At 38.4% G+C, this 72089-nt stretch overlaps 6 protein-coding genes and 2 long non-coding RNA genes across 8 annotated transcripts; 2 read left to right on the forward strand and 6 right to left on the reverse strand.

Annotated features, from left to right (window-relative positions):
• Positions 1-4004: 4004 nt before the first annotated feature.
• Positions 4005-6888, reverse strand: LOC113326828 (60S ribosomal protein L21-2). The gene is made up of 2 exons (XM_026574502.1): positions 6614-6888; positions 4005-4582 (listed from the first exon to the last, which is right to left on the reverse strand). Exons 1-2 carry the CDS (start codon positions 6848-6850, stop codon positions 4325-4327), a joined length of 495 nt encoding a protein of 164 aa, XP_026430287.1. The 5' UTR covers positions 6851-6888; the 3' UTR covers positions 4005-4324.
• A 909-nt stretch (positions 6889-7797) lies between these two features.
• LOC113326162 (histone acetyltransferase KAT6A-like) lies at positions 7798-8333 on the reverse strand. The gene is made up of 2 exons (XM_026573937.1): positions 8031-8333; positions 7798-7857 (listed from the first exon to the last, which is right to left on the reverse strand). Exons 1-2 carry the CDS (start codon positions 8331-8333, stop codon positions 7798-7800), a joined length of 363 nt encoding a protein of 120 aa, XP_026429722.1.
• Positions 8334-14389: 6056 nt separating this feature from the next.
• On the reverse strand, positions 14390-17173 carry LOC113326163 (replication stress response regulator SDE2-like). Its single transcript, XM_026573938.1, has 5 exons — positions 17044-17173; positions 16782-16917; positions 15979-16103; positions 15621-15895; positions 14390-14545 (listed from the first exon to the last, which is right to left on the reverse strand). Exons 1-5 carry the CDS (start codon positions 17171-17173, stop codon positions 14390-14392), a joined length of 822 nt encoding a protein of 273 aa, XP_026429723.1.
• Positions 17174-35795: 18622 nt separating this feature from the next.
• LOC113327015 lies at positions 35796-39940 on the reverse strand. Its single transcript, XR_003348686.1, has 5 exons — positions 39647-39940; positions 38336-39018; positions 37616-37740; positions 36997-37486; positions 35796-36081 (listed from the first exon to the last, which is right to left on the reverse strand). It is a non-coding gene; the product is annotated as an uncharacterized LOC113327015 (long non-coding RNA).
• Positions 39941-48661: 8721 nt separating this feature from the next.
• LOC113326164 lies at positions 48662-51349 on the reverse strand. Its single transcript, XM_026573939.1, has 8 exons — positions 51266-51349; positions 50929-51111; positions 50646-50733; positions 50350-50557; positions 50160-50256; positions 49577-50073; positions 49383-49473; positions 48662-49201 (listed from the first exon to the last, which is right to left on the reverse strand). Exons 1-8 carry the CDS (start codon positions 51347-51349, stop codon positions 48662-48664), a joined length of 1788 nt encoding a protein of 595 aa, XP_026429724.1.
• A 208-nt stretch (positions 51350-51557) lies between these two features.
• LOC113326655 lies at positions 51558-51950 on the reverse strand. Its single transcript, XR_003348449.1, has 3 exons — positions 51876-51950; positions 51713-51757; positions 51558-51600 (listed from the first exon to the last, which is right to left on the reverse strand). It is a non-coding gene; the product is annotated as an uncharacterized LOC113326655 (long non-coding RNA).
• A 3857-nt stretch (positions 51951-55807) lies between these two features.
• LOC113326166 (glycine-rich protein 23-like) lies at positions 55808-56275 on the forward strand. The gene has a single exon (XM_026573940.1). It carries the CDS (start codon positions 55808-55810, stop codon positions 56273-56275), a length of 468 nt encoding a protein of 155 aa, XP_026429725.1.
• A 10006-nt stretch (positions 56276-66281) lies between these two features.
• On the forward strand, positions 66282-67139 carry LOC113326167 (glycine-rich protein 23-like). The gene is made up of 2 exons (XM_026573941.1): positions 66282-66353; positions 66768-67139. Exons 1-2 carry the CDS (start codon positions 66282-66284, stop codon positions 67137-67139), a joined length of 444 nt encoding a protein of 147 aa, XP_026429726.1.
• The last annotated feature ends 4950 nt before the right edge of the window (positions 67140-72089 follow it).

Genomic DNA, 72089 nt, shown 5'->3' on the forward strand with positions numbered 1-72089 from the left:
TTGTCTTCTTTGTCTACAATTAAATCGGCGCTAGCTACGATCAAAAGGACGGAATGGGATGGTAGAACGGTCATGTAACAATGGGAGTGGTTAGCGGAGTTACACGACTACACCTTGAGAAGGAAAGAAAAGGATGGTAAAGTTGTTCGTATTTTCTTGGCACATCCCGAAATGATCTTATTGGCTCAATACTTTCATCAAATTTTTTTGATAGATGCTACTTATAAGACAAACAAGTATAACATGCCGTTGTTGAACATTGCTTGTCACACTTCGGACAAAAATACCTTTACGGTTGCATGGGGTTTAATGGATCATGAAAACAATGTGAGTTTCATTTGGATGTTGGAGACGTTAAGGTCAATTTATAACGACGATAATTATTCACGGGTTATTGTAACGAATAACGATCTAGCCTTAATGCATGCAATAACGGTAGTGTTTCCAGAAGCCAAAACTTGCAATGTACGTGGCACATTCAATGCAACCTCAAACACAATTGCCATCTTCATTTCCAAACTAAAAAGCCAAGGAAGCGTACGAAGAGGTCGAAGGAATTGATTGAATAATTCAAAATATGTCAATCGAATTAGCAGATTTAAAATTTAAATAAATTATGGTTAGGGTTGTTTTAGATTTAGTCCAAAGATTGTTAGTGCTATGCTATGAATTTGGAGTATATTGTTAGGGTTTATTCATTTACGGCATATTTAAAGGCTCCTCACATTTAATGAAAAAATCAGTAATAGTGTTAGCAATGTAGCCTCTCTCACACTCGTCTCTATGCCATGGAATTTTCACATGGTATCTGAGATGGGTAGAGAGTTGAGGTGAGGGAGGGAGTAAAAATGGTGTTAATCAATGACATTTTCTTAAAGAGTGTAATAATATAGTAATGGTGTTTAATTAAAAAGTGTTCATGTTTTTTTTTGACGTCATGATGATGTTGATCAATGGTTGGTGGTTGCTCTACATATGGTAAAGACTGAATGTGATGTTTATGATGATGAGGAGATATATTTTTCGTAGTAGGCAATGCGGATATAGATGCTGGGGTTACAAAACATTTTGTTTAAATTAAGCGAGAGTTCCTGCAGTGGTTGGGTGTTCTTTAATGATATTGGGCTTTCTCAAATGTGCTAGGAAGCAAGTACAAATATGCTCGAATGAAGATGTATGAAGTCGATGATGATGATGTATGAAGATACAAATATTTGATTTGCATAAAATGTTTGGTTAATTTGTGGATGATGCTGATCTGATAATAATAATGATGATATGGTGATGAATATGATGAAGATGATATTTTGAATTATGGGAGGGTGTTGGGAATAATTTAAAATATGTCAATCGAATTATCAAATTTAAAATTTAAATAAATTATGGTTAGGGTCAGTGGCGGAACTAGACATTGGATATAGGGATGGCTGGAGCTTTTTTCAGGGCTTGCTTAAGAATAAAACTCATAGACCAATTGTGGCCCAACTTAAAAAAGGCTTTGAAAAAAATGACTTTTTCTCTTGTTAGGGCTGGCTTAAGCTAGCCCTAGTCACAAGGTAGTTCCGCCCCTGGTTAGGGTTGTTTTAGATTTAGTCCAAGGATTGTCAGTGCTATGCTATGAATTAGAAGTATATTGTTAGGGTTTATTCATTTACGACATATTTAAAGGCTCCTCACAATTAATGAAAAAATTAGTAAGAGTGTTAGCAATGTAGCCTCTCTCACACTCCTCTCTATGTCATGAAATTTTCACAGGAAGAGGATGAGCGCAATAGTAAATTAAATGTGGAAGAACGAGAGGAGGAGAAAAGATTATTTGAAGAAAAATGGAAGGAGGATGGAATGATTTGGAAAATGTTCATGAAAGCATGGGACAAGATCGTTTGGTCATCCAAGCATGACATTAGGAAAGTGTAATATTATATGTCAAAGTTGTTTTATGTTTCTTTTTCTTTTTCTTTTTGAAGCAAAGGTTGTATTCGTTTTGTGGTCATCCAGGCATGACATTTTCACCTAATCTCCTTAAAAAACCTTCTGTTTCATTAGGAAAGTCTTATAGCATAACTGGTTGTTTCTAAGTTCCTTTTTATCAATAAAATCGTGGAGCTATCATTACTCCATCGTCTATTGCTTTGAAAATCAACTAATTTTCAATAGTTCAAGTTAAAATTGGTAGATGTTGAAATTTGGTATTTCATAACGTGTTCTTGTTTTCATTGGTATATAGAGCCTTATAAATTTAACATATTTCCGAAATATTAATGTTGTCAATAGTAGATAGTGTAAAATAAGAGCGTGAGTGGATCCTCACTCATCCTCTTTAAAATTTAAACAACTTCAAAGGTGCAAAGGTGTTACATTTTTATCAATTTTTATTCTTTGTTTTTTATTACCCCCATTCGAATTTGACTTTCTGCTCTCAAACTATTAACTCATCGTCACCGACCCACTGCCCTGTATTATATCTCCACGATTTAATTAATCCTTAATCAAGTTGTTTAGTTTTCATATATATATATATATATCTGTATTATTGGTCTTAACTGATAAGTCTTCTCTTCCACCAAGCTCAGCTTCTTTTGAATCTCTCTTTTCGTGAAAATAAATAAAATTCAATCAATGGCAACTTGGATCACCGCTGCTCGTGCCGCCATAGGCCGCACAAGTAATCAAATATCACGTCAAACATTATCATCCTCGACAAATGAAACTTCAAAACTAATCCACCAACGAGGTCTAGCTACCGGTGCAGGTAAATTAATGAAACTCTCTCTTTGTATATCCAGACCGGCCTGAAATAGCTGGGAGTGCATTAGTTATGTACTTAGCTGTATCGCTCTTTATTGCACTATAAGATCATCAGGTACCCTCAAAGGTGGATCTGAAGCTAAGTATATCATATACACCGGCCTGGTAATTAACCAAGTCATCTTGTGCTTGCAATAATAACATAGCATGCAGATGCAGTTCAATATAACAAGGATCTAAACCGGTCTAAATTGAAGGTTTCGTCCGGTTAATTTCCGGCAAGTATTGAATATCCAGCAATTTCTCACGGACTATGTCTTTTGTGCAGTACTTTATCCATTAATACATTTATCTAGCAATTATCGATTATCGACGAGGAGAGGGATGAGAAAGTGGTAGTGTGGTACTCTAAAATAAACTTTTCTTAAAATAATGTTTGTTGAAATAATAATCTTCCTAAAATAATAAAATTCTTTAGTCCCAACTAGGTTTGTCCGGATTAAATTTTTTCGCGCTATTAATAATTTTTTCTCGATCCCAAAACTATTATTTTAAATAAATTTTACTATATTCGCACTTTATTTCTTCCCGCAAAAGCATAATATGGTTCATTGATTCTCATTTTTTTCACACTAATTGTGTTGTCTTTTCGTGTTTTTACAGGTTAGATACCTCGATGATGAAGTCCCTGCAAGTTAAAATGGTTTCCGGCAACAGAATGTTTGAAAATTCACCCATCTGAAGATGCAAAAATTTATGAGTTTCACTCTTATCATCTGTTGTTGTTCAAAATTTTAACCTGTTGCGTTGTAAGATTTGTTTTTAATAAAAATCAACCGATTAGATTACTCGGTCGCTACTTGACCAAGAATGAAAGCATGCAGTGGTTCACCCATCGCACAACACCATCACCATCAGGAAGATCGGAGTTCTGCACTACCTTTAAATGGCAGTGTGACACGGCCGCTTAACCTTAGAATCACAGGGATTATTGCTTTGCTTTTTCTCTAGGATAAAAAAAATAGGGCTGATAAGCAAATCTATTTGCTTGCGTAAGCAAATTTTCTTTTAACGTAGAAGTCAAATTTGATGGTAGACCTCTGAAAAATGTTCTGCACTCAAGATTATAAGTATGCATTCAAAATGTTCTGTATGTATTCAGACTATATACATACATTTATGAGTCAATCTTATTGGTCTCTGGACAAGTTCAGACTACAATAATAGTGAACTAGTCCTGGATTTACAGAAATCAATTTCAACAAGATAACCAACCATTCTGAAAACTCTTATGAAAATCATGAACACATACAATGCGAGACTAAATTTTGGAATGCAGCTCCAGAGAGAACAAAATATTTGATTGGCAGAACAAGTCTATGATTTTAGATGACACAAAATATAGAAACTAGTAGTTAACAAGGGAAACCAAGATGAAATACCAATCTCTAAAACATCCTACACATACCAAAATCTGTTTAATTACCTCCATCTCTCTTACTGAAAGTCTAAACTGCAGTTTTTGTTTCTCGACCAACATAGCCTCCACCACAAGCGAAAAACAACAAAACTGTTTCTAATACCCACCTTTAAGATCATTGACAACATCATATGGAATGGGAGTAACAGTTTCTAGTGTTGCTCCTTCAACCATGAAACCAGGTTTAGGGCCCTCGGGTTGTCTCTTGGTGCTAATCTTTTCACCTCTAGCTTTAGCCTCAGCCTTCAACTTGTCATTCTGAACCTTCCTAAGCTTGAACTCTTCTCTGCACCTTGATGGCTGAACATGTTCAATCCTTACATGGATCCTTTTCTTTAAGATGTTACCACGAACCTACATGAATTGAATGCATAATGACAATCAATTAGAACTGCATCCCAATCCCAAATATTGCAATACAGAAACAGTTCATGAACATCCATAGATTACAAATAAAACACATCCCAGATATGAATGTCTGGTGCCTGTAGATAAGGTTCATTCATCCAAAGAGTAACAAACTTTGATTGTCAAAAGAATCACAAACAGAACAGACAAGCATGTAAAAATTAATTAGGTATACACTGTTGGTTAAGACTGTCACAGATAATTAAAACCGTAATAAATTTTATTACACATCAAGATGATTATTTTCAAAAATATCATATATTCTACTACCACTAAGATATAGAAACCACTCCCAGTGATAAGAAAACTTTCACAACTACTCAAAAGGCCCTTGAGTTATACTGCTGGTGGGTGCAGGATAAAGAAGCGGCAAGATAACTAACGTCATTCTATGGGCGGTAGTGGCCAAATCCTACATTTGATCCAAATTCTGCCACCATCATATCAACGTTGCTATACCTACCAAGGAAAACACAAGGAAAACACTGAGAGAAATGGTCCTTCCTAGAGGAAGCCAGTAGAGGGGGGCCAAATGTGGACCAATGCCCTCTACCACTAAATTTGGAGGGGTGGGCTCTTTTGAATGACATCAACCATTTAGATGCATTTGGTCCACCCCTATTGGAATGACATGCATCTATTTGTGATAGGCCAAATTAAAAATTTCTTGTGATAGTCTTTTCTACTTTTGTATGCATGGTTTAAGGCGTTTCGGGAATACATGTATACAAAATTAGTAAGACTATCATATAGCAACAAGTTTGTGTTTTGGCCTATAGCAACCAAAAGGCCTGAATGCCATTGCCTCCACTGACAACAATATCTTTTATAGGAACCCACACATACGTTGTTCTATATGAAACTACTATCAAGAAAACTTTCACCACCAGCTGCTCAAAAGGCCATCAAAACTATGCTGCTGGCAGGTGCAGGTTAAACAAGTGGCAAAGAAAGCTTTCATACGGCAAGATTAATTGGTTCAAATCCAATAGTAGGTAAGGTCGAACTTTCAACTAAGTAGCATAGTCTAAAACTTAAGATTCTTTATTACTGAAAACTTCTTTAGTTAAAACTTAAGATTCTTTATTGCTGAAAACTTACTTTAGAAATGGCTAGCTGCTGAATAACCTACAGTTTGGAGTATCATTATCATTTTCATCACAGAAGTTTCTAGCAAAGATGAATCATGCATTGACATCATGCTTGCTAGTACCACACCAATTTCACACTAAAAATCAAAACCCATAACCCTATTGAAAAGATCCATTAAGCAAAAGATAGAAAAGTGAAAAAGAAAAGCTTTCTAGACTAGATGTTCGAAAGGCCCTAAGCTGCACTGGGTGCAGGATAAGGAAGCGGCAAAGAAAACAATTTCATTTTACATACAATAATGGCCTAATCAAATCTCTCAAAGGTTGTCCATACTAAAAATACTATCCTGCTGAATTACAGTTTGGGATATCATCAAACTTTTCATCAAAATTATTTCAGCAATTATAATCATAGAATCATGCTTGTTAACACCAATCTAAGTGCAAAACAACATGTAAAGCACACAAATACATATTACAAAACTAAACCCTAAAACCCATTTACATAAAACCCAAATTTACATACAAATTTCTCAAAAGAATAACAGAAAATTTAAAATAGCAACCATGATTGATCCTCTCAAGCCAATAGTACGTGAAAATTCATGTTCAATTTATGTTTGGTTAAGCCGATTCATTATTGTTGTGCAAGTGTTTCTACCACTGATTTGTTTTCTTAATAACCTCAAATCTGCTTTAAAACCCTATGAATCACAATAAAATCCACAGTGAATCCTACAATTATAAACCCTATAAACCAATTTTCATCTACATAAAACCCTAAAAACCCATTTCATCTACTAAATCTCAAAATCCATAAACCCAACAAACCGATTCAGTAATAAAAAGATAAACAATAAAGTGAAAGGATGAGATTGAAGTAGACCTGTTTGTTGATTTCAACACCAATAGCACGCTTGGTAACATTCCAGACGATACCAGTACGTCCATGGTAGAACTTATGAGGCATACCCTTGTGAATAGCACCATTAACTTTGATATCAACATAATCACCAATCTTGAATGTTCTCAGGTAAGTAGTAAGAGCGATGTAGCCCTTCTTCCTGAATGGACGAGAGAAGAGATCTCTGGTTCTTGAACGGAGACCATGTCCAGCAGGCATTTTGTGTTCTGCAGATTTCTTAACTTACTCTCGAAATTGCCTCTCTCTATTTACTTTATATACCCCCTCGTATTGAAGAAGAAGAAACTGAAACCCTAAAATGTGTTTCTGGGTTGGGCTTTTGATTAAAATCATACCGGATATTTCAGCCCAAATGTGTTTGGAAAACATTCTCATTGGAGCTGACTTACCCGTTGCTTGTCTGGATCTAACATATATCACTTGATTCACTTAGATTTGACTCAATATGTTTTTTCCTGACTCAAAAATATGTAAGTTGGTAGTTTGATCCTATGAGTCAGGACATTTTATTTCCCCATCCAAATGAGTCCGTGTCAAATCTGACTCAAAAACGAAAAACAAATAATATGACATCTAACTCAATTCGAGTCAGATTCATAAGCCGAGTCAGCAAAAAACAAACACTTTGAGTCAAATTTGACTCCATTGACTGAAAAATATACAAGTCAACAGCATTTTATTTGACTCAGTATGTTGTGTTTTTTTGAGACACATCTAACTCACTTGATTCAAAAATATACAAGTTAGGGGCATTTTATTTCTTGATGTAAATGGGCGCGAATCCGGAATCAGGTCTGAGTCAGATCTGACTCAAACTAAAAAACAAGCCGTCTCATTTCTGACTCCTGCCCAGTCAGGGACCAAGTTACAACATGTTTATCTCATTTCGTCCAGATACACCATGGATGCTGAGAGACTCGCCCCAACAAAGCGATCTGAAGACTCATGGCATCTGTTGTTCTCATGGATGCGAGGTACTGAACTTCATCAAAACTGCTGAATAATATTTGGTTCATTTTGATTTTGAAAAGAAAACAACCAAATGGTCAAAGACATTTTCTCTTATGCCACACGTTCTCAAGATTTTTAGCCAAAATTCCTGTTTTTCCTACGAATTGATATTGCTGCAGTTGCACAAACACATACTAGCACTGCCAATTGATTATTACTGACACAAGAAGATCTTCAACTGAGGCAAACATTAACTGAAACACAAATTTAATCAAAATATTTGGACGTTACAAACTTTTATTTGGGATTTGAGTCCTCTTAAATGATGAGGACAGGAAGCTCTACAAGTAACAACCATGCATGTCTAAAGAAGAAGAACAAAGAAGAAGACCAGGACGATGCAAATGAATATCGAATTAGAACGTACTGAAGCTGAATTATTATCATAAGGGAAATAACCATAAGGGTTTGGAGGGGGATGTTGCTGACAGCACTGAACTGCCGGTGTTGGTGGACAATTAGCTTGTCCAGGTGGTGGTGGAGCTCCGTATGATGGGTACCCTGACGGCGATGGCGGAGGTTGAGACTGGCATGTGTATGGACAGATTGAGCAGTTTACACAAACATTCGAGGACGGTAAGAGACCATCACTGGAAACATTTTCTGCGCTGTTACAGTTGGATATTATCAACAAGAGAGCAACAAGCAAGGCCAACTTTGCAAACGCCATTTTTTCGTTCTGACTACCTGCAAACTGTCTAGAGAGAAACAAACAAAATTTTGCAGAAAGAAAGAAATCACAGTCTGTGAACAGAATATGAAACTGCATTCACCCGGCTCGAGAGCTTAAACTTGATCTATCTCTGCCAAGGTTAGGCCACATGGGCACATAGTTTCGCCACATGGATAGCAACTTGTCATTATCTTGTGTACTGTGACATCACTGACTGTTCAACTTTTTAACCTTACTTGCATGATACCATCCACAGAATCAATAAGACTTCAGTTTTGTTTTTATTTTTATATGAAATGCAATTCTATTCTGTAACTTCAATGTTTACTTGTTTCCATTGGGGTACTTTCTCGTCACCTATGATCCCCATATCGAACAAGACTACCATTGTGCCAGAAAGTTTGCAGTCTCAATTTTCAACCTTTAAGATATTACCCGGTAATAACATACAAATATAGCTAGTCTCTTGCAAGTTCGCAAATCTGTGCAACAACAAAAAAAAAAGGATTAGCAACCACGACACCACCAAGTACAGGTACAAAGCCAAAGAAGAAGCTCTGTTGTGCCTGCCCAGCAACTAAAAATCTGAGAGATGAGTGCATCCTGCAGCATGTTGAAGATGCACACACCAACTGGATTGAGACTTATAAATACACATACGAATTGATACAGAAAACTTAGAAAAATAGAATAGTAGAGTTGCTAACAAAAAGAAGGCTTTAATTTCAATTGGGAAACAGTATAGTCATCATGTATGGTCAAGATCCTGTAAACCGTATTACACAGACTACTATTTCTAGAGGATATACTGCAGATTTGATCTACAGGCGTTAGGTCCAGAGTGTAGGCATATTTATGTTTACTCTTACTGAGGTGGCTGAAAAGTATCATTTACCATGCTCAACGTTTTGCAATTGGATGGAATTAGGGTCAAGATGTTATCCAAGATAAATAAAAAATGATAATCAAACATGTCTAGATCAGAAGCTGAAATCAATTCTTTGTATTCAAACATAGAGTTCCACAACAAAGTTTGTGATTCCATCAAATGGTATCTTAAAAATGATTGAATACATTGCTTCTACGTCGCTACTCAGTCAGTCATATAACAGGAATTTTCAAAGATCCATTTCTTTAGCAAGAGCTCCTTGGAAAGTTTGTACAGACAAGTGAGGAGCCATGCCACATTCATATGATCATATAAACAATGTACCATGACACAAAGAAAACGACATGAAAATAGTTGGCGGTGAACATACCTCCATTTCCACGATACAGGTAAAATCATAGAAATGCAATGCCTTCCCAAGACCAGAGTTCTCTTTCAGCTAAAATCATACAACTGCGCAACTATCTTCGATCTGAGTGTGGCTAGAACGACCTGATTAATATTTTGTGCCGCAAGCCACTATACTTTACTTTTCTTATTTTTCCTCTTAACCGTAGGCAGAATATATCTGTGATTCGGAAGGATATCGCCCCAATAAGTCGAACGAACCATCTCATAAAACAATGGTAATTGCAACCATGCAAACAAGAGGATAGGACAAGGAGTAAACAGAGCTATTGGAATCGGCGCCCACGGAAATCTGCCTCCAACCACGATAAACAATGATGCCCCAAAAGCTACTAATATAGTCGCCATAGAAATAAAAAGAGTTGCAAAACCAATTATTAATTTTTGTGGGAGAGACTTGAGAAAATCCATTTCTGCATAACGCGAAGTATATATAGCTAAAAACATCAGCACCGAGGTGATAGAAGTAAACAGAGCTAGAGCATCAGCTACAACGAACAGTGTAAATGAGGTCTCTCCTAAGAAAACTGGGGTCCCGTTCATGGTGCTATTACTGTCATTAATATTACCTCCTGGAACAGTGAAAGCAGCTGCAAATGCTACAGTAGCAATGAGAGCAGCAACTATCATGCACGAGCCAGATGTATCCTTCATCCAATCCTCTCCTTTCTTCAGCAAATCTTTGTGTTCGTGTGCGAACACATATCGAGCTGTATCCCCTTTCTCATTTCTTTTATACCTATCATTTCACGCATAATACTCTCTACCCCCTGAATGAGAAGATAAATTACATATAAACTGTAGGATTAAAAAAAACAAAAAAAACTGCACATGTAAAAATGTTCTATCTGAATGGTATATGAAACCATCTTCCTTGCCTTAAACCATTGCACTTCTCGTTGCATCTGAAGAGCTACACCTGAGATCAGATTGAGTTGAGCAGACGGCGCCAGCTTTGCAGCATAATGCAAGATGGTATTTTTATGATCATCTGTCGTAGAAACCAGATCGATCTTATATCCAACTTCGTCTCCAATGTCGCATATAAGACTCACTATCATTTCGTTCCTTTCTGCAATAGCCATTTCTATCATCCTTTCATCCGGTAACTGATGCCATATCAGGGATCTGACCTTCGTAAGGCCCTCCACAACAAATTCTATGATTCCTTCCTTTACAGCTACCTTTATAATGTCGGGATTTTCTTGAAAAAAAACTATTACTTCCTGTCCTTTCATTCTGTTATTGAGTTCCACTAACATTTGCTTAAGCAATGCCAGTGCTTGTTCGTGCATTGTATAATTTTATTATACAGGGCACTGAAACAAAGATCAAACTGTAGCATCATGAAATTGAAACTATTTGATCCATAATTATTTTTTACCATAATTAGAAAGTTGCATTGGCATTAGAATGTACGTAGATGGCCATTTTACATACCTCGCGTTAAGTAAGGCATGAGGGCTCGGATTCCTTGATCAATAGTTGACATGATATTTTCCTTAATGGCTTCTGAGCTTCCTGTTGAGTTTTCTAGATCTCTTTTGGTGCATTCTGATGACTGGCAAGTAGTTGCTTCGACTGGTTGAACATATTTAGAATTCATGTCCACTTGCATTACAGTACCAGCATACCATTTAATCGCATTCAGAACAAATTCAAATTATTTAATTAACAAAAACACTGCATAATTAAAAATCAAAAGTTAAGGTAATGAATAAGCAACTAACACGAATAGATGAGGTCCTGCCACCATGTCAGTTTAGATCCACTTCAAAAAGCAAATGGCATTTGAACCAACGCCTCAAGTGCACACTTATTATCTTCTTGTGATTTCTTCATAACCAATGCCGTAAAACGTTTGACAAGACATAACGCCAAATCTGCAAATGAAACAATTGTTTGTATGTGTCACAAACATCTATATATGCTTAATAGAATGATTGAATTTGGGGTTGTCCAGTCAGTCACTCTTGGCCTAGGGGTGGCTACTTTGATACAAATTCCAGATGCCACAAACATCTGTATATGCTTCACATAGAAAAGAAGAAGTTATTAGTAGTTTTAATTTGCTTACTCACCATAGAAATTATGTTGAATTGCCCTTTGTAATAATCTAACACCGTCTTGATCTAAGAATGGACTTGGGTCTTCGTCTTTTGTAACAGAGTACAGATACTGAATTATCTTCTTCTGCTCAATTGTAACACATAGAAGAGCAATTTCAAGTGGAGTCCTTCCAAAGGCATCACGTATCTGTGTCAACTTTGGATTTTTATTTACCGTCACCACAACAGATTCAAAATATCCATGCATGGCAGCACTGTGACATGCTGTGTAACCATTGTCGGTAGTTTTACATTCAAGTATTTCTGGCGCCATGAGTTTAACAATCTCTTCCACCATATTGATATCTAGCCTCCAATGTATAGCCATATGCAATGCAGTTGATGAGTCATTTTGGATCCCTTCTTTAACTACTTCAGGGTTGTCCTTAAGAATCTTCTTAACTGTTTCCAATTCATTCTTCTTTAGTGCTTTATATAGTATGTCATTTCTACCAGGAAAATAAGTTGCCACCTGACCATCCTCTTCTCGACATGCAACAGTGAAAATGATTAAGAAATATATAAAAAATAAAAATAAATGTATACACATTCAGTAAGCCATATCCCATATGTATAACCTACCAGCTTTAGCGGCGGGCTCATCGTTATCATCATCAGCATCATCTGAGATCTCTTCATTATCAGTATTGTCGCCACTATCTTCTTCTGGCACCAATTTGTCAAAATGATGAAAGGAACCATAAATACAAATAAGTGAAAAAAAATAGACGAATAACCGCAGTTATACCATTATTATGCATAATTTTCTTGGATGAGGACACACTACAGAATGAATACTTTAAGGTATACCTTGCTGTCTATGATTTATACTGGCAGTATTAGCGCTTCGACTTAAAATGTCTATGACTTGTTGCTGAGTACTTGCTTGTGTTTCTGCTAATTTAACTTGAGACTCAGCAAGCACCTTAAGCAGCTCTTTAATTTCTATGATTTGGTCGTGAGACCGATGAGTTGGATCTCTAGCAGCAAACATGGTTGTGGTGGGAACAATATGGGGAAAGGGAGAGAGAGAGAGATCAAGGAAATGAAGTGGGTATCTAGTGTCCAAAGGATATTGTTTATATAGACTCCAAACATTAAAGATTAATTGGTACACTATTTTACAGAGTCTGTACATTCATGTCTCAACCACCATTTGCATGTTATGCAGAGACATTAAACGATGGTTGTTCTACTTTAAAGGGCCATCAAAGTCTTTCAAGTCAACACCACAATAATGAGGAGAACAGTCCTACCTCTGCCTACTCAAATTGCACGCAGAGACTAGAGTTGGACGTCTTATATGCCATTAATGGCAACGCTGCAAGCATTAACGAGGAAAAGATGACTTGACAAAGAGAAAGGTTGACTCGTCAGACATGGGCAGCTGTAATATCTCCCAACTACATCAGCCTCCTACATGACGTAGACTATTGTGACGTAGGCATAGACTTTAACAAAGCAACTGCACAATTTTACGATCAAAGTTGATGATAAGGCCTTCTTACCATGACCAAGTTAAACCTCAAAGAGTATTATGCATTAAATATTTGTAAAATGTTAAATTAACAGTTTGATCTAGTTTTTAAAACATCAGCAGCACTTGTGCATAAATTAATATTTACCGACAAAAAAACAGATAGATTATTATTATTATTGCAGAAGACCTCATTGATTCTCACGGGGTTCAGAATCAGACAATTAAAGAAAAACCATGTCTTCACCACCGGTTCAACAGAAGAAAAAAAAAGGATATGCAACCACAACATCACCTACTACAAAAACGAACCAACCCAAAAAGATCTGTTGTGCCAGCCCAGCGACTAAAATGCTGAGAGATGAGTGCAGAAAAGTCTTGTGACAGCATGTGAAGATGCATGCACTAAATCAATCGAAGCTCAAAAAATTTGTCTTCACGCTAAGGGTTTTAACGTTAGGAAGTGAAGAATAAAACCACATAAGTAGTTGATATGGAAAACTTAGAATAGAATACTGTTACCAAGAGTTCTTATCAACAGGAATCCTTTAAATTCATTTCCAGGACACTGAACTAATGCTGCACTGTATGACAGCTTTGACTAAGACGAGTTACTTGTACAAATTAATCATCATAACTTTCACTTATAAACCTATCTGCGTAAGTGGAGTAATGCCGTTCAGTTAGTTACTTTGCATTGAATTCGTTGCTTCCTGGCTAAGCAATTACCAACTTAGAAACCACAATACTCACCTATAATCAAGATCTTGCAAACTGCATAGTAGACTACGGACATCAACTTTATGTCCCTAGGTAGTACCACTGAGTTGTATCCTATCTGTTTTTCTACTATCACTAATTCCACAGTATACGTTGATTTGATCCACAGGTGTTAGTTCTAGAGTGCAGGCGACGATATGTTTAGTCTTACTGAGGTTGGTCCCGGAAATATTTTTTCTTCGATGCTCTGAAGTGTTAGGGTGGGCGTTTTACAGTTGTATAGAAATGACAATTAAACTAATCTGTATGGGAAGCGGAGTTCATTCTTTGTGTTCAGGCATAAGACTTTTAAGACTTCCATGACGAAGTTTGTGATTCCATTAAATGGTCATCTTGAAAACGATACATTACATTGCCTCTATGTAGCTACTTAGTCATAAACAACTGAGAATTACAAAGGAATAATTTTTTGCAAGAGCTTCTTTGGAAGTTTACTTACAGGTGTGGTTTGGAGAAGGAAAAGCCTAGAAGCATGCTCTTGTAACATCCCCCCACATTTCAATTCATGTGCTTGTAATTCTGCTTTTAACCTCTCCAAACCAAGAACCTGCATACACGACCAATATTAGTACATTGCAACAGCAAACGGAAATGTATATTAACTTAATACAGAACAGAAGGTTTAACTATATTACTTGATGCATCTCAATACCACATTTCAAGAAAAGACAAAAAACAAACAAAAAACAACTAAAAAACCCAGACCCTGAAAGCTTACTAGCCTTGTCCATCCCTAACTTACAAATTTCATATAGCAACCCGGGTATCGAAAGAATGGCAGTGTCTTAGATCAACTGTAGTTAGGAATTTTATGGAGGTTCAAAGTTTAATCACCTAAGAAAGGATTTTTCTTTAACTCATGCACACAACCAATCATTGAGGAACAAAGGCTCATAACTCACTGGATCTTCAAATCGTATGTACTTCCAATTTCCAAATCAAAGACGATTGGACAGTTAAGCTTACTACACAATTAAACACAACATGCAGAAGAAGCTGGATACGCTTAAATAGTTATCCATTCGGGTTCGTGAATAGTTGACTACCTTAAAGAGTCATGGACATACACTTACCAGATCAGACCACTACATGTTGTTCAATAACCCTAACAAATATCACTTCCACTTGGTTAGGTAGCAGTTTTCTCTTCTTTGCTTGTCATGTCATACACACAACCAAAGAGCCATACTTTATTCTTAGAATCAGACAATGTAAGGAAATAAGACACAATTAGAAATTACGATCAGCGAACAATATAAGAATCAGGCCTTCGCTAAATGCTAAGTCTAATCCCTAAGATGGAAAGGAGGCTGGAGCCATATCATATGGGGAAATTAACAATCTAAGGAGCCTGTGGGATATATTTTCAGTAGTTTGTATGATATTTGGCGTGAAGCAAGTCCTTCTATTCTACCAACTCAATTCTAAGATGGACTGTTTAGAATGCTGAGCTGCCGTACTATATCTCTTTTGTTATTCCTTACATTAGCAAGTAACTGCTTACTCTCAGGTATCTGCTAGCAAGTTCCACTTTTACATCCTACTGAAGAGACAATTTATACTGCTAACTTCTAGAGAGAAAATTGTCAACAACATATAGTAGGGAGTTGTACTCATAGTACCTGTATCTCTGAAGCAAGGTTATAATCATCCAAATCCAATGGCGTCCCCAGATTAGAGTTGTTTTTGCTTGCAACTGCTGCTTCTTCAACAGAACAACCCCCAGTTTCCAGATTCAAAACGGTTGCACTTTCATCAACTATTTGAATGTCACTTTCAGATTTAGTTACAACTGCCCCGTTACTTTTAACATGAACCTCAGCTTCAGATTCAATATCCTCATGACTGCCCGACTTGGGTCCTACAAGCTGATGGATTCCAGTATGAACTCCAGACCCTTGCCCCAGTTCAAAACATCCCAAGCTCCTCTCTGTTAAACCTCCAGGAGAAGATGATTCACCACCACAATTCTCCACTGACCAGAACCAGAACTTCCTTCACCATCCTTTAACTTTACATCATGACTTCCATCATCAAGAACCTCTGGTTTTCCATCATTTTCATCAGCACTGCTATCACTTTCAACATTGTTTGCTTTCACCATCCTACAAAATGTCAAAATCAACAGATACCATCAATTCCTAAATTCTTGAAATATTTCAACAACAAGAAGAACACCAGCACAACTTTCAACTTCAAATTTCAATGGTAGTAATATTTCTGCCAGATGGGTGATATAGTTGGGTCTGCATAGCACCACCACCTAAAGCTATCACCGCTGATGGTTAATAGTTGGCCCTACATAGACCAGCAGCAGCAACCACCACTTACCACCCACCACCATGTTTCATTTTCAAATGTGGTGATGGGTACTAGTCGTATCTGTGTAAACCAACACCACCAGAAGTGATGACCGCACCCCACCAACAAGTTCCAATTTCAGTGGTGGTGATGGGTGATAGTTGGGCCTGCATGGACCACCACTACAACAAACAACCACCACCCACCACCATATTTCAATTTTAAAGGTGGTGATGGTTGTGGGTGGTGGTGATAGGTGCTACTTGGGTATCCAAGATCACCACCACTAGCAACAACCACCACCCATCACCACGTTTCAATTTCAAAGGTGGTGATGGTTGTGGGTGGTGGTGATGGGTGTTGCTTGGGTGTGCGTAGACCACCACAACAATCACCGCCGCCGCCAACACCCACCACCATATTTCCATTTCAATCACAAATAATAAAATGAAACAAAATCTATAAAACAAAATAACAAACACATTACAAGCAAAACCCAAGCCCTAAAACAACCCTTACCATTCAAACGCTCTTTGGAACTCCTCCCAGAAGTAGGAAAAATCTTCCTCTTCCCCTCCTTCAAACTCCCAAACACATCCCTAACAACATTCTCAACACCTTCAGCAGAAGCAACTTTAAAATTGTAATTTGGGTTTCATTGTATGTTTAGTTCCTGTGATTAATCTCTCATGAAGTTGGAGGATTTGAAATTATTCTGAATAGATGGGTTTTGATTGATTTCACCTGATATTGCTGGGGTTGTGAATTTTAGAGTTGCTGTTCTGCCATCAAATAAAGCTTTACTAGAACATTGTAGACCTCCATTGATGGAACTCAAAAATGAGTTCAAATCCCCAATTTCATTGCAAGCCATATTATTATTGAGTAGCAATAAGGGCTACCCGTTTTACTTGGGCCACTCGTAATTTTGTGTTTAGGTCAAAGGAGGTCTTAAATGGTCAAACGTTTGACTATTGGACAAACCCTAAAACTAGGGCTGCACGAAACCAAACCAGAATCATGGAACCGAACCTAAATCGAAGAATTTAAACCGAACCGAACCGAAACCATAAGAAGAGAGTGTAGACACGGTTGTCAATTTTGTTATGGTTTCAGTTCTGGTTTTTACCCAAAACCGAACCGAAACAAGCGAAAAAACGAAATATACATATATCACTAATCACAGCCGTCCATTTTTATACAACTAGTAATCATACCCATCCGTTTTAGTCTATTAGTTTACATGTTTATCTTCTCATCTTTCTTTCCCATTTTATTTTCTCTCGGCTACTCCTCCTTTCTCGATTCTCAGTGAAGATATTCACCGCCATCTCTCTCAACGCACCACTCAATCACTACCTTTCCTTCTTCTCCTTCTTCGCTTCTTCTTCTGCTTCTTCTTCTTCATCTTCTACTTCTTTTTCTTCGATTTAGCCAATCACAGATCCACAACAGAACAGCCGAATCATGAACCATCACCAGTTCACCACCACACCAGTAAAAGAAATAACTTAATAGGTAATTTATATGATATTCTCTCTTTATTCTTCTTTGATTATTATGTTACGTATTAGAATGATACGAAATTAAAACTAGGGTTTGTGAAATCAAAAATACTCTGGGCTTTTTGGAAATTAGGGTTCATCATGTTGATTTAGAATTGAATCAATTGATATACTGAATTGCTTGTTTGGTGGTTATTTTCGATAATTATGTTCTCAATTTCATGTTTGATTTGAATTTTTTATCACTATTAACTGGATCCAAAACTTACAGAAGTTGCACAATCTTTTGAGATATTCAAAGCTGCTTTTCTGAAGATTGATTTGGATAATTGCAAGGTAATAAATCTTACAGTGGGTTTTATACCGAACCGAGTAGAAACCGAACCGAGTGAAACCGAATAAGCTTAATGGTTTCATTGGTTTTTAATATTGAAAAACCCAGTACTATGGTTTCGATTTTGGTTTTGCCAAAAACCGATAAAAACCGAACCATGTGCAGCCCTACCTAAAACTATATTTAGAGAGAGGGCGAGACACAGCAAACAAACATACTTCTTCTTTCTAATGGAAAAGTTACCATTATAAATCACAGCAAACATCCTTATTTTTTCTAGATTACCAACAGTCACAGAGTTACAGTGCAGAGAAGTATGCTAAACATGGAAGACTTCGATACCAAAACCCAATAAGAAGCTTAAGATGGGTTTATTTACACTACAACTTGTTAGAAGTGTGTGGGCTTCCAACTCAAAACCAAATAGCTATGAGTGGAGTGGCTCCACACCTTATATATTAAGATGCTCCCCCTCCACGTGTAGGGCGGAGGAGATTAAGCCACTACAACGTGGACTTCTGTACGGGTGGACGGGAAGCCCTGTGGGTCTACTTCTCATTCCACTCTCATACGGGCCTAGCTCTGAACCAATTGTTATATATTTGGTTGAATTTATGATGAAGATTAGAAGGATTTTGATTGATAATGGAGTGGGAAACTAATAGTTTCTACTCACTCTCTCTTTTTTTTTAATTAAACTCTCTCCACCATAATTTCTCTCTCTGCACATAGTAAATATAAGACCATAGAGATAAGATGACATGTGGACATCTATTGTCCATACAATTCTACTACTACTTATATTCTTACACTCCTATTACATTTGAACATTATATTAACACTCAACACAACTGATAAAATTGATGAAGCACGCTTCTATTTTTCAGAACAAAATAATGATGATGATGATGATGATGATGATGATAAGGTTAGTAGTACAAGTACTAATCATGTCGATGAACAACTCCGCTATTTCGGAACACTTGAGTTAGATCGTTGTTCAACGTCCAAAGGTTTCATGGTTGGTTCTTGTAACAGTTTAATTTGTTATGCCATATTACTAACCTATGATATATTATTAGGAAAAATCCATATTTCCAGTCTTGTTACCGGAGAGCACATTCAACTTCCGATTATTACCAGGTTGTTGGGATCAAAACCGGCTATTGGATTCGGATACAATCGGGTAACTAATGAGTACAAGGTTGTTGTTCTGCAGAACAATGATTACCAGGATTTTTATGTGTATACCCTCCGAAGTGATACTGAGTGGAGATCCCCAAAAACTGAGATACAACGTTTGCACAACTGGAGTGTTGCGCAATCAGCGGGTGTTTTTGCAGGTGCAGCTCTTTAATGTATGGATTTTTATAGCATTATAACTTTTGATTTGGAGCATGAGACCTTTGAATTTCTCCCATTAATACCCTTTTTTGTTGACCGTGGCGTTAGAGAGCTTATGGTATTCGGAGGGAACTTGTGTGTTCTACAAGTAGTTCCAAGTAAACATGTCATGATACGGGAATCAAATTATACACAGGAATGCCGCCGGTATGCCTGCTCTTGGGGCATGAAGCTTACTATAGCATGGGATTGGGAAGACTGCAGCCGGGGGGACAAATGTATGTTGTGGTATAATGTTGTTCTCTCTTGTTATGACCCTGAAACTAGAACTTTGAGAAAGCTAGATGAGACTTCGAAGAAATTCATGGGTGATTGTACGACGCCTTTGGTATATACCACCAATCGGGCAACTCCTCACATGAATAGCCTTGTTTCACTGAAAGTGATTATGAACACAAGGGGTGGAAAGAAAAGAAAAGATCGTGAGGGAACAAAATTAAGAAAAGGTTATTGCTCCTAGGTTAATTACTCGAGTTATCTTCCATATTTAGAGTTCAATTATAACCATATTTCAAATTTGAATGCTTAGGTTTGTAATATCAACAATGATCTCTTGCAGTTAGTTACGCGAGAAGTCAACTGTGAATCAACTAGGAATAATTTAACTAGCCAATTTGTTACCTAATACTGGTATTTGATTGTGATTGCTATGCGGCTACCAAAACGAAGGCGTGCGATGATCAACGACCACCCTTCCATCTTAGATACAAATCTTAGGCGTCCAAGGTCGCCAAACAACGCATGGTAACCTTTGCCCAAAACCCTAGTTTTGGCCACGCCAAACCGCGCCAATGCAGGCCATGCCACATGTGCAAATGGCATGCCAACCACCTTGCCGCGCCATGCCGGCCTTCCCTATGCGGCTACCAAAACGAAGGAGTGCGATGATCAACGACCACCCTTCCATCTTAGATGCAAATCTTAGCCTTCCAAGGTCGCCAAACGACGCATGGTAACCTTTGGTCCAAAACCCTAGTTTTGGCCACGCCAAGGCATGCCATGCCACATGTGCCAATGGCATGCCAACCACCTTGCCGCGCCATACCATGCCGTTCTTCCCTAAGCGGCCACCAAAACGAAGGCGTGCGATGATCAACGACCACCCTTCCATCTTAGATGTAAATCTTAGCCATCCAAGGTCGCCAACCAACCCATGGAAACCTTCGGCCCAACGCCAAAACCCTAATTTTGGACACGCTAAACCGCGTCAAGGAATGCCGGCCATGCCACATGTGCCAATGGCATGCCATCCACCTTGCCGCGCCATGCCATGCCAGCCTTCCACTTCACGGCTGCTAAAACGAAGGCGTGCAACAATCAACGACCACCCTTCCATCTTATATGCAAATATTAGCCGTCCAAAGTCGCCAACCAACGCATAGTAACCTTTGGCCCTACGCCAAAACCCTAATTTTGTCCACGCCAAACCGCACCAAGGCATGCCGGACATGCCACATGTGCCAATGGCATGCCAGCCAACTTGCCGCGCCATACAATGCCGGCCTTCCCTATGCGGCTACGAAAATGAAGGCCTGCAGCATTCAACGACCACTTTTCATCTAAGATGCATATCTTAGCCGTCCAAGGTTACCAGCCAACTCATGGAAACCTTTGACCCTAGTTTGGTCGCGCCTAAACAAAGTCAAAACCTTAACTTTTGGCCGCGCCTAAACTAGGCCATATTAAAGCCATATTGATCATGCTTTCATGCCACTGGCCACCAAACGAAGCGTTACAATAATCAACAGCTACCTATCCTCTTAAGATGCAAAATCTCGACCGTCGAAGGTCATCACCGAGTCGGCAAGTCTCCCAAGCTCAACTTGCCAGACAACAACAACATGCTACATGCTTTCCACGAAAACACTCGAGACATCAACACATGTCACAAACTGGGGGATGCTCATTGGGTATTGGTTTGGCGGTTTACAGCGTGCGGCGTACACTACGCCCGTTATAAGATAGTGTCATAAGGATGAGGCATTTAGTAAATATAGGGAGTAATGGTGAAACGCTTTCGTTTATGGAACATAAATTCCAGGCGTTACCGGTTACCACTCCTCCCATTGACTCACCCGTTTCCCATTTCTTAATTAGACCAGAGTACGTTTCACTTAGACCGGTATAAATAAGCATTACCTATTTCCACCGAAGAACAAGTTCTGGTCAGGAGCATACAACACTCAGAAAACGTTTGCTAGCTTTCCCATCTGTTAGCTTCCCACTTTGTGATGCAAGTCACAAAACAACTACTCTTCCAGGATCAACTATTCTGGTCTCAACACTCTCTTCGCTTCACTCCCCAAAACCAACCCTTCTCATCCTCTTTGTGACCGAAGCAAGTCTAGAATGACCATTTCTTGGTTTAGGACGGATTTGTACAGATTGATCTCTTGAATCTAAAGTACTCCCTTGTAGTACATTTTTTAGGGTTTAGACTCGTTTCTTACCCACACACCCGAAATTACCGAAATCAGCAGAAACCGTTTTCACCCTCAAACAATTGGCGACCACAGTGGGATATTGATCTTTCGGTTACAATGTCAACTTTCAATCCTCGATCTCATATTTCGACCCAGACGTCAGGACGGTAGAATCCAAACGACCCGCTCAGGGATCGACGGCTCAGTTACCAGACGTCCCGGTTACCAGTCATGACACGACAAGGGATGACTGGGGACTTTCCACAGTCACGGCGGTGCTTCCCACAAAACTAGGTCTTACACCCGGTAGATTCCTTTTCATCAGGAGATCCGAAAAACCGAGTAAGTCTTGCTAGACAAAATACATGGTCTACTACTTCAAATCTTCACAGGGAGATAAAAAACCAATAGCCATATTTTTCCCGTGTTTCATGCTTTCTACAATCGCACAACATTCATATCCAAAAACATCAATATTCTAAACAGTTCATTCCAAATAATAATCCAAAACCCTCGGGGGTAATACTTGTCTATCAACCCAAAAATCCAGAAAATTAAAACCATAAACCACGCGCTTTGTTTGCCTTTCAAAAGAAAAAAAACAGTCACCTACCCGTACGTGCCTACTTTGCATAATAATGATTACCCGTCACTATTCATGAGGTAGCTGACGTTACTACGGTGATATTCGAAGAGGAATTGTTTATGACGAAGTGTTTGTACAAGTTTATGAAAGGAATACCCACGGCTAGGGTTTACACAAGTTCAGAAGAACAATATTTCTACAGATTTATGGAAGGCATACCTATGGCTAGGGTTTGCACCAACACAAGAAAACAAGAAAACAAATTGAAAGAGAAAGGCTGGAGTAAGTAGCTGGAATATGCTTGACCACTTTATTTCTACCGCGCTACCTCTAACACCAGGACGTGAGAACAAAGATACGAGATAAAAAGGAGAGTTAACCCCTTTCACACGCATAACACTTTTGGAATTTGAAAAAGGAAATGATTTACTATTTGAGCTACTTATGGAAAGAGGCAACTGGGCCCGCAAGAACAATTCCGCGCCACGCCAAGCCAGCGCCATGCCCATCCGACAGTCCGCGCCATACCAAATCAAAGCCAGCGTCCACACTAAGCCAGCGCCCATTCCAAGCCGATCCAGCGCTAACAACTTGCATCTTTCCAGCGCCAGCAGCTTGCATCCTTCCAACGCTAACAGCTTGCATCTTTACAGAGCTTGCATCTTTCCAGCGCCAGCAGCTTGCATCATTTCCAGCGCTAATAGATTGCATCTTTACAGCAGCTTGTATGTTCCCTGCGCCAGCAGCTTGCATCCTTCTAGCGTTACTCTTGAACGCCCAGTAGAAGGGAATCAACAATCTAATTTCATTACACGAAAGATCAGGAACGACTTCTCCAAAATCGAAGCAAAGAAAAATCAGCAACCCCTCTGAGTTCACAAAGACTCTTTTCCCTGTCAGGAGATGCATGATTTCTGGGGACTTTGCCCGCAAAATCGTGCAGTCTATGATGAAACATTTATGTGAGATTCTATATTTCCCCAAGGCGCAACGTCAAGGCGTATTTGCAGCCCTCAAACGCACTGCATCAGGGAAGCAGTTGTTTCCAACTAGAGAAGCCGTTCCCAAACCCTAACATCTCCTGGAAAGCACGATTGATAGATGGAACTGGGGCTCCTAACCATTGTTTACTTGAAGGGTGTACAGTTTGAAAACACACTTATTAACACAACCGCTCAGCTTCAATATCCTCCAACAACGACTCCGCTTCAACGATCACTCCGACGGCCGCTCCGCTTCAACGCTCGCTCCAGCAACCGCTCCGTTTCAGCGTTCTCTCCATAAGATTCTCCAAGATCTGAAGACGAGGCTTCAACGTTCGGCTTCTTAAGTTTCAACATCTTCTCCAAGAGCCGAAGCTGCTTCAACAACGCTTCTTCCTGCAAAGGGTCGTACCACCACGCTCCCCATGTCAAGGATCATGATCACAGCCAACCAATCTTCGTAGTCATTGACAGTTTTCTCTCTTACGCATCCAGCCAATCCTTTTACTTCCACGGATGCCATTACAACTCCAGCCAATCCTTTTACTTCCACGGATGCCCATACAATTCCAGCCAACCTACTTTGTTACCACGACAATGTAGTCTCTTCTGATTACATCTGCTACCAAGAATTGTTGCCGCTCATTTATTGATACCAGCCAGAGCTTCACCACAACAGCAATCACTACAAATATGGAAACATGTAAACCATACTTGAGGACTGAGGATATACACGAAATCTCTTAACTGTCAAAGCTCAGAAGACACAGTCAACCAAAAGGCCATAGCCGCAACAAGGTCATCTACTCTTCAAGGGTGCATCGCAAGAATATCATCACCCCTCTGTCTAGAAGACGCCTTCAACACTTTACGAGGCCGCAGAGGATCCCAAGCCTGCTTAGAGGAAAACAACTTCAGAAACTGAAGAAAAATGCGACTGGGGACTTCTCTTCGCAGTCCATCAACGACCATCAAAGACTCATGAGATAAATCTAGAGACGCGGTTGAAACATTTTTTTGAAGAAACAGAGGGAGCCATGATAAAAAACATAACTCTCTCATTCCTACATATTTGCTATCCACAATATTTCGTCCATGCGATATCCCGAGCATCCCAGCGTCACATCCATAAGAGTACGATAAGCTTGTATCAAATCACATGGACGTGGATTCAAGGCGATGCAATGAAAATAGGATACACATGGGGACTACCAGCATGAGACGCTTTCACTCCCCTCAACCAGGTTATTTCTGATTTCAACATCATCACTGTCGAAGTTTCACGAGCCGCGGGAATTTCTCAACAGGAAGCCGACCGAAGACTTCAAGAGCACGCCACAAAGATACATTCACATATTCATCCATGCCATCAGATCAAACCGAAGTATAAATGGGGACTTCTTACCACATATCATTCTATACGATAGTCCAAGATTCAGAAGATGGTTCGAAGGATGTCGCTTGGAACAAAGTCTTGGAAGACTTGATAGCATCATATCGGCAATGGAATGTCTACCTATTTCATCCGGGGGCGCCAAAAGTTTTCGACCATACAAGCATTCACATCACATCATCATCACGATCAGAAAGGTCCAGGCACTGAACAACCTAAAGCCGAGGATGAACCGACATCGCAACCACAATCTCCAAGATTAACCCCGACATGATCGTTGCCGAGCATATATTCCATCCATCCGTCCAAAGAATTCAATGGAGTTTGGTAAATTTTGGAATCCACTGGAGAGACACTGCAGACGAAAGCGCGGATACAAACGAGCAACAGAAAACAGAAGAAGGTCAATACCTCTTTTCATATGGACGGAGTTTCTAGAGTTTTGCACAAAATAAAGTTCCCTTCTTGCTCCATGAACGGGAACAGATGACTCGGCGCGACTATGCTATCCCGGGCCCGCAACATCCCTCTTGAATTCTTCCTGAGTTTCACTGTCGGGCCGTTTTCACCTCCTAAACAAGCTCAAAACCTAAATATTCCCGCGGGTGGAGATAGGAAATTCTTTTGCGATCAGATGGAGGGGAGGACCGTCAAAATACGAGTTCGTACGAGAATTCTACAACGATTTTAGTAAGGAGCGCTAATTAGGATTCAGCATCCCAAACCCTGATTTCGACAAATTTTCTAGGCGCCATCACTACCATTTGATAACCGAAGTTCCAGCGTCATCACCATTGTTTCGTATCCGAAGTTATGAAACCAGTTTACACCATTCTGCGGACTGAAGACAGTTTCCACCATTCCGCTGACCGAAGCCAGTTTCTCCCATCCCAAGCCGACCAATGCCTGCGGCTCCCATTCCAAGCCGACCAACGCCTGCGGCTCCCATTCCAAGACGACCGACGCGTGCGGCTCCAATTCCAAGCCGAAAATCTACATCTCACCACTTCACGGTCTAGCCAGCAACACCACAATTAGAATCTATGCAAGGCCGCCAACACGAGAATCATGAACTCTCCTTACCTCTCGAAAAAGGTTATTCGGGTCTTCTTGACCACCTTTTCACGACTTGTCATTTCAATTTTGTCCTCGCCTGTCACCATCTTATGCTTACCTCGCAACAACGCTCATGTTCTGATCTAAGCAGGGACTTAATGTTGATGGTGGTTTTTAGCTTAGGGTTAAAATCGAAAAACCTTACATCTGACATGACGTCACTAGGACCACTAGCGCATTTATTGAATCATTCAACACGCCTACGTAAGAATTACCAGGGTACCTTTTTTTTACATATATATGTGTCATATGTTCCACGGTAGAACACTTAGTATTGACCGACATCACCTTCGTACACAAAACCCTAAATTCTAACACCACCGTGCCAAAGGAAAACTATGCCAGCCACGTCTCCGCGCCAAGGCATGCCAACCATGCCAGCCGCATGTGCCAATGGCATGCCGTGCCAGCCACATCTCCGCGCCAAGGCATGCCAACCATGCCAGGCGCACCACCGTGCCAATGGAAAACCATGCCAGCCACCTCTCCGCGCCAAAGCATGCCGACCATGCCACATGTGCCAATGGCATGCCGTGCCAGCCACCTTGCCGCGTCTAAACCATACCATGCCGTCCTTCCCTTTACGGCTGCCAAAACGAAAGCGTGCGACAATCAACGGCCACCCTTCCATGTAGATGCAAATCTTAGCGGTCCAAGGTCACCAACCAAGGCATGGTAACCTTTGGCCCAAAACCCTAGTTTTGGCCACGCCTAAACCGCGCCAACGCATGCCGACCATGACACATGTGGCAATGGCATGCCGTGCCATCCACCTTGCCGCGCATAAACCATACCATGCCGACCTTCCCTTTACGGCTTCCAAAACGAAGGCGTGCGATGATCAACAACTACCCTTCCATCTTAGATGCAAATCTTAGTCGTCCAAGGTCGCCAAACAACGCATGGTAACCTTTGGCCCAAAACCCTAGTTTTGGCCACGCCAAGCCGCGCCAAGGTATGCCATGCCATATGTGCCAATGGAATGCCAACCACCTTGCCGTGCCATACCATGTCGTCCTTCCCTATGCGGCTACCAAAACGAAGGCATGCGATGATCAACGGTCACCTTCCATCTTAGATGCAAAACTTAGCCGTCCAAGGTCGCTAAACAATGCATGGTAACCTTTGGCCCAAAACCCTAGTTTTGGCCACGCCAAGGCATGCCATGCCACATGTGCCAATGGCATGCCAAACACCTTGCCGCGCCATACCATGCTGACCTTCCCTTTGCGGCTACTAAAACGAAGGTGTGCGATGATCAATGGCCACCCTTCCATCTTAGATGCATATCTTAGACGTCCAAGGTCGCCAAACGACGCATGGTAACCTTTGGCCCAAACCCCTAGTTTTTGCCACGCCAAACCGCGCCAAGGCAGGCCATGCCACATGTGCCAATGGCATGCCAACTACCTTGCCGCTCCATACCATGCCGACCTTCCCTATGCGGCTACCAAAACGAAGGCGTGCGATGATCAACGGCGACCGTTCCATCTTAGATGCAAATCTTAGCCGTCAAGGGTCGCCAAAAAACGCATGGTAACCTTAGGCCCAAAACCCTAGTTTTGGTCACGCCAAACCGCGCCAAGGCATGCCATGCCACATATGCCAATGGCATGCCAACCACCTTGCCGCGCCATACCATGTCGGCCTTCCCTATGCGGCCACCAAAACAAAGGCGTGCGATGATCAAAGGCCATCCTTCCATCTTAGATGCAAATCTTAGCCGTCCAAGGTCGCCAACCAACGCATGGAAACCTTTGGCCCAATGCCAAAACCCTAATTTTGCCACGCCAAACCGCGCCAAGGCATGCCGAGCATGCCACATGTGCCAATGGCATGCCAGCCACCTTGCCGCGCCATGCCATGCCAGCTTTCCGCTTCACGACTGCTAAAACGAAGGCGTGCAACAATCAACGGCCACCCTTCCATCTTAGATGCAAATATTAGACGTCCAAGGTCGCCAACCAACGCATGGTAATCTTTGGCCCAACGCCAAAACCCTAATTTTGGCCACGCCAAACCGCACCAAGGCATGTCGGACACATGTGCCAATGGCATGCCAGCCACCTTGCCGCACCATACAATGCCGGACTTCCCTATGCGGCTACGAAAACGAAGGCCTGCAACATTCAACGACCACTTTTCATCTAAGATACAGATCTTAGCCGTCCAAGGTTACCAGCCAACGCATGGCAACCTTTGGCCCTAGTTTGGTCGCGCCTAAACAAAGCCAAAACCCTAACTTTTGGCCGCCCCTAAACTAGGCCATATTAAAGCCATACTGATCATGCTTTCATGCCACTGGCTACCAAATGAAGGGTTACAATAATAAATGGCTACCTTTCCTCTTAAGATGCAAAATCTCGACTGTCGAAGGTCACCACCGAGTCGGCAAGTCTCCCAAGCTCAACTTTCCAGACAACAACAACATGCTACATGTTTTCCACGAAAACGCTCGAGACATCAACACATGTCACAAACTGGGGGATGCTCATTGGGTATTGGTTTGGCAGTTTACAGCGTGCAGCATACACTACGCCCGTTATAAGATAGTGTCATAAGGATGAGGTGGTTAGTAAATACATGGAGTAATGGTGAAACTCTTTCTTTTATTGAATATCAATTCCAGCCGTTACCGGTTACCACCTCCTCCAATTTACTCACCCGTTTCCCATTTCTTAATGAGACCAGATTACGTTTCACTTTGACTGGTATAAATAGGCATTACCTATTTCCACCGAACAACAAGTTCTGGTCAGGAGCATACAACACTCACAAAACTTTTGCTAGCTTTCCCATATGTTAGCTTCCCACTTTCTGATGCAAGTCACAAAACAACTACTCTTCCAGGATCAACTATTCTGGTCTCAACACTTTCTTCGCTTCCCTCCCCAAAACCAACCCTTCTCCTCCCTTTGTGACGGAAGCAACTCTGGAACGACCATTTATTGGTTTAGGCCGGATTTGTACATATTGATCTCTTGAATCTAAATTACTCCCTTGCAGTACATTGTTTAGGGTTTAGACTCGTTTCTCACCTACACACCCGAAATTACTGAAATCAGCAGAAACCGTTTTCACCCTCAAACACCCTTCTACGAGTAACCAAAGCAGAAAATTTTCCCTCTACATGACAAAAAAATCCAAAGAATTTTACAATATTCATATGGTGAATTTCCGTTGACGCATGAAATTCACTACCGAAAGACCTCTTACCAACTTTAGCTAATTTCATTGGAAAGTTTAATGCAGCAACAACCTGGATTGTTGATAACTCTGCTTTATACTTCTATATCAATTTTATTGCTATGTAAAAATAGTGTTCAAGCAATCCGACCGCATTCACGGGAGCTAACTGTGTCAAGACGGCAATGTATCAGGACTCGTACTCAGCAAGATTATTTAAGGTCTGCCGTATTGTCGCAAATATACAACCTGATGAGGTCAAAATATGAATAAGATAAGGCGATATCAAAGGACAATGATTCGCAAGAGCACATGGAACTGAGATTTCGTTACCCAATACAACCTGACGAGGTAAAAAATACCATAATATTGGCTTTTTTTTTTCAAACACTAAGGACGAACAAACTCATGCTAAGGCGAGATATGTTCATGCGAAGAAGAGGAATATAACATATCATCACATACCTTCATCGTATATACTTCATACTTCTTGGAGATTACTAGCCACGGATACTTCCATACCTCTTATAATTCGAGGATTGGTACTTCTTATACTCCTAAAAGGATACTTCATACTTCGTATACTTTGAGGATTTATGCTTCAGAATTTTCACAAGACTTCATGCATCAAAACTTTGAAACTTCGCGAAAGCATAGAGGCAAGTATATACTTTTAAAGTAAAAGGGATCCTTTTGCACAATTCCTTCGGCAACAAAGGCCAATACTTCCAAGGATGCTTCGCGTTATACATTACCATACTTGAAAACAAGGCAGAGGCAGCAAGTTACTTTTGCTTCGGAAAATTTTAGTTCTTTCATCTTCTCGAAGCAAAAGGAGGCATACCATATGAGAAGCTGAGGCAACAACACCATCGTAGAAGAAGAAAAATATTGTCAAGCAGGTTTGTGTTCTCCATCGTTTCCGATTTCAAAGAAAATGCTTGTTCAAGAACAACACGAATCTTTAACAACAATAAAGGATATGAAGCAAAAATCATCTCACATCAACTCCATGAAGTCATCGAGATAATTCAACACGATCCAAGATTTTCCATCGCCACACATTTCTTTCCAAGAACTCCACGGAGACGTATTTTTCCTTGAAGATCGCTCTTCAAACAATATTCAAGAAAAAAGAAGCAAAATGTGGGGGGAAAATATCGCAAAATGTAAAAATTTAGTATCGCGTCGTCCCAAAGAGAATGGTTTAAGGGCGGACAAAATGGTATCCATCTCAATGCGTGTCACGATATGAAAGACGATGCAAATTAATATTTTAGGATTGGTTATTTCTCATTTTAGTCTAGCAAAGATTGTATTTGTAATTTACCATTCTAATTTCCCTAGTATAAAGAAAAGTATTAGGGGAGAGGAGAAGGAGAGCTCATAATATCTTCTACTCCTTCTCTTTCATCCTCCATCACCACAAAAGAGTTAGAATTCCACAAGGCACTTGACACTCTAATGGAGTCTCCATATAAACTTCAATGTAATTTCATACTCATAGTAAACACCCGTGGACGTAGATCATTTCATAGATTGAACCACGTAAAAAACCATGCATCTATTTACATTTTTAGCACCTTATTTTAGCACTTCATTTGAAATTAGAAGATGAAATATGTTAGATTTAGAAGTTGGAAGTATGGGTGTAGTTGTGGGTCCATAACTACAATTTACGCTAACAAATTATAATAAATATTTCAGCCCTGTTGGACTCATGATATTGGGATATGAAGTTCAGTATGCAATAGGAAGATTGCAGTTGGTTTCAGCCATTTACGCTAACAAATTATAGTAAATATTTGTTGTGGTATAAAATGTCGTTCTCTTTTGTTATGACCCTGAAACTAAAACTACTAGTGTTGAGCCCGTGCGTTGCACAGGTTTAAGTCTGTCATACCGAATTTGTTAGTATGATATAAATGCATAAGTTAAGTAATTCAATGTTTTTATATTCGGGGATTTTGCTTAAATTTTGTAATTTTTTCCCAGTTCTGAAATTGTACTAATCATCTTCAGTTACCAATTGACAAATATTTTCTTATTGGTCGGGGGCCAAGAGCATGATTCGACGCTCATTTACCCACCCGTTCTATTGTGCTACATCAATCCTTGATTCTTATTGGTCGGGGGCCAAGAGCATGATTCGGCGCTCATTTACCTATCCATTCTATTTTGCTACGTCAATCCTTGATTCTTATTGGTCGTGGCCCATGAAGAGCATGATTCGACGCTCATTTACCCACCCATTCTACTGTGCTACGTCAATCCTTGATTCTTATTGGTCGGGGGCCAAGAACATGATTCGGCGCTCATTTACCTATCCATTCTATTTTGCTACGTCAATCCTTGATTCTTATTGGTCGTGGCCCAGGAAGAGCATGATTCGGCGCTCATTTACCCACCCATTATAATTTGCTACGTCAATCCTTGATTCTTATTGGTCGGGGGACAAGAACATGATTCGACGCTCATTTACCTATCCATTCTATTTTGCTACGTCAATCCTTGATTCTTATTGGTCGTGGCCCAGGAAGAGCATGATTCGGCGCTCATTTACCTATCCATTATAATTTGCTACGTCAATCCTTGATTCTTATTGGTCGTGGCCCAGGAGCTCTAGAATTCGAGCTTTTGGTCTAACTTTCAACGTGAGGCCAGCAATTTCAACTGAAATTATATATAAAATGGTAGGAGAGATGTAGGTTTAGAAGTTAATGTAAAATTATTACTTTTTCTCTTCTATCAGTTTCATCAAGATATGATTAGATTTTCGTAATAAAAAAAAAGAAAATTATTACTTTTTTTTACAGATTCAACTTGGTTCGGAGAGATTATCAGTTTGGAATCTAATTAATGTTTCTATCGAGTTCTAATCCAAGGAAAAAATGCAACAGTAACAAATTAAAAGTTGCTATCATAAAAATTATAAAATAGTTAAATCGTCATCACTCTCATCACCTTCATTTTTACCATTGCTATGGTCGATAAATATTTTATATATAAGCGCCCGTCCGTTGCACGGGTTCAAATTGGTTGTCCCAAAGGTAATTAATCCATTTAAGCGTATAGGTTTTTATGTAAAAAATAGGTTATGTATATTGAGAGTGATTAGGCGCTCATTTACCTACTCATTCTATTTTGCTACGTCAATCCCACGATTCTTATTGGTCGGGGGCCAAGAGCATGATTCGACGCTCATTTACCCACCCGTTCTATTGTGCTATGTCAATCCTTGATTCTTATTGGTCGGGGGCCAAGAGCATGATTCGGCGCTCATTTACCTATCCATTCTATTTTTCTACGTCAATCCTTGATTCTTATTGGTCGTGGCCCATGAAGAGCATGATTCGACGCTCATTTACCCACCCATTCTACTGTGCTACGTCAATCCTTGATTCTTATTGGTCGGGGGCCAAGAACATGATTCGGCGCTCATTTACCTATCCATTCTATTTTGCTACGTCAATCCTTGATTCTTATTGGTCGTGGCCCAGGAAGAGCATGATTCGGCGCTCATTTACCCACCCATTATAATTTGCTACGTCAATCCTTGATTCTTATTGGTCGGGGGCCAAGAACATGATTCGGCGCTCATTTACCTATCCATTCTATTTTGCTACGTCAATCCTTGATTCTTATTGGTCGTGGCCCAGGAAAAGCATGATTCGGCGCTCATTTACCTATCCATTATAATTTGCTACGTCAATCCTTGATTCTTATTGGTCGTGGCCCAGGAGCTCTAGAATTCGAGCTTTTGGTCTAACTTTCAACGTGAAGCCAGCAATTTCAACTGAAATTATATATAAAATGAGAAAGTTAAATGAAACTTTGAAGAAATTCATGGGTGATTGTAAACCTTCAATGTATACCACCATTCGAGCAACTCTTCACGTGAATGGCCTTACTTGGCCAATAGGAATTATGAAGAAAAAAAAGGTGGAAAGAAAAGAAAAGGTCATGAGGAAAAACAAAAAAAAAACTTAGTGCTACTGTAGGTATTACTCAATTTATTAATCACCCATGAATTTCTTCAAAGTATCATATAGCTTTTGATTTGGTGCACGAGACTTTTGATTTTCTCCCATGGATAGCTTCCGTTGGCCATGGCGTTAAAGAACTCATGGTATTGGGAGGGAATTTGTGTGTTCTAGAAGTAGTTCCAGGTAATCATATCACGAGATGGGAATCAAATTATACACAGGAACACCGAGGGTATGCCTTCTCTTGGGTTACGAAGGTTACTATAGCATGGAATTGGGAAGACGGAAGCTGGGGCGACCAACATCTGTTGTGGTACAATGCTATTCTCTCTTGTTATGACCCTGAAACGGAAACTTTGAGAAAGCTAGATGATACTTTGAAGAAATTCATGGGTGATTGTACGACACCTTCGGTTTATACCACCAATCGAGCAATTCCTCACGTGAATAGACATGTTTTGCTGAAAACGATGATGAACACAAAGGGTGGAAAGAAAAGAAAAAGTTATTGTTGCTACTAGGTTAATTACTCGAGTTATCTTCCATTGTTTTGGTGTCTTTTTTTTCTTTCTTTTTCTGCTTTTGGAGTTCAATGATAACCCAACATATTTATATTGAGAAACAGTGATCGCAGCTAGTTATGCGAGAAGTTTATTGTGAATCAGGAATAAATTAATTAACCAGTTACCAGGTTGTTAAATAAGTTCACGACATTAATTCAAAATTCATGAGCTAGTACTGATATTTGATTGCGAGTGCTTGAAGGCCTTAAATGGGAGGAAGTAATAAGGCTGTGGGAAAGACGTTTGGTCATTTTTTTAGGTGAACCCAAGACTATTGGTCCAGTAGGAAAAGTTGTTTCTTGTTTGGTCTATAATTATTTGAGAAAATAATTATTTAAAAAAATAAAGTGGACAAATATATCATCCCGTATTATTTTCGTAATTTCTCTGTTTCCATAATTATTTAAGTTCATGTTCTCTGATATAAATTCTAGACTTTCTACTTATTTTCTTGTAGGAACTCTTTCTGTTTGATGAACTGTTAGGTGTTTGGTAATGTTTTTTTATAGATTCGAATCATTCTTAAAAATGAACACAACAAAAAATTCATTATAATGAACAAAAAACAGAGTTCATTCTTTCGAATAAATACCTAATTAAAACCACCAAATCAAGTCTGAAAAAATTGTTCATTCTTTCAAATGAACACCCAATCAAAGTTCATTATTATGAACAAAAATCAGAGTTCATTCTTTTAAATTTATTTCAAATGAACAATCAATCAAAATTCATTATTATGAACAAAATTCAAAGTTCATTTGTCAGATTGAACACCTATGAAAACAAACTAATTCAAACCTAGAACAGAGTTGATTCGTGAAAATGACACCTAATAATTTAAGACCTAAAACATAACATGAACAGGCAACAAAAATACATTAAAAACATAGTTCATTCTTTCGAATGAACACCTAATGAATCAAGATCTAAAATAAAGTTCATTCTTTAACATGAACGCACAACAAAAATCAGAGTTCTTTTTTTCGAATGAACACCTAATAAAAAGATCTCAAAATAGAGTTCATTCTTTAAATCTTCATCATCTTCAACACCAACAACAGTAGCAGAAAAGAAGAACATAAAAAATCTTCATCGTTTTCATCGTCAAAAACCTAGAAAAAATGGAAGAAAAAAGGATTATTTTCATCATCGTCGTCTACGTCATCTTCGTCTTCATCATCTTCATAAGAAAAAATAATTATAAGGAAAAGAAGAGGAAAACTTTCAAGAGATTTAATGGAGAAATTACCATTACGAATCACAGCAAGACATAATTTCTGGCTTATTTCCAATAGTCTCACAATTACAGCAGGGAAGTATGCAGAACACGAACCACAGCAAGACATAATTTTTGGCTTATTTCCAATAGCTTCACAATTACACGGCAGGGAAGTATGCAAAGCATGGCAAAATCTGCTACCTAAATCCAAGATGGGTTTACTATACGTTAAGGCAACTGGTGAATTCGAAGCACAATTCTATATTTCGACACAATTTCTTTTTGATACGTTTAGCAGTAACTTGAGTTAGACTGCAGTTTTGTTTTTAAAACAAAAGTCTCATCACTGGAGAGCACATTCAACTTCCAGTTATTAAATGGTGTACCGCCAGTTTGAAGGCAGTGAAACGGCGCACCATTTTGTAGGCAGTGACTCAAATCCGGCGATTGGATTCGGTCAAGTATTGCATACATGTTGTTGTTCTGCGGGACAATAATGACCAGGATGTTCAGGTGTATACCATGATAATCGCCTATAGTCAAGATCCTACAAACTGCACTACAGAATACAGACATTGGAACTAAATTTTTTGTCCCTTAATAGTACCATCTGAGCTGTATCCTACTTGTTTTTCAACTATTACTAATACCATAAGATACAGGTGTTACTTCTAGAGTGTGGCCACAATGTCCTACTGACTTTGGTCCCTGAAAATTTTGATTTACCATGCTCTTAAGTGTTCTACCAGCCGTTTAAAGTTGTATAGAAATGATAATCAAACTGATCTGTCACGGAAACTGAAGTTCTGCATTTGCATTCAGGCATAAGATTTTACATAACAAAATTTGTGATTCCATTAAAAGGTTATCTTAAAAACAATACGATACATCGCCTCTATATAGCTACTCTATCGTAAAACAATTGTCAATTACAAAGATCTATTTCTTTTCCAAGAGCTGCTAATTCGAAGTTTACTTACAGCTGTGGTTTTGAGCAGCAAAAGCCTAGAAGCGCGCTCTTGTCACGTCACCCCATATCTCAATCCATACGCTTGTAATTCTGCTTTCAACCTCTCCACAAAACCTGCATATATCGACAAATAACAGTACATTACAACAACAATTAGACATTTATATCAACTGATACATAATAGAAGGTTTAACTAGATTACTGAACCCAGGGTAATAAGAATATGGCGGAGTATTAGACCAACCGTAGCTATGAATTTTATGCATTCTAAGCACCTAATAAGTTTTTCCTTTTTTTTGAATATGTGTATACAACCGAGCATTGAGGAACAAAGGGTTCTGGAACTTCAAACTGCAAGTACTTTAAAATTTATGTCAAAGACAAATAGACAATTATACTTGATACACAATTCGACACAACTAGCAGATGAAGCTGGTTATGCTTAGAAAGTTTACCATTAGGGTTAATGAATAATTGAATACCTCAAGAGTCCCAGACATACATATACCAGAGCAGATCACACATCACATGTTGTACATGACTCCATTATCTAACCTAAACATATATTACTTTCCATTTGGTGGTGTCTCATTTTTCTCTTCTTTGCTCGTCATGCCATACATACAACCAAGGAGCCACTCTATTCACAAGAGAAGACACCAAAAGGAAACAAGTCATGTCTAGAAATTTTGATCAGTGAACAATATATCAATCAAGGCGTTTGCTAAATGCCTAAATGCCAAGGCTAATCCATAAGATGGATAAAAGGAGTATTTCTTATAATATTTGGCATGAAGGAAGTCCATTCAATTCTACCAACTCGATTTTCGAAGGACAGTTTAGAATGCTGAACTGCCTTACTCTATCCATCTCTCAAGGTATCCGGTTGAAAGTTCCATGTCTACATCCTACTAAAGAGAGAACTGATACAGCTAACTTCTCAAGAGAAAACTGTTTGGTGTAATTCACAATAATCAATTATCAATCGCCATACAACACATAAAGTACAGGAAGGAGTTGCACACATACCTCTATCTCCGCAGAAGAGTGAAAATCATTGAAATCCAGTACTTCTCCAAAGTCATAGTTGTTTTCACTTGAAACTGCTGCTTCTTCAACAGACCCATTAGTTTCAGCAACAACTGCATTACTTACAAAACTACTCCCAGTTTCCAAATTCGTAAATTTTTCACTTTCAGATCAATTAGTTTCAACAGACCCATTTTCCTTCAAAGTGAACCTCATCTTTAGATACAATATCCTCATGACTCTCTAATTCAGGTCCTACAAGCTGATGAACTTCAATATGAACTCCGGACCCTTGCCCCACTTCAAAACATCCCAAGTTCCTCTCTGTTGAAAATCCAGGAGAACAAGATTACCACTAAACTTCTCCACTGAACCAGAACCAGAACTGCCTTAACCATCCTTTAATTTTATATCATGAATTCCATCATCAAGAACCTCCGATTTTCTGTCATCACCGCTATCACCTTTGTCATCATCTTCATTCACCACCCTAAAAAACCAACAGAAACTATCTATTACTATATTCTAGAAAAATTTCAACAAAGACAAGAACACCAACACAGTGTTAATATTTGTCTGTGGTAGTGGAGCACCGCCACCAAAAACAATCACCACTCACCATAGACAAGTTCAAGTTTTAATGGTGCTGAAGGGTGATATTTGGGGCATAGACCACCAGCAGCAGCAACAACCACACGCACCATCCACCACCATGTTTAGATTTCAATCACATTATACGAAAACCTATGAAACAAAAAAACAAACACATGAACACCAGCACAACCTCAATAGTGGTAACATTTGTGGGCGGTGGGTGATAGTTGGATCTGTGTGGACCACCACCTCCAAAAGCAATCACCACTTGCCACCAAACATTTAATATTTAATTTGTTCCGGTATTAGTAATAGAATAACCCTCCCTTTTTCTCTCATTCAAAACCGTGCATGAGACTTTCATCTCGCACGGCTCCTAAGTGATAAAAGAAAGAAGAACTCATCTTCTTTCTTTTTTGATTACCTTCATCGCGTATGTATAAGACCGAATCCATTCGATTTCTAAAAAGGATTACTAATCCTTAACTTTTCGAGGAATCCTTCATCAACGGTTATGAATGACTGACTTAGTGGTGATTGATGATAGTTGGTCCGGCATAGACCACCACCACCACTCACTACCCACCACCATGTTTCAATTTCAAAGGTGGTGGTAGGTGTTAGTTGGGCATGCAGAGACCATCAGCAGCAAATTAACAACCACAACCACCTTGCTATCAATATAATAAAGTTTATGTAAAAAAATCACAATAACATTACAAGGAAAACCTAAAACAATTCTTACCATAGCCTTCAAATGCTTTTCTGAATTCCTCCCAAAAGAAAGAAAGATCTTCCTTTTACCTTCCCTCAAACTCCCTAATGGATCCCTAACAGCATTCTCAACACCTTCAACACATTTCTCAGAATCCTCTTTACATTTCTCAATATAATTCTCATCTGCTTCATACCCATTTTATTTTCAATTCTTTGGAAACTGCTCAGTAACTTTCTCTAATCTCCTCTCTACTTCTTCAGCTTTCCATTCTTATAATTTCTTCTCAGCATTAACACGTCGTAGTCTCTAATTAGCTCTCTTCTTCTTTAGCATCCGTTTTTCAAAAAGGCTGCACTTTCATCAACTATTTGAATATAACTTTCAGATATAGTTTCAACAGACCCATTTATTTTAACGTAAACCTCAGTTTCAGATACAATATCCTCATGACTCCCCGACTCCGTCCTACAAGCTGATGGATTTCAGTATGAACTCCAGACCCTAGCCCCAGTTGAAAACATCCCAATCTCCTCTCTGTCAAACCTCCAGGAGAAGAAGATTCACCACCACAATTCTCCACTGAACCAGAACCAGAACTGCCTTCACCATCCTTTAACTTTACATCATGACTTCCATCATCAAGAACCTACAAATTTCCATCATCTTCATCAGCACTGCTATCACTTTCGACATCATTTTCTTTCACCGGCCTACAAAATCAACAGAAACCATCAATTCCTAATTTCTTGAAATATTTCAAGAACAAGAAGAACACCAGCACAACCTTCAAACTTCAATGGTAGTAATATTTCCGCGTGGTGGGTGATGCAGTTGGGTCTGCACAAACACCACTACGTAAAGACACCACTGTAAGTGGGTGATAGTTAACCCTGTTTCAATTTCTAAGGTGGTGATGGAACTAGTTGGGTCTGTCTAAACCAACACCACCAAAAGTGGTGACCGCTCCCACCAACAAGTTCCAATTTCAGTGGTTGTGATGTGTGATGGAACTAGTTGGGCCACCACCACAAGCAACAATCACCACCCACCACCATATTTCAATTTCAAAGGTGGTGATGGTTGTGAGTGGTGGTGATAGGTGCTAACTGGGTATCGCAGATCACCATCACTAGCAACAATCACCCATTACCACGTTTCAATTTCAAAGGTGGCGTCGTGGGTGGTGGTGATGGTTGCAGCTTGGGTATGCTAGACCACCACCACCAGCAACACCCACCACCATGTTTCAATTTTAATCACAATACAATAAATTAGATAATCTATGCAACAAAATAACAAACACAGTACAAGCTAAACCCAAACCCTAAACAATCTTACCATAGTTTCAAACGCTTTTCAGAATTCCTCCCGGAAGTAGGAAAGATCTTCCTCTTCCCCTCCTTCAAACTCCCAAACGCATCCCTAACAACATTATCAACACCTTTAGCACAAGCAACTTTGAAATTGTAATTTGGGTTTCATTGTTGATTTGTTTGGTTCCGGTGATTAATCTCTGATGAACTTGGGGATTTTCAGTTACTTTGAAATTGTAATTTGGGTTTCATCGTAGATTTGTTTGGTTCATGTGGCCAATTTCTGATGAATTTAGGGGATTAGAGTGATTTTGTGTAGATGGGTTTCATTCACCTGATATTGTTGGGTTGTGAATTTCAAGGTTGCTGTTCTGCCAATTTTATTATTGAGTAGCGTGGCTGAGTTAAGGGGTACCAGTTTTATTTGGGCCCCACCTAATTTTGTGCTTAGGTCGAAGGAGGTCTTAAATGGTCAAACACTTGATTACTGTACAAACCCTAGTACTATATTTAGAAAGAGATGGTGAGACAGTCCTGAATTTGGAAGAATAAAAGAAGAAGAGAACTTTCAAGAGGTTTTAATGGAGAAGTTACCATTAGAAATCACAACAAACATACTTCTTCTTTTTGGCTTACCAATAGTATCACAATTACGGTGCAGAGAAGTATGCAAAACATGGAAGACTTTGATACTAAAACCCAATAAGAAGCTTAAGATGGGTTTACTTTATGCTACAACTGATCAAATTGATGAAGCACGCTTCTATTTTTCAGAACAAAATAAGATGACGATGATGATGATAAGGTTAGTAGGACTAATCATGTTGATGAACAACTCCGCTATTTCGGAACACTTGAGTTAGATCGCTGTTCAACATCCAAAAGTTTCTTGGTTGGTTCTTGTAACGGTTTAGTTTGTTATGCCAGATTACTAACCTATGACATATTATTAGTGAAAATCTATATTTCCAATCTTGTCACCGGAGAGCACATTCAACTTCCGGTTATTAACTGGTTGTGAGGCTCAAAACCGGCTATTGGATTCGGATACAATAGTGTAAGTGATGAGTACAAGGTTGTCGTTCTGCAGAACAATAATGACCGAGATGTTTATGTGTATACCCTCCAAAGTGATACTGAGTGGAGATACCAAAAAAGTAAGAAACACCTTTTGTACCACTGGAGTGTTACACAATCAGCGGGTGTTCTTGCAGGTGCAGCTCTTCACTGGATGGATGAGCATAATAATATTATAGCTTTTGATTTGGAGTATGAGACCTTTGAATTTCTCCAATTGATACCCTCATCTTTTGGCCGTGGCGTTAGAAAACTCATGGTATTGGGAGGGAATTTGTGTGTTCTACAAGTACTTCCAAGTAAACATGTCGCGATATGGGAATCAAATCATACACAGGAACGCAGCGAGTATGCCTGCTCTTGGGTTACGAAGCTTACTATAGCATCGGATCGGGAAGACTGCAGCTGGGGCGACAAATGTGTGTTGTGGTACAATGCTGTTCTCTCTTGTTATGACCCTGAAACTAGAACTTTGAGAAAGCTAGATGAGACTTTGAAGAAATTCATGGGTGATTGTACGACGCCTTTGGTATATACCACCAATCGGGCAACTCCTCACATGAATAGCCTTGTTTCGCTGAAAGCGATTATGAACACAAGGGGTGGAAAGAATTAAGAAAAAGTTACTGCTCGTAGGTTACTCGTGTCAGCTTCCATTGTTTTTTGGTTCGTTTTCTTTTTCTGCTTTTGGATTTCAATTGTAACCCAATAATTTCCTTCTCTTTTTTCTTTAATCTTTGGTTTTTCCAACATAAATACCATATTTCAAATTTGAATGCTTAGATCTGTACTATCAACAGTGACCTCTTGCAGCTAGTTATTTGAGAAGTTAATTGTGAATCAACTAAGAATAATTTAATTAGCCAGGTTGTTAAATAAGATTTATTACCTAGTACTGATGTTCCAGTGTTAACTAAACAATAAGGACATAAGAGATGAAGTGAAGAGGAGATGAATTTGGTTACACCACCAGCGCCATTCTTAGGAATCTATCAGGCATCAGCAGATCGCCCAATCTAATAGTTTCAAATAGCTCCCCAAAATATGGCTTACTTTAAGATGACATTAATAGCTCTATTAATATGTGTATCGCCACGAAAGCATGGAAATCCATCCCTTCACGGAGTATATAGTAATTTATTTCTTCGAAATATCTCTTGGTGCTCCAATACACACGTCCAAAATATGAATTAACCTTATAGTTTTCTGGCGGTACTCGTCATGAGATGGTGATGATCATGGGAGGAGAATATGCGAGAGTAATGTGATGACCTCTGATGATATGTTCCTCCAATCATAAAAGCTACTGCTTGTCCACATTGCACAAAAGCTTTTCAAGCTTCCCCTGAGTAACCAGCAGAAAATTTTCCCTCTATATAAGAACAAAATCAAAAGAGTACAATATTCTATGGTGAATTTTCATTGACGCATGGACTTCACTTCCGAAAGACTTCTTAACAACTTTAGCTAATTCCATTGGAAATTTTAATGCAGCTATCCTCCCGCACTGATGAAATAGTATCTGGTATCAAAGGCTTCTGTTGCCTGATCAATTATGTCCTCCAACACTATTTGTACATCGTAATTCCATTGACCCGTCTGCTCGGGATTTCCTACTTATTCTGTTGGCAAGCGAATGGCGGCAAGAGACGTGAATGAAAGAAACAGCGAACCGAATAAAGGAGCTAAAATTATCACGGAAAATCTTGGTTTGGCGGCCTTCTGTGTTTAGGTCAAAGGAAGTCTTAGATGGTCAAATCAAACGCTTAACTCTTGGCAAACCCTAAAACGATGGTCAAATCGAACGCTTAACTCTTAGGCCAACCCTAAAACAAAGTCATTAGGGTACAAACATTCATTAGAAAACGTGCATATACATATAGGAAGAGAGTTAGACAGTCGTGAATGCGGCGAGACCTCGGAAGAAGAAAACTTTCAAGAGATTTATGGAGAAGTTACCATTAGAAATCACAGAAACCATATTTTCTCGTTTACCAAAAATCTCACAGTTACATTGCAGAGAAGTAGGTAAAACATGGGAAACTTCTCTTCCTAAACCCAAGACGGGTTTACTTTACGTTAAGGAGGCTGGTCAAACTAAAGCACGATTTTATTTTACAGAACAAAGTGATGATTATGAGGTTAGTAGTACTAATCATATCGATAAACAACTCTGTTGTTTCGAAAAACTTAGTTTTTCAAACAGAAATTTCGTAGTTGGTTCTTGTAACGGTTTAGTTTGTTATGCCAGAATAGCAAACCACAACATCTTTTTGATTTAACTTTTATATTTGCAATCCTGTCACCGGAGAGCACATTCAACTTCCGGCGATTCAACGGTGGCCGGACTATATTTACAGCAGTGACTCAAATCCGGCGATTGGATTTGGTTATAGTCGTGTAAGTAATGAATACAAGGTTGTTCTTATCCCGGACAATGGTGAAGGGGAAGTTAAGGTGTGTACCGTCCAGGGTGGTGCTACTGAGCCTGTGTGGAGATCTTTGTGGAGAAACAAAGAAAGTTATAGACGCCTTTTGTCCCACTTGACTACTGTTTTACAGCCATCCGGTGTTTTTTCTGGTGAAGCTCTTAACTGGATAGAACAGGCCAGTACAAAACCTAAGGCTGTAGCTTTCGATATGGAACATGAAACGTTGAAGTTGCTACCATCAATACCTTTTGTTGGTCATGACGTTAAACATGTCGGGCTCATGGTATTAGAAGGGGATTTGTGTGTGATAGAAGTAGTCCCAAGTAAACATGTCACAATATGGCCATTTGGGAGTTAAAATATAGGAAGACCGTCAACTATTCACAGGGACAGTGCAGACACCTTTCCAGTTGGGAAATAAAGTTCACTTTAGCATGGGAAGACTACAGCTGGTTTCAGCCATTTCGGCTAACAAAGAGTGATGGATGTTTGTTGTGGTACAATGTTGTTCTCTCTTGTTATGATCCTGAAACTAAGTCTTTGAGAAAGCTAGATGAGACTATGAAGAAATTCATGGGTGATCTTACGCCTTATATACATACCACCAATCGAGCAACTCCTCACGTGAATAGCCTTGTTTGGCCAATAGAGATTACGAAGAAAAAAGGTGGAAAGTATGGCATGGAAAAATAACGAGCTCACAATTACATCCAAGCGACTAAGGCGTATACTCTTCATGTAACAGCCGAAAACCCCAACACAACAGTTTACAAAGACCGGCTATGAAAAACTCATCAATCTCAAAACATGTCGGACTATAGTATGACTCAGACTTCACTAAAACTGCTGAACAAAGTTTTATTCTGATAAAATGTAGTTGCGGAAAATCAGCTGAAAAACCCCAACTTCAATTTAGAAGAAAAAATATTCCTTCTTCCATGATATAGATAACTGGAATGTTACTGTAGGATCGAGCAAGAGAGAGGAGAGGATAAAAGAAAGCAAATAAACGATTACATTGATAATCAGTTTGGTGTACATTCTCTCATGGCTTAACAACCTACTTATAGTCTCACAAACTTGACAATCACTCAAAGCACTTTCCTAATAAAAAAAACTCTAAATAAAGCACACTTCTAGAAACACAAAGAAACTCTAAACATAGTAAAATTCTAAATACAGCAACCGACACAACTTGCTCTTCTAGTTAACTCGAACTTTCAAATATCGCATAGTGTGTCAACAGCGTATGTTGATCCAACTTGACTGCGTCAACTGCAGCAGTTGATCCATTCGGACTGGATCAACATATGATGTTGATCCACGAACCAAATCCATACTCTAGTTATCTTCCATTATGTTTTTGTTCTTTTTCTTTTACTGCTTTTAGAGTTCAATTGTATGAAACCCAATAAATTCCTTCTCCTTTTTTATCTTTCCTTTTTCCAACATAAATACCATATGTCAAATTTGAATGCTTAGGTCTGTTCTATCAACAATGATCTCTTGCAGCTAGTTATGTGGAGAAATTTTTTGATGGGGGCGAAATCCGAAGGGGGCATGGAAGACAAATGATATGTTGACACATGTCTTTGATTCCCATGAATTCTATTTCCAATAATACCAACAACAATTAAGAAAACAAGTTTTCTGTCCAAAAATACATTTCTTTTATATTATTAAAAACAAAATTCATGGGAATCAAAGACATGTATCAACATATCATTTGTCCCCCATGCCCCCTTCGGATTTCGCCCCCGTGTGAGAAGTTAATTATGAATCAACTAGGAATAATTTAATAAACCAGGTTCTTAAATAAGTTCCCGAAAATAATGCAAGATTCATGACCTCGTACTGCATACATTCGTGCTGAAACCGTGTGTTGAGAAAATTAAGAGAGCATGTTGTCAGTTGGGACAATCGGCACAGTTTTTAGTGTACCTGTATATGCTTTGTTGGAGATTAGCAAAATCAATAAGGACCAGTAAAGATGGTGTGGAAGGAGATCATCTGAGAGATTAATGTAATGACCTCTGATGGGTGCCTCAATATCATAAAAGCTCCAGCTTGTTGCCCATTGCATAAAAGCTTTTCAAGCTCCCCTTAACGAGTTGATCATAAACACAAATTTGAAAAAATTTCCCCTACTGGAGAACAAAATCCAAAGAGTTTTACAATGTCCCTATGGTGAATTTCCATCGATGCATGAACTTCACTTCCGAAAGACTTCTTAACAACTTTAGTTAATACCATTGGAAAGTTTAATGCAGCAACGACCTGGCTCGTTGATATCTCTTCTTTATACACACTTCCATATCCTCCAGCACTAATGAAATATATGGTATCAAAGGCTTCTGTTGTATCAATTTATGTCCTTGAACACTATTTTTACATCCGTCTGCTCCAGATTTCGTACAAGTTCTTTGCGCTGCAGAATGGTGGCAGGAAATGGGAATGAAAAGAAATAACGAACCAAACAAGGAGCTAAGATTATCACAACAAGTCTTGGTTTGACGTTTTTTGTTTGCATGGGCACGGTTCAAAACCTCCAGAGACCGCACATAGGTCAAAGGACCAGTCGACTCATTTGACGAAATACTGATAAGACCACGCCTAATTTTGTGTTTAGGTCAAAGGAGGTCTTAAATGGTCAATCAAATGCTTAACTCTCTTGGCCAACCCTAAAACAAAGTAATTAGAGTAATCTACACCATTAGAAAGTTAGACACTCGTAAATGCGGCGAAAATTTAGAAGAAGAAAAGAAGAAGAAATTTCATGGAGAAGTTACCATTAGAAATCACAACAAAGATATTTTTTGGCTTACCGATAGTCTCACTATTACAGTGAGAAATATGCAAAATATGGGGAACTTCACTACCTCAACCCAAGATGGGTTTGCTTTACGTTAAGGAAAGTGGTCAACTAGAGCACGATTCTATTTTATAGAACAAAATAATTCTGATGATGATGATGATAAGGTTAGTAGTAATAATCACGTCGATGAACTCTGTTTGTTAAGGAGAACTTAGTTTTTCAAACAAAAGTTTCATTGTAGGTTCTTGTAACGGTTTAGTTTGTTATGCCAGAATAGTAACCTCTAACATCTTTTTGATAAACTTTTATATCTGCAATCCTGTCACCGGAGAGCACATTCAACTTCCGGCTATTAACTGGTGGGCGGACCGTATTTTCAACTGTGATTCGAATCCGGCAATTGGATTTGGTTACAGTCGTGTAAGTAATGAATACAAGGTTGTTCTTATCCGGGACAATGGTGACGGGGAAGTTAAGGTGTGTACCGTCATGGGTGGTACTACTGAGTCTGTGTGGAGATCTTTGTGGAGGAACAAATAAGGGGTAATTCGTGTTACCTCCCCTGGTGAAGATTATAATTTGAGTTACCTCCCCCGATGAAGATTATAATTTGAGTTACCTCCCTTATATAAATAAAATTAGCAAAACCTTCCTTCGTTAAGAATTCCGTCCAAAAGTCAGTTAGTTGAGTCACCAGATATATACAGGTGGACAAAACTAAACACGTGGTAATTAGCTTCCCAAAATACCCTCATCTTCATTTTTCTTCTTCCCAGTAACAATTACAATACTAGCATACATTTAAGGTTTATTTCAGTCCATCACAGCAACAACATCTTGTACAGTAGAGAATAACAACCCAGACAAATTCAACATTAACTAGAGGAAGTTTTACTAATTTTATTTCTGTAGGGGGAGGTAACTCAAATTATAATCTTCACCAGGAGAGGTAACGCAAATAACCCAACAAAGAAATTAATAGATGCTTTTTGTCCCAGTTGACTACTGTTTTACAGCCGGCCGGTGTTTTTGCTGGTGGAGCTCTTAACTGGATAGATCAGGCAAGTACAACACCTAAGGCTGTAGCTTTCGATATGGAAGATGAAACGTTGAAGTTTCTCCCATCAATACCTTTTGTTGGCCATGACGTTAAACATGCCGGACTCATGGTACTGGAAAGGAATTTGTGTGCTGTAGAATTAGTTCCAAGTAAACATGTCACAGTATGGGAGTTGAGATGTAGGAACACTCTCAACTATTCACAGGAATGGTGCGGACATATTTCCAGTTGGGATTATGAAGTTCAGTATAACATGGGAAGACTACAGATGGTTTCAGCCATTTGCGCTAACAAAGAACGATAAATGTTTGGTGTGGTACAATGTTGTTCTCTCTTGTTATGACCTTGAAACTAAAACTCCGAGGAAGTTAGATGAGAATTTGAAGAAATTCATGGGTGATTGTAAGCCTTTTATAAATACCACCAATCGAGCAACTCCTCACGTGAATAGCCTTATTTCGCCAATAGCGATTACGAAGAAAAAAGGCGGAAAGAAGAGAAAAGGTTACGAGGAAACAAAATGGAAAAAAACTTAGTGCTACTTTAGGTTTTATTCAAGTTATTAATCTTCTATTGATGTTTTTTTTACTTTTCCTGCTTTTAAACTTCAATTGTAGCCAACATATTCATATTGAGAAATTTATGTATGGCATGGAAAAAAAACGAGGTCACATTTACGTCTAAGCGACTAAGCCATTTCCTTCAACGAGAAAAAAACCAAAACTCTACATGTCAATAGCCAAAAAAAAATCGCCAACACAACAATTCACAAAGGCCGGCTATGAACAACTCACCAATCTCAAAACATTTCAAACTATAGAGTTACTCGACTTCATTAAAACTGCTGAACAAAGTTTGATTCTGATAAAAGAAAACATCCATGGGTAAATTGGGTGTGCATACGCGGCACATTCTCAAACTTTCTAGCCATTTTTTTTCAATATAAATCTTTCCTAGTCTAACGCCTAGCATGTTACTAAAAGAAAAAAAAAGGTTATTAGGAAGTAATTTCCTGAGACCCCTTAGCCAAATATTCTCTTACTGCTATATACCCTGATTAATCGTTGGGTGAAATACAGATGTACCCCTGTTTTTTTTGGGCGCATACAGATGTATCCCCGTTTTTTTCACATTTACAAATGTACTCCTGTTTTGACCGTTTTTTTGAAGGAACGGCTAACGGAAAGTTAACCTCCATGTCAGCAGTTAAATCATCCAACTCACTTGCCAACTCGTCTATTCTTCCACGTAAGTTATGTACACGTTGCTGGTCCCTTAACAATCAACAGTGCTTCAAAGAGAACTGTAATTCCAAACTCAAATTGAACTTGTGTAAGTCTCAGCCTGTGGAGAAGACAATCAATCCTTACTATTTTCAAAATTGTTCACTTAACAATCAACAGTGCTCCAAAGAGAATTGTAATTCCAAACTCAAATTGAACTTGTGTAAGATGCAATAGTTATAGAAACAATAGTATATGAAGTATGCAAGGAATTCAAGCTAAATCTGCAAATGTAACTACAATAGTAATAAAAGACTATCTATTTCAGTAACTCTCCACTGTCTTATCTTAACATAACATTCCAGAAATTGTCTTAACATTCAAATATAAAATAGAGTCATCATAAACACAAACCAACATAAAATAGGTACATCTAAAGCTTCATATACTTCTTTGCTCTCTTCTTTCCTTTTGGGTTTGGAGCTGTAAAGGTTATGTTGTTGCTAACAGATCCAACATGGGTGTTGTGCTGACTGAAACTGGGCTGAGAGCAAGATTCATCACCTTCCTTTCTCATGACACCTTTGGATTTTGCAGAATATGTTGCAGCTGGTTGGGAAGATTGAGCAACGCTTGTTTGCGTCTTAGATCTGCTAGCACAAGGTTGAGAATTTGCAGCAGATGCACCTCCAGAATTTGCAGCAGCTTTAGCTTTGTACTTTCTCTTTGGTGGAGCTTCAACTGTTGTCTGCTTTGTGCCATCAACACATGTTCTAGGCTTGAATCCCTTAGGATTTCCTCCAACTGGACCACCAACACAATTTGATGAGTATTGACCTTCATTTTTACACCTACTACATCTTCTAGCCTTCTTCTGACCTCTTGGTTCATCATATGACAATATCCGCTTTTTCCTTGGCCTGCCTGGCTTTCTAATGTCTACTGGTGTCTTCATCATTTCTGGTTTTTCTGGCTGCAAAGAAGTAAGAATAAGAAGAAGAAGAAGATAAGAGTTAGAAAACTTGTGGAGGCTGTTATACTAGTACAATGAAACCCTAAAGGAATCTACTTTATTACCCTGATTTATTGCACAACAAACAATAAAGACAAAACATATAATATTTTAAACAAAAAATATTTAAAATTAAATTTGCCTCTATCCAGTTAGCTACACCCTCTAGTAGATTGAAGTCAGGAGCATATGTCTTCTTGTAGTAGTCCACTGTGTAGTAAGGGCTACAATACCTACAATATATAACAAAACAAAATGGCCTTGGTTAAACAATGTCCAAGCAAAAATGTAATACAAACCAAAATGTACAAAGGGGTTCAAGTTTAGGAAACTAACTCAGCCCAGTTAGGTCTCATTGGAGCCAAAGCACATACATCATGCTGGCATGGAAATCCCCTTAACTCCCATTGCAAACAACTACAAAGTTTCTTCTCAAGATCCACAATAAAAACTTCTTCATGCACACTAATCACTTCATAGACTTTGTACTTCACAGCTGGAACCAACTTAAAATTAGGATTCAAAGCTATCATCTTTTCTATCAACTTCATTGCTTTAGGAACTATGTCACCATCTCTCCATTTTGCAGACTCATTTCTTCTCTTATACCAAGTATTCATCACCAGATCTCCATACATCAGGCCTAACTTGCAGATGGGCTTATCCCTCATCTTCTTTGCCATATTGTTGAAGGACTCAGAAAAGTTATTATTAAGGTGCTCACATTTGCTGTCTTTTTCGAAATGGGACCTGGACCAGGTTTGTGGTTTTTCTTCTTTCAAGAGATACCAAGCAGCATCAGCATTCTCAGCCTTCATCTTGGCCATATGTTCCTAACACAAAAACAATGCTTATGGTTACATAACTTAAGAATTTTGAGGAAATATACTTAAACAAGTGAAATGTGCTTATGCATTACCTCAAAATGCTTTTTCTTGTAACATTTAGCTGCATTCCAAAGATGATTCTGCAAACTAAAACTCTTGTAGGTCTTCTTGAAGTTTGCAAGCAAGTGCCTGTCACATGTAAATTCAAATACATTATAGGATTATTACAAGTGATCTAGAAAGAAAAAAGGGAATAGTAATCTGAAATCATACACATTATACCTAAAACAATATCTGTGTTCATCTAAAGGAAAGTGATAGTCAACACCCTCCAAGATTCCCTTTTGCTTGTCTGAGATGAAACAGATACGCACACCATCTTCATCTACCAGAGGCTTCAAATCTCCAAGGAAAATCTTCCAATTTTCTATGGTTTCATTCCTACACACCATTATACCTAGCATAACTAAGCCATTCTGACCATCCAGACCTGATTGCATATAAAAGTGAATTATAATCCAAAATGACATATAAATTGAATTACAAGAATGTATAAGTGAAGAAAAAGAAGAATTTACCTGTTGCACATAGCATCACACCACCAAACTTTCCATTCAAGTGACAAGCATCCAAGCCAATGACCCTTCTACAGCCAGCCTTCCACCCCTTTATTGCAGGAGCAAATGATATGGTTAAAGAAAGGAACGTATTGTCTAGAGTGCCATATGAGAAAGAACAATGGCTTCCTGGGTTTCTCTCTGCATACAACATAGTAGAATTAATAACTAACAAGAATGAAAAATGAATATTATTTGCAAAAACAACTAACAAGAAAAAATAATGTGATAAGAGTAACATTACCTTAACCATTTCACAAAAGTTAGGAACTTGTTGGTAACTCTTCTCATAACTCCCATATAGCTTCTCCAACACCATAACCCTTGCCCTCCATGCAGTATGGTATGCAATGGTGACCTTTGTGTCCCTTTTAAATTGTGCTGCTAAGTCATATGGACAAGGTATTTCTGCATCACAACCTGTCTCCTTTTTTTTCCATGTACCAATCAGCTACATAAGGAGGAATTGCACTTCTGTTGTACCCATCTCCACGACCTTGGTGGTTGTGTTCTATATTATACCCTGAGTGTAAAGGTGTCTCCTTCACCTTTTCGCTTGATGCCATATATAAAGAACTTACATTCCGTCTTCTCTCACAATTAACACATACTGCTCTTTGTTGCTTATTATCACATTTATTCCATACCAATTCATGTCCATTCATTACACAGAAATGCCTAACATGTTTCTTAAATTCATTTTTATCTACATATTTGGTACCAACTACAAGTTTAGTAGGATTAAATTCCTCACCTATCTCCTCTTGGAACAAGTCTTCCTCTTCTTCTTGCCTAAAGTGCTCTGCATATTCTTTCTCAAACTCTGCTGTGGGACAGGGCTCATTAGCTTGAGGTCCATTAAACTGGTGAGGTGCATTACATTCAGGCCCACCTGGTTTAGCTTGTTCTTGTCCACCTAACAAACAAACAAACAAATCCTACCAGTCAGTACCTTCATCTTAACTTGTTTTGAAAATACAATAACTAACAATAATGAACTGAAACAAATTAAACAAGCATATTATTACCTTCATCTTCTCCATCAGAACTCACTATATCCCCATAATGATCCTCTGAAACAACACACAAAACAACCATACAAAATTCATTTTTAAGATACTTGAGATACTATAACAAACACAAAACAAAAACAAAACAAACAATCAAATACCCAAGAAAAGAGAACATTACCTTCATTGTCATTATCAACCTCCACCTCACCAAAGTTAGGATCATCAAAATTATCTGCCAAGCCACCATCCGCAGCCTTTATCAAAAATTCCTCATAGTCCTATGCATGTTGTTCTTCATTATCATACCCACAGTTGAAGTTTTCTAAATCCTGCTCAGGGTGACACTCATCAGGTTCTTCATTTGGAAGTTGTACAACATACTGATCATCCTCAACAACGCTTGCTTCCTGTGTTGCTTCAAACCAAAAGTCATGATTAAATGTTTCAAATTGTTCTTCAGGTATGTTACCAGCTACACTAGACTGTGTTTGTTGTGTAAATTGAGGAACATATACTTCTTCTTTATCTAAGTCAAAGTATAACTTCTTGTTTGCTGCATGACATTGGTTCTTCTTCTTAGATAGTCTAGGACTTGTTCTTATAGGAATTTGCTTGGTTTTGCTCACTGGTTTCTTTGGTGTTGAAGACTTTGTTGGTGTCAAATACTTGTGTGGAATAGCTACCTCTGTTAACCCTTCATAATACTCATGTGGAATGATAACTTGCATATCCAGTGTAGTCCAATTCTCATGTACTTCTGCATTATCCCAAAACCTCCAAAATTCTTCTTCAGTAAGCAATGAATCTGGTAAACAGGGGTCACTATACCATATTAAATCCACTTCCTCATTAGGCTGCAATCTAATTAGGGGCTTGATCTTTTCTTTCAATTGAAGGAGACCCATATCTGTTCTAGCTAACCCTTTGAATTCAAAACTCATCACAGTGTTCATAACCTTCACCTTTATGTCTCTCTTAAGAAACTTATCTTCAACTTCAGGTCTGCACCAAATGTACATAAACAGTATTAGTTCAAACATTCATATACAGAAACACATACATATATATAAGAGATTCATGTTCAAAAATGAGAGATTCCACAATGAAATAACAATCACTGGTTGCTTTTATAACATTATAATTTTTTCCACAAGCCATATACATAAAGACATTTTCATTTGCAGATTATTCACTGGAAGTTTCTATAACAATTTTTGCACGTTTCATTTGAGTAAATTAAATTCCATCTTTCAAAGAGAATAGTAATAGCAACAGTAATCAAAAAATAAACCCAAAATCCATACATCTACTGTCATACACACAACACCATTTAATCAAAAAAAAAAATACATACAATAACAGTTTCTAAATTAAACAGAACACCCTATAATCAAAACATGTACAGAACACCCATAAATCAATAAAGTTTCAAAATCGTAAAAAAAATTACCCTAGAAATAAACCCTAAAACTGTATTTCACTCAATAATCATGAACTCTAAGAAGACTCAAAATCGAAAAAAATTAAAAACCCTAAATAATCATAACAATTTACATAATACCCAAAATTGAAAAACAAATTAACGGAAACCCTACATCACTGTCATACACGAATACCCTATTTCATGAAATAGAAGAAAACCCTTTCTTTCCCAAAATCGAAAAAAAAAAAAAAACCCTAAATCTCTGTGTACAAGAAAACATTGGTGTTGCTAACACCATAAACCTTTCTTTCCCTAACCTTTCCTTTTATTTTTCTGGTTTCTTCTTCTCCTTCTTCTCTCTCCTTACGTCTTAGCTTCACATCTTTACTGGTCCTTGAAACAGAGAGAAAAGAGAGAGACGAGGGAAGAAGATGAGAGAAAAGATTAGGTCGACCCTTCCTTCTTCTTTCCCCCTTCTTAGTTTTTTCTTTAATCTCACACCGTCCATTTAGGAGATCTCGTTAAGATGTACGGTTAACATTAGCCCACATGTTATGATTACGGTCCAAATATCACACACGTGTTGGCGGAGAAAAACATAAATACTACACGTGTTGGCGGAGGTAACAAATACACTAAATCCGAACCCTTGATTTTCAACGAGATCTCCTTTACCCAGATGTGTGACTGAGATCTTTGCACGTGGTACACGTATACGTGGCACTATTTTCTCACACGATTTAAACACGTGGCGTCAATTTCTCACGATAAATTGACCAGTGACGAGAAATTGACTTTTCTAACAGTTTTGGATGGAAAACATCCAACGGGCCTATATTTGTAAATGTGAAAAAAACGGGGGTACATTATTAAGTCGGGTACAAAAACAGGGGTACATCTGTTTATAATCCTTAATCGTTTTAGGTGTTAATTAACCGTGCTAGGTATAAGATCAACTAATATTCATGTCTTGATAAACCGATTATGGGTTGGTGTTTCGGAAATCACGAAGGACATCAAGAATCGGTTAACGTAGGCATAGATAAAATCCGATTTTTATAATCAGTTTTCTTTTCATCGTATATAGACCGATAGTTTCATTTTTTTGTAAGAAAAATAATTTATTAAATTCAAATCTACGGATGAACTTAACACGTGCACCAAACCTTTGGATCCCTAGGCGATCTTAGTGGACGAGTGACAGTCTCGTGAGGATTTATATAGATCCACCCACGAATCTATACATAAAATCCAAAAAATATTAATCATCTTCGGTGGAACCCGTGTCCGATTTACCCATTAAAGTCTGGGACATACTCCCTAATTTTGGATACAATGAAGTGATAGCTTTCGCCAAATGTGAATGATTCTCCTTTTTCCTCCGAGTAATGCGCTTTCACGACTTCATGTTACAAAAATACAACACAGACTTACTTTGTTAACTACAAATTGATAAAGTTGATTATGTAAAATAAACTATAAAAATACTTACAAAAATATGTATTAATTTTCTGAATCAATAAACATTAAGTGTATGTATTTGAGCGTGAAATTGGTTTATCTGATAAGTGATAGGAAGAATTTAAATAAACATTTGCAGAAATATGAATAATTTTCTGAATCAGCATTATTTGAGTTGTTGATTATTTGCATTACTTCAGACGCCCCGGACATCAGTTCATGCCCCTACAATATCCACAAAATACTCGTCTATCGAGATTGGTTATGAGTTATCACAAACTAACATCTGCTCGGAGAATGAGCCGAGCCGAGCCGCGATTAGACTATACCCTGGTTAATATCCAGTTAGGATTAAATGGTGGGTCAAAAAAAGGGGGACTTGTTTTGGACGACAGGTAGAGTTTTCCATTTGACTCAACTATTCTGCAGTTCTTAAAGGAAATGTCAGTACAAAGCTGTGTGTCTTCTTCAAACCTGGGTGACTAAAAACTGTATTGTCTATCATCTCTGTTCTCTACATAACCATTTCTTATCTCTCCTTGAGAAACCCAAGAAACCATTAAAATATTTGATGATTTAATGATCCTAAGTGATCATTATGAAGAACTTCTCTCTATTTTTTGAGATCTAAGCAGAATGGGTCAGTATACGTTAGATGCATCTTACCACTTTCTGATTGTCTCTAGAACAAAGCAAAGCTTAAAAAATGTGAACATTCAACACTAAATCTCTCCTACATGCATTTCCATATAACCTCCCCGTCCAAAGCCATATTAAATGAAACTGCTCGCAGCTGTAATAAATTTTGAAGCAATAACCCATGCATGCATACATGTGTAAGGCTGTTAGAGTTTGCTGTTGTAAAGGAGAAGCGACGACTAATAAGAAATGTTGTACAGTATATGTAAGATCTTAAATGCACTCCTGTATCAGCACCAGTGTATATTCAACTATGTACATGCTATGCAGCTAGGTAGCTAGCACCTCATCATCATCGGAAGTATCGTGAAACACTGACATGCACATTTAAATCTCTCTTCCTTTGCTCTCATCTTTATTATTCTCTCAACTGTTTCCCACCGCTTCATAACTCTTCTTTGATCTCTATTTATTCTCATCCAAAACCACAGCGATATCCTCACTCACAGTAGAGCTCACTAGTTGTCATCAACACCTCCATCTGTAGAGAGAGAGAGAGAAATGGTGAGAGTGTTTTTGACTGAGAAATGGCCAAGTTAGGGTATGTGATGTTATTAGTACTAGTATGCTCTGTTTACATTACTAGTGCACGTAATGTCCCTGTAGATTCATCATCAGTAGTTGTTAAGCATCACAAGTCTACAACCAAGTCAGCTGCAGTAGGCGTGGATGATCAGAAGAATTTTGTCAAATACGGTGGTATAGGTGGCTACGCAGGTATTGGGGGATTCGCTGGTGTTGGTGGTGCTCTAGGGGGTGTTGGTGCAGCTGGTGGAGTAGGTGCAGCAGGGGGTGTTGGTGGTATCGGGGGTATTGGTGGTGCAGCAGGCGGGCTTGGTGGCTTGGGAGGTGGTAGTGGTCTCGGCGGTGGCAGTGGTCTTGGTGGGCTAGGCGGTTTGGGAGGTGGAAGCGGTCTTGGTGGTGCTGGCGGTAGTGCAGGTGCGGGTGGTGGTGCAGGATGTGCGGATGGTAGTGGTGTTCATACTCTACCATAATTTGGTATTTTGGCTTATAACTAGCTAGAAGTATCTACTAATTAGTATATACGTGTGTTCTTGTTCCGTTTGTTTTTTTTTTTTGTTTTTTTTTTTATGTTATTTGCTAGACACTAGTTATGCGTGGTCTGTTAATGAACGTTTTATGGTTTCACTTTGGTTTCTACGTTAGTAATCTGTTATATCTGTTATGCTTTTAGTACATTTTCATTTAATCGACGAGATGGAAATGTTTTCTTTTCAAGAAATGAAAATGCTAGCTATGCACAAAGTATTACCATTATGGCCGATCAATGAAGATAATATAACCTCCTCTACGCTCCATGGGTTAGAAACTCGTGAAATAGTTAAGAATTATAAAGAAAAGAAGAAAGAAACTTTAAGAGATTTAATGGAGAAGTTACCATTAGAAATTACAACGAAACATAATATCTGGCTTAATTACTACCAATAGTCTCAGAATTACTCTGCTGATCCCTGGAATGATTTTTTTTTTTGGTAGCTGTATTATTATTGGGTAGCATGGCTGAGTTAAGAGGTACCGGTTTTACTTGGGACACGCCTAATTTTGTGTTCAGGTCAAAGGAGCGAGGCCTTAGATGGTGAACCGCTTAACTCTTGGTCTTGGCCAACTCTAAAACAAAGTAATTAGGGTAACATATATAGATAGAGAGAAGTGTTAGATAGTCGTGAATGCGGCAAGGATCTAAAGAAGAAGAAAACCTTTCAAGAGGTTTGATGGAGAAGTTACCATTAGAAATCACAGCAAACATACTTCTTCTTTCTGGCTTACCAATATTCTCACAATTACGGTGCAGAGAAGTATGCAAAACATGGGAAACTTTGGTACCAAAAACCAAGAAGATGGGTTTACTTTATGGCGTCTCACAGTCACACAATACAACAACTGCATTTGAAATAGAATTCTACTTTTGAGAACAAAATAATGACGACGATGGGGGTAGTAATACTAATCATGTCCGTGAACAACTCCGCTGTTTTGGAACACTTGCGTTGGATCATAGTGTAGTCTTGCCATCAACATCCGTCTTCCAAAGTTTCATAGTTGGTTCTTGTAAGGGTTTAGTTTTTTCTAAAAGTGACCCAACTTTTTGAACTATATTTTAGAAAATGACACGTTTTTTTGAATCATTATATAAAGTTGCCAAATTAGACTTTTTATGTCCCGTTTTTTCCAGAAAACGGGTAACAGCAAGTTAGTGATCACGTGTCACTTATCCTCATTAGAAAATGTCATCTGAACCCCTCAATGTGAACCGTTTTTGAGTCAACTCGCTGATTGACTCATTACTCATCTTGTTCGTTTCTTCATGAAACTGATCTGACTCATTACTCATCTTTTTCGTTTCTTCATGAAACTGATCTTCTTTCAACATCACGAAAAATTATCATCAATCAAAACAGGGGTCTTGAAGTTTTCCATTCACTAGAGAAAGAGCTGCGAAGCCTAGCTTTTTAATCCCAAAACAATACCCAAATAATAAATTCACAATATCAAACCCAAATTGAAATCACCCGTTCTTCCCGAAATTGAAATCATGCCGACCAAACCCAATTGAACCCAAATCATTAATTAAACACTAAGTTATAAAAGAGACACAAATTGAAATGAAGTATTCATCATCTTTTTCTTTATAAAACAGTAACGTGTTCTTCCGAATCTTCCCTAAATCTCCATTAATGTACTGCAAACAAAGCTCAAACCCTAGATTTTTTGATTACTTAATCAGTCAACTAATTAGTACCCAATGATGCATATTCCATATCAAACAACAGCAACAACATTTTTTCAATTAGGGTGATATAGAATTGAGATTTTAGGTTCCAAAATGGTTTCCATTTAAACCATAAAAAAATACATGCAATGCTACCCATACCTTTGATTCTCGTGAATAAGTTAGTAAACACATTTAAACAATTTTGATTCTTCTTCGTAATTGAGTTTGCGATTGGAATATACTTTGAGTTGTGATTTTTTTTTTACAGAGCATGGCTACAGTGCGACTTGAGAAAACAATGGCGTGGGAATTAAATCTAAACACTTCATGTTAAGTTAGTAAGAATATTATGGTAATTTTATCACGACAAATTGACCAAATCCACGCTTTTGACCGTATTGGTAGGCCCGGATGACAAACCTAACGGAAAGGCTACTTTATATAAGCCTCAAAAAATTTGGCAGGTTTATTAATTAGGCGTTTGGAAGCTGATCACTTTATTAATTTACTTTTTAGTATATTATGGTGATTACCCCAGAATACTAGAAATAAATATATATATATATATATATATATGCAATCCTCTCACTGGAGAGCACGTTCAACTTCCGACTGTTAAATGGGGCAGTTTCGACTCAATGTCAAACCCAGCGATTGGATTCGGTTACAATCGTTCAAGGAGTACAGGGTTGTTCTTCTGCGCGACAATATTTACCGGGATGTTCAGGTATACACCCTCCAGCGTGGTAATGTGTGGAGATACAAAAGTTGTACAAGCAATAAATACCTTTTGTCCCATTTGAGTGTTTTACCATCAGCTGGAGTTTTTGCAGGTGGAGCTCTTCACTGGATAGATCAGGGCAGTGCGAAACCTACGAGTGTAGTAGTTTTTGATTTGAAAAATGAGATGTTTGAATTTCTCCCGTCAATACTTTCTGTTGGCCATGACGTTAGTCACGTCGAACTCATGATACTGGGAGGGAATTTGTGTGTTATGGAAGTAGTTCCAAGTAAACAAGTCATGATATGGGAGTTAAGTTATACACAGGAACAGGGCGGGCTCGTTTCCACTTGGATTACGAAATTCAGTTTAGCATGGGAAGACTACAGGTGGATCGAGCCATTTGCGCTGACAAAGATCGAGAAATGTTTGTTGTGGTACAATGCTGTTCTCACTTGTTATGACGCTGAAACTAAAACTTTGAGAAAGCTAGACGAGACGTTGAAGAAATTCCTGGGTGATTGTACGCATTCAGTATAAACCACTGGTCGGGCAACCCCTCATGCGAAAAGCCTTGTTTCTTTGAAAGAAATTATGGAGAGAGAAGGTGGAATGAAAAGAAAAGCTCCCGAAGAAATTACAGAAAATGAAAAACTTACTGCTACAAGGTAATACTCCAGCTATCTGCTAGTGTTATTTTTACTTTTTCTCCATTTAGATGAGAAACAGATTCCTCATTCAACTCTTTTTCCGAGCTAGTTTTGTGAGTAAAAATAAAAAAAATTGTGGTTTAGATGTGAAGTTAGATATTGAGTTTAATAGAAATCCTCTAAGCTAGTCTCTGCTAACTAAATTTTTTTCATCCCATTAATTGTCTTGTGATTCTTCTAAAGAATGTAGATTCTGCATTTATCACATATTGGTTCTATTTCCCTGGTGGTTAGAGATGAAGTGTAGATGCTTGTGGGAAATCTGTCATAGATTTGGCTCTAAGTTATTTGATTCAGTCGTATTTGCGAGACGATGACCATATAAGCAATGCCCTTGCATTCTCCTTGAGTAGGCTTTATGGGATTACCAGAGTTAGTTCCCATGTCTGATTGATGTTCGGTTTCAATCTGTTTCCATTATGGGTTTTTAGCTTGGTTTTTTTCTGATTTTCAGTTTATGAAGCATAACATGAACTAAAAGTAACCACATGTATTAGGAAACTGTTTGCTACTGTACAGGAACAGTTAAGGGACATTCAGCTTAGAATAATTGGGAGATTCATGTAAACTGATTCGTTTCCAAGGATTGGGAATTTATAGGTCACACACATCTCTTCTTCTTGAACAGATTTTGTTATCATATTGGTCATTTTTTCCTTTGTATGTTCATAGTAACACAACATGTGCTTTAAGTTGTACTATTGGTCCGTGCATGTGAAGAATCCAATAGTTAGGGGAACAAGGGAACATAGAATTGGTGAACAGATCTGTGAATCTCAAATGATGATCAACCAACCCGACTACACGCTTATATTTAACTCATACATAGCTAGGATGTCATATTCCAACTGTCTAGACGACAATGTCAGTCGTGCATATATAAACAAATTTTATATATGTGTTTATAGTTCTTAATTAGACATAACATTCGACAAAATTTAAGATACTAACGTGGTGATTACCCTATATGATGCATTATCTGTTGCTAGTTATTTAAATCAGGAGCAACCAACAGAGACGGACGATAAAATGGGAAGCACATGAGAGCAAAACAAGTGTGTATAGATGGCCTCTACTCGACGATTCTCTCCTCGACCTTATGGCTAATTGGTGGAGTAGTTTTGTGGTAGATGGCCCTCCAGGTTTTCAGTTGGCAAAGAAGTTCCAATTGCTTAAAGTTAAGCTTCGAGAATGGAATAAGGAAGTCTTCGGCAACATTGATAGGAAATTCGAAAAAACTCTCCGTCAAATTAAAGTTCTAGACCAGCAAGCTGATGAAGGTTCCTTATCCGCTTCTCAAGATTGTACTCGCAATAATCTTAAAGTCGCGTTTCAGGAGATTGCAGATATGCAGGAATTTCACTATAAGGCTAAGTCTCGTGTGCAATGGCAGCTCAACGATGATTGCTAAGTATTACCACAGAATTGCTAAGGCAAGGAGAAGAAGAAACACTTTTGCGCGTTTGCGTATCAACGATGATTGGGTTGAGGATAAAACCAATATATAGGACAGCATAGTCTCCCACTTCCACAACAGGTTCAAGTTGCGTGAAGATTTTAATTGTTCTCTTACCAACCTTGGTCTCAAGGATATCTCAGGGTCTGACTTAGAGCTCCTTGAAAAAAAAAATCGTTGAAGAGGATGTTCTTTCTGCTCTAAAAAGCTTGGGTCAAGAAAAATCTCCGGGGCCTGATGGGTTGCAAGTGAATGTGATCATTAAATGTTAGAGCTTCGGGAAAGAGGACATAATGAAAGTCGTTAAGGTCTTTGAATCTTCTGGTTTCATTGACTGGAGACTTAAATCCACTTTCATTTCTTTAATGCCAAAAAAGGATGTTGTGGAGGAGATAAAGGATCTAAGACCCATCAGCTTATCCAATACAGTCTTCAAAGCTATCTCAAAGTTCTCGCAGAAAGACTGAAGTCTGTGCTTCCCAAGTTCGTTTCGAATTCGCAAAAAACTTTTATAAAAGGGAGGCAGATCTTGGACAGCGTCTTGATAGATAATGAGTGTCTAGACTCGAGGATTAAATCCAATGTTCCAGGTCTTGCGTGTAAAATAGACCTCGAAAAAGCCTTTGACAACGGGAAATGGTCTTTTGTAGATGAAGTTCTTTGGTGCATGGGTTTTTGGTGTCAAGTGGAGGATGTGGATTAAGAGTTGTATTCTGAAAATTCCCTTCTCCATTATGGTCAACGGAAGTTCATGTGGGAAATTTACTAGCGAGAAAGGTCTTCGCCAAGGTTACCCATTATCTCCCTTCATTTTTTTCTTGTCTCCGAAGTCCTTAATGTTATGTTCTCTAAGGCTTCAATCGCTGGGAAAGTGGGAGGCTTTGTCGTGAAGGAAGGAGGCACAATTATTAGTCATCTGCAATTCGCAGATGATACTCTAGTTTTTCTTGATGCTAGCCTTGAACAAGTTCGCTACTTGAAGTACTTATTACTGTCCTTCGAATTTGCTTCCGGCTTGAGTACTAACTTCAGTAAATGTAGTCTGTTTGGCGTAGGCGAGGTGGAGGACATTGACACCTTTGCTTCAGGTTTGGGATGTTCTAGCGACTCCTTTCCTGCTATCTACCTTGGTCTTCCTCTTGGCGAGCAAACTCTCTCTAAATCTAAGTGGGATAGGGTTATAGAAATTTGCAAATACAGATTGGCTTCTTGGAAGCGGAGTTCGCTCTCTAAGGCAGGTAAACTCACGTTAATTAAAAGTGTGCTTCTTAGTTTACCTGTCTATTACCTCTCTCTCTTTTTGGCTCCTAAATCTGTGGTTAATCGAATTGAAAAGACCATTAGAAACTTTTTATTGCATAATAGTGCTGATAGAAAAAATCATCATTGGGTTAAATGGGGAAATGTGAGTAAACCATTGAGTCAAGGGGGTTTGGGCATTAGAAAAATCTCTGTGATTAATCGTTCCCTCCTAAGAAAGTGGTGGTGGAGTTTGGGGAGAGAAAATGATTCACTTTGGTCGAAAATAATTTTTGAGAAACACTCTATAGCAGATCGGGGTTGGCGTACTAAGCCTCCCTCTTCCACTCATGGAGTGGGCCTGTGGCGGAATATTTATAAGGTAGCTGAATACTGTTTTAGCTCAACACTTTTTATTACCTTCATCTTCTCCATCAAAACTCACTATATCCCCATAATGATCCTCTGAAACAACACACAAAACAACCATACAAAATTCATTTTTAAGATACTTGAGATACTATAACAAACACAAAACAAAAACAAAACAAACAATCAAATACCCAAGAAAAGAGAACATTACCTTCATTGTCATTATCAACCTCCACCTCACCAAAGTTAGGATCATAAAAATTATCTGCCAAGCCACCATCCGCAGCCTTTATCAAAAATTCCTCATAGTCCTTTGCATGTTGTTCTTCATTATCATACCCACAGTTGAAGTTTTCTAAATCCTGCTCAGGGTGACACTCATCAGGTTCTTCATTTGGAAGTTGTACAACATACTGATCATCCTCAACAACGCTTGCTTCCTGTGTTGCTTCAAACCAAAAGTCATGATTAAATGTTTCAAATTGTTCTTCAGGTATGTTACCAGCTACACTAGACTGTGTTTGTTGTGTAAATTGAGGAACATATACTTCTTCTTTATCTAAGTCAAAGTATAACTTCTTGTTTGCTGCATGACATTGGTTCTTCTTCTTAGATAGTCTAGGACTTGTTCTTATAGGAATTTGCTTGGTTTTGCTCACTGGTTTCTTTGGTGTTGAAGACCTTGTTGGTGTCAAATACTTGTGTGGAATATATACCTCTGTTAACCCTTCAGAATACTCATGTGGAATGATAACTTGCATATGCAGTGTAGTCCAATTCTCATGTACTTCTGCATTATCCCAAAACCTCCAAAATTCTTCTTCAGTAAGCAATGAATCTGGTAAACAGGGGTCACTATACCATATTAAATCCACTTCCTCATTAGGCTGCAATCTAATTAGGGGCTTGATCTTTTCTTTCAATTGAAGGAGACCCATATCTGTTCTAGCTAACCCTTTGAATTCAAAACTCATCACAGTGTTCATAACCTTCACCTTTATGTCTCTCTTAAGAAACTTATCTTCAACTTCAGGTCTGCACCAAATGTACATAAACAGTATTAGTTCAAACATTCATATACAGAAACACATACACATATAATATAAGAGATTCATGTTCAAAAATGAGAGATTCCACAAACATGAAATAACAATCACTGGTTGCTTTTATAACATTATAATTTTTTCCACAAGCCATATACATAAAGACATTTTCATTTGCAGATTATTCACTGGAAGTTTCTATAACAATTTTTGCACGTTTCATTTGAGTAAATTAAACATTCCAGCTTTCAAAGAGAATAGTAATAGCAACAGTAATCAAAAAATAAACCCAAAATCCATACATCTACTGTCATACACACAACACCATTTAATCAAAAAAAAATACATAAAATAACAGTTTCTAAATTAAACAGAACACCCTATAATCAAAAACATGTACAGAACACCCATAAATCAATAATAGTTTCACTATCGTAAAAAAAATTACCCTAGAAATAAACCCTAAAACTGTATTTCACTCAATAATCATGAACTCTAATAGAAGACTCAAAATCGAAAAAAAATTAAAAACCCTAAATAATCATAACAATTTACATAATACCCAAAATTGAAAAACAAATTAACGGAAACCCTACATCACTGTCATACACGAATACCCTATTTCATGAAATAGAAGAAAACCCTTTCTTTCCCAAAATCGAAAAAAAGAATGAAAACCCTAAATCTCTGTGTACAAGAAAACATTGGTGTTGCTAACACCATAAACCTTTCTTTCCCTAACCTTTCCTTTTCTTTTTCTGGTTTCTTCTTCTCCTTCTTCTTTCCACGTCTTAGCTTCACCATCTTTACTGGTCCTTGAAACAGAGAGAAAAGAGAGAGACGAGGGAAGAAGATGAGAGAAAAGAGATTAGGTCGACCCTTCCTTCTTCTTTCCCCCTTCTTAGTTTTTTCTTTAATCTCACACCGTCCATTTAGGAGATCTCGTTAAGATGTACGGTTAACATTAGCCCACATGTTATGATTTACGGTCTAAATATCACACACGTGTTGGCGGAGAAAAACATAAATACTACACGTGTTGGCGGAGGTAACAAATACACTAAATCCGAACCCTTGATTTTCAACGAGATCTCCTTTACCCAGATGTGTGACTGAGATCTTTGCACGTGGTACACGTATACGTGGCACTATTTTCTCACACGATTTAAACACGTGGCGTCAATTTCTCACGATAAATTGACCAGTGACGAGAAATTGACTTTTCTAACAGTTTTGGATGGAAAACATCCAACGGGCCTATATTTGTAAATGTGAAAAAAACGGGGGTACATTATTAAGTCGGGTACAAAAACAGGGGTACATCTGTTTATAATCCTTAATCGTTTTAGGTGTTAATTAACCGTGCTAGGTATAAGATCAACTAATATTCATGTCTTGATAAACCGATTATGGGTTGGTGTTTCGGAAATCACGAAGGACATCAAGAATCGGTTAACGTAGGCATAGATAAAATCCGATTTTTATAATCAGTTTTCTTTTCATCGTATATAGACCGATAGTTTCATTTTTTTGTAAGAAAAATAATTTATTAAATTCAAATCTACGGATGAACTTAACACGTGCACCAAACCTTTGGATCCCTAGGCGATCTTAGTGGACGAGTGACAGTCTCGTGAGGATTTATATATAGATCCACCCACGAATCTATACATAAAATCCAAAAAATATTAATCATCTTCGGTGGAACCCGTGTCCGATTTACCCATTATAAAGTCTGGGACATACTCCCTAATTTTGGATACAATGAAGTGATAGCTTTCGCCAAATGTGAATGATTCTCCTTTTTCCTCCGAGTAATGCGCTTTCACGACTTCATGTTACAAAAATACAACACAGACTTACTTTGTTAACTACAAATTGATAAAAGTTGATTATGTAAAATAAACTATAAAAATACTTACAAAAATATGTATTAATTTTCTGAATCAATAAACATTAAGTGTATGTATTTGAGCGTGAAATTGGTTTATCTGATAAAGTGATAGGAAGAATTTAAATAAACATTTGCAGAAATATGAATTAATTTTCTGAATCAGCATTATTTGAGTTGTTGATTATTTGCATTACTTCAGACGCCCCGGACATCAGTTCATGCCCCTACAATATCCACAAAATACTCGTCTATCGAGATTGGTTATGAGTTATCACAAACTAACATCTGCTCGGAGAATGAGCCGAGCCGAGCCGCGATTAGACTATACCCTGGTTAATATCCAGTTAGGATTAAATGGTGGGTCAAAAAAAGGGGGACTTGTTTTGGACGACAGGTAGAGTTTTCCATTTGACTCAACTATTCTGCAGTTCTTAAAGGAAATGTCAGTACAAAGCTGTGTTGTCTTCTTCAAACCTGGGTGACTAAAAACTGTATTGTCTATCATCTCTGTTCTCTACATAACCATTTCTTATCTCTCCTTGAGAAACCCAAGAAACCATTAAAATATTTGATGATTTAATGATCCTAAGTGATCATTATGAAGAACTTCTCTCTATTTTTTGAGATCTAAGCAGAATGGGTCAGTATACGTTAGATGCATCTTACCACTTTCTGATTGTCTCTAGAACAAAGCAAAGCTTAAAAAATGTGAACATTCAACACTAAATCTCTCCTACATGCATTTCCATATAACCTCCCCGTCCAAAGCCATATTAAATGAAACTGCTCGCAGCTGTAATAAATTTTGAAGCAATAACCCATGCATGCATACATGTGTAAGGCTGTTAGAGTTTGCTGTTGTAAAGGAGAAGCGACGACTAATAAGAAATGTTGTACAGTATATGTAAGATCTTAAATGCACTCCTGTATCAGCACCAGTGTATATTCAACTATGTACATGCTATGCAGCTAGGTAGCTAGCACCTCATCATCATCGGAAGTATCGTGAAACACTGACATGCACATTTAAATCTCTCTTCCTTTGCTCTCATCTTTATTATTCTCTCAACTGTTTCCCACCGCTTCATAACTCTTCTTTGATCTCTATTTATTCTCATCCAAAACCACAGCGATATCCTCACTCACAGTAGAGCTCACTAGTTGTCATCAACACCTCCATCTGTAGAGAGAGAGAGAAATGGTGAGAGTGTTTTTGACTGAGAAATGGCCAAGTTAGGGTATGTGATGTTATTAGTACTAGTATGCTCTGTTTACATTACTAGTGCACGTAATGTCCCTGTAGATTCATCATCAGTAGTTTAAGCATCACAAGTCTACAACCAAGTCAGCTGCAGTAGGCGTGGATGATCAGAAGAATTTTGTCAAATACGGTGGTATAGGTGGCTACGCAGGTATTGGGGGATTCGCTGGTGTTGGTGGTGCTCTAGGGGGTGTTGGTGCAGCTGGTGGAGTAGGTGCAGCAGGGGGTGTTGGTGGTATCGGGGGTATTGGTGGTGCAGCAGGCGGGCTTGGTGGCTTGGGAGGTGGTAGTGGTCTCGGCGGTGGCAGTGGTCTTGGTGGGCTAGGCGGTTTGGGAGGTGGAAGCGGTCTTGGTGGTGCTGGCGGTAGTGCAGGTGCGGGTGGTGGTGCAGGATGTGCGGATGGTAGTGGTGTTCATACTCTACCATAATTTGGTATTTTGGCTTATAACTAGCTAGAAGTATCTACTAATTAGTATATACGTGTGTTCTTGTTCCGTTTGTTTTTTTTTTGTTTTTTTTTTATGTTATTTGCTAGACACTAGTTATGCGTGGTCTGTTAATGAACGTTTTATGGTTTCACTTTGGTTTCTACGTTAGTAATCTGTTATATCTGTTATGCTTTTAGTACATTTTCATTTAATCGACGAGATGGAAATGTTTTCTTTTCAAGAAATGAAAATGCTAGCTATGCACAAAGTATTACCATTATGGCCGATCAATGAAGATAATATAACCTCCTCTACGCTCCATGGGTTAGAAACTCGTGAAATAGTTAAGAATTATAAAGAAAAGAAGAAAGAAACTTTAAGAGATTTAATGGAGAAGTTACCATTAGAAATTACAACGAAACATAATATCTGGCTTAATTACTACCAATAGTCTCAGAATTACTCTGCTGATCCCTGGAATGATTTTTTTTTTTGGTAGCTGTATTATTATTGGGTAGCATGGCTGAGTTAAGAGGTACCGGTTTTACTTGGGACACGCCTAATTTTGTGTTCAGGTCAAAGGAGCGAGGCCTTAGATGGTGAACCGCTTAACTCTTGGTCTTGGCCAACTCTAAAACAAAGTAATTAGGGTAAATATATAGATAGAGAGAAGTGTTAGATAGTCGTGAATGCGGCAAGGATCTAAAGAAGAAGAAAACCTTTCAAGAGGTTTGATGGAGAAGTTACCATTAGAAATCACAGCAAACATACTTCTTCTTTCTGGCTTACCAATATTCTCACAATTACGGTGCAGAGAAGTATGCAAAACATGGGAAACTTTGGTACCAAAAACCAAGAAGATGGGTTTACTTTATGGCGTCTCACAGTCACACAATACAACAACTGCATTTGAAATAGAATTCTACTTTTGAGAACAAAATAATGACGACGATGGGGGTAGTAATACTAATCATGTCCGTGAACAACTCCGCTGTTTTGGAACACTTGCGTTGGATCATAGTGTAGTCTTGCCATCAACATCCTCTTCCAAAGTTTCATAGTTGGTTCTTGTAAGGGTTTAGTTTTTTCTAAAAGTGACCCAACTTTTTGAACTATATTTTAGAAAATGACACGTTTTTTTGAATCATTATATAAAGTTGCCAAATTAGACTTTTTATGTCCCGTTTTTTTCCAGAAAACGGGTAACAGCAAGTTAGTGATCACGTGTCACTTATCCTCATTAGAAAATGTCATCTGAACCCCTCAATGTGAACCGTTTTTTGAGTCAACTCGCTGATTGACTCATTACTCATCTTGTTCGTTTCTTCATGAAACTGATCTGACTCATTACTCATCTTTTTCGTTTCTTCTGAAACTGATCTTCTTTCAACATCACGAAAATTATCATCAATCAAAACAGGGGTCTTGAAGTTTTCCATTCACTAGAGAAAGAGCTGCGAAGCCTAGCTTTTAATCCCAAAACAATACCCAAATAATAAATTCACAATATCAAACCCAAATTGAAATCACCCGTTCTTCCCGAAATTGAAATCATGCCGACCAAACCCAATTGAACCCAAATCATTAATTAAACACTAAGTTATAAAAGAGACACAAATTGAAATGAAGTATTCATCATCTTTTTCTTTATAAAACAGTAACGTGTTCTTCCGAATCTTCCCTAAATCTCCATTAATGTACTGCAAACAAAGCTCAAACCCTAGATTTTTTGATTACTTAATCAGTCAACTAATTAGTACCCAATGATGCATATTCCATATCAAACAACAGCAACAACATTTTTTCAATTAGGGTGATATAGAATTGAGATTTTAGGTTCCAAAATGGTTTCCATTTAAACCATAAAAAAATACATGCAATGCTACCCATACCTTTGATTCTCGTGAATAAGTTAGTAAACACTTTAAACAATTTTGATTCTTCTTCGTAATTGAGTTTGCGATTGGAATATACTTTGAGTTGTGATTTTTTTTTTACAGAGCATGGCTACAGTGCGACTTGAGAAAACAATGGCGTGGAATTAAATCTAAACACTTCATGTTAAGTTAGTAAGAATATTATGGTAATTTTATCACGACAAATTGACCAAATCCACGCTTTTGACCGTATTGGTAGGCCCGGATGACAAACCTAACGGAAAGGCTACTTTATATAAGCCTCAAAAAATTTGGCAGGTTTATTAATTAGGCGTTTGGAAGCTGATCACTTTATTAATTTACTTTTTAGTATATTATGGTGATTACCCCAGAATACTAGAAATAAATATATATATATATATATATGCAATCCTCTCACTGGAGAGCACGTTCAACTTCCGACTGTTAAATGGGGCAGTTTCGACTCAATGTCAAACCCAGCGATTGGATTCGGTTACAATCGTTCAAGGAGTACAGGGTTGTTTTCTGCGCGACAATATTTACCGGATGTTCAGGTATACACCCTCCAGCGTGGTAATGTGTGGGAGATACAAAAGTTGTACAAGCAATAAATACCTTTTGTCCCATTTGAGTGTTTTACCATCAGCAGTGGAGTTTTTGCAGGTGGAGCTCTTCACTGGATAGATCAGGGCAGTGCGAAACCTACGAGTGTAGTAGTTTTTGATTTGAAAAATGAGATGTTTGAATTTCTCCCCAATACTTTCTGTTGGCCATGACGTTAGTCACGTCGAACTCATGATACTGGGAGGGAATTTGTGTGTTATGGAAGTAGTTCCAAGTAAACAAGTCATGATATGGGAGTTAAGTTATACACAGGAACAGGGCGGGCTCGTTTCCACTTGGATTACGAAATTCAGTTTAGCATGGGAAGACTACAGGTGGATCGAGCCATTTGCGCTGACAAAGATCGAGAAATGTTTGTTGTGGTACAATGCTGTTCTCACTTGTTATGACGCTGAAACTAAAACTTTGAGAAAGCTAGACGAGACGTTGAAGAAATTCCTGGGTGATTGTACGCATTCAGTATAAACCACTGGTCGGGCAACCCCTCATGCATGCGAAAAGCCTTGTTTCTTTGAAAGAAATTATGGAGAGAGAAGGTGGAATGAAAAGAAAAGCTCCCGAAGAAATTACAGAAAATGAAAAACTTACTGCTACAAGGTAATACTCCAGCTATCTGCTAGTGTTATTTTTACTTTTCTCCATTTAGATGAGAAACAGATTCCTCATTCAACTCTTTTTCCGAGCTAGTTTTGTGAGTAAAAATAAAAAAAATTGTGGTTTAGATGTGAAGTTAGATATTGAGTTTTAGAAATCCTCTAAGCTAGTCTCTGCTAACTTTTTTTTCATCCCATTAATTGTCTTGTGATTCTTCTAAAGAATGTAGATTCTGCATTTATCACATATTGGTTCTATTTCCCTGGTGGTTAAGATGAAGTGTAGATGCTTGTGGGAAATCTGTCATAGATTTGGCTCTAAGTTATTTGATTCAGTCGTATTTGCGAGACGATGACCATATAAGCAATGCCCTTGCATTCTCCTTGAGTAGGCTTTATGGGATTACCAGAGTTAGTTCCCATGTCTGATTGATGTTCGGTTTCAATCTGTTTCCATTATGGGTTTTTAGCTTGGTTTTTTTTTTTCAGTTTTGAAAGCATAACATGAACTAAAAGTAACCACATGTATTAGGAAACTGTTTGCTACTGTACAGGAACAGTTAAGGGACATTCAGCTTAGAATAATTGGGAGATTCATGTAAACTGATTCGTTTCCAAGGATTGGGAATTTATAGGTCACACACATCTCTTCTTCTTGAACAGATTTTGTTATCATATTGCATTTTTCCTTTGTATGTTCATAGTAACACAACATGTGCTTTAAGTTGTACTATTGGTCCGTGCATGTGAAGAATCCAATAGTTAGGGGAACAAGGGAACATAGAATTGGTGAACAGATCTGTGAATCTCAAATGATGATCAACCAACCCGACTACACGCTTATATTTAACTCATACATAGCTAGGATGTCATATTCCAACTGTCTAGACGACAATGTCAGTCGTGCATATATAAACAAATTTTATATATGTGTTTATAGTTCTTAATTAGACATAACATTCGACAAAATTTAAGATACTAACGTGGTGATTACCCTATATGATGCATTATCTGTTGCTAGTTATTTAAATCAGGAGCAACCAACAGAGACGGACGATAAAATGGGAAGCACATGAGAGCAAAACAAGTGTGTATAGATGGCCTCTACTCGACGATCTCTCCTCGACCTTATGGCTAATTGGTGGAGTAGTTTTGTGGTAGATGGCCCTCCAGGTTTTCAGTTGGCAAAGAAGTTCCAATTGCTTAAAGTTAAGCTTCGAGAATGGAATAAGGAAGTCTTCGGCAACATTGATAGGAAATTCGAAAAAACTCTCCGTCAAATTAAAGTTCTAGACCAGCAAGCTGATGAAGGTTCCTTATCCGCTTCTCAAGATTGTACTCGCAATAATCTTAAGTCGCGTTTCAGGAGATTGCAGATATGCAGGAATTTCACTATAAGGCTAAGTCTCGTGTGCAATGGCAGCTCAACGATGATTGCTAAGTATTACCACAGAATTGCTAAGGCAAGGAGAAGAAGAAACACTTTTGCGCGTTTGCGTATCAACGATGATTGGGTTGAGGATAAAACCAATATATAGGACAGCATAGTCTCCCACTTCCACAACAGGTTCAAGTTGCGTGAAGATTTTAATTGTTCTCTTACCAACCTTGGTCTCAAGGATATCTCAGGGTCTGACTTAGAGCTCCTTGAAAAAAAAATCGTTGAAGAGGATGTTCTTTCTGCTCTAAAAAGCTTGGGTCAAGAAAAATCTCCGGGGCCTGATGGGTTGCAAGTGAATGTGATCATTAAATGTTAGAGCTTCGGGAAAGAGGACATAATGAAAGTCGTTAAGGTCTTTGAATCTTCTGGTTTCATTGACTGGAGACTTAAATCC

The sequence above is a fragment of the Papaver somniferum genome, unplaced genomic scaffold (assembly GCF_003573695.1).
Source record: "Papaver somniferum cultivar HN1 unplaced genomic scaffold, ASM357369v1 unplaced-scaffold_10, whole genome shotgun sequence".
Lineage (NCBI taxonomy): Eukaryota > Viridiplantae > Streptophyta > Magnoliopsida > Ranunculales > Papaveraceae > Papaver > Papaver somniferum.

Coding starts and splice junctions, on each gene's coding strand:
- LOC113326828 (XM_026574502.1), bottom strand. CDS start 6,850: ATGCCTGCTGGACATGGTCTCCGTTCAAGAACCAGAGATCTCTTCTCT. Junction 4,583..6,613: donor GTGTTGAAATCAACAAACAG/GTCTACTTCAAT, acceptor CAATTCATGTAG/GTTCGTGGTAACATCTTAAA.
- LOC113326162 (XM_026573937.1), bottom strand. CDS start 8,333: ATGGCGTTTGCAAAGTTGGCCTTGCTTGTTGCTCTCTTGTTGATAATA. Junction 7,858..8,030: donor ATGATAATAATTCAGCTTCA/GTACGTTCTAAT, acceptor TTTGTGTTTCAG/TTAATGTTTGCCTCAGTTGA.
- LOC113326163 (XM_026573938.1), bottom strand. CDS start 17,173: ATGGCTTGCAATGAAATTGGGGATTTGAACTCATTTTTGAGTTCCATC. Junction 16,918..17,043: donor CACAACCCCAGCAATATCAG/GTGAAATCAATC, acceptor CTTCTGCTGAAG/GTGTTGAGAATGTTGTTAGG. Junction 16,104..16,781: donor GCTTGGGTTTTGCTTGTAAT/GTGTTTGTTATT, acceptor GACATTTTGTAG/GATGGTGAAAGCAAACAATG.
- LOC113326164 (XM_026573939.1), bottom strand. CDS start 51,349: ATGAATGGACATGAATTGGTATGGAATAAATGTGATAATAAGCAACAA. Junction 50,074..50,159: donor ACAAGAAAAAGCATTTTGAG/GTAATGCATAAG, acceptor TTTTTGTGTTAG/GAACATATGGCCAAGATGAA. Junction 49,474..49,576: donor ATGAGACCTAACTGGGCTGA/GTTAGTTTCCTA, acceptor TATATATTGTAG/GTATTGTAGCCCTTACTACA.
- LOC113326166 (XM_026573940.1), top strand. CDS start 55,808: ATGGCCAAGTTAGGGTATGTGATGTTATTAGTACTAGTATGCTCTGTT.
- LOC113326167 (XM_026573941.1), top strand. CDS start 66,282: ATGTGTAAGGCTGTTAGAGTTTGCTGTTGTAAAGGAGAAGCGACGACT. Junction 66,354..66,767: donor AGAAATGTTGTACAGTATAT/GTAAGATCTTAA, acceptor CATCATCAGTAG/TTTAAGCATCACAAGTCTAC.